Source organism: Panthera onca, chromosome X, assembly GCF_046562875.1.
Source record: "Panthera onca isolate mPanOnc1 chromosome X, mPanOnc1 haplotype 2, whole genome shotgun sequence".
Taxonomy (NCBI): domain Eukaryota; kingdom Metazoa; phylum Chordata; class Mammalia; order Carnivora; family Felidae; genus Panthera; species Panthera onca.
The window spans coordinates 99701247-99773335 of NC_138357.1; the positions used below are offsets into that span (position 1 = coordinate 99701247).

Below are 72089 nucleotides of genomic sequence, written 5' to 3' on the forward strand. Positions count from 1 at the left end.
CTATTTCGGATCCTGTGGTCTCATCACTGGAGAGCTATAACAATCACTGAATTGGTCCACTTCAATTCCATCCTCCAAATAACCTCTAGAGTACAAATCTGACCACATCACTCCTACACCTATTACCCATCCACAGCTTCCTGCCACTGACAAAAGAGAAAAGGTCCTAATATGGCCAACAAGAGCCCCCATAACTAGATGTCATATTATCTCTTCAGCCCCATCTTATACTCATACACTCTTTCACATTACACTTCAATAGCCATCAACTATTTATAGTTCCCAGGATATATCATGTTGTATTGTGCCTTTATACAAGTGAAACCATGCTGTGCCCATCTGCATTTCTTTGATGGGTAGCATTCTCTAGCCACAAAGACCCATTTTCTCACCTGTCTGTCAGGCAAAAAGTGCTGGAGAATCAACACTTCCCAGGAAAAAAAACCCCATCAATGACCAACAGGAGCTGGTGTATAAAAACTGCCACTCCCTCATCCCTCAGGAATCACTTAGGAATAACTCTGAAGTCTATATTCTACACTGTCCCTCAGCACAATAAAGCTCAAGTTCCCCACAGCAACTGCTTGAAAATAATCTTTTTATTCACCATCATCTCTTCACCATCTTATTTCTTCACTGGTGTTTACCGGTGTCATCTCCCAAATAAACTACCTGTTTTCAAATCCCACCCCTGGGGTCTGTTCTGGGTGGATCTCAAGCTAAGAGTTTACTATATTAATCTAGGTAATTAATGTTACCTGAAGCTATAGCCAGAACATCTCATAACTAAACACAAACGATGTGTTTTCTCATTTCTGTGAAGTCTAATGAAGACTGGTCAGCTCTTCTCCATATTGTTGCCATAGCATCTAGAACACACAGTAGTATCCTAAGTCATGTCCGCAGGCACAACAGAATGGAGGATGCACTCCCACTCTCAACTGCCTTGGCTAAGTGACTTGTGCCACTTTTGCTCATTGTTCACTGGCCAGAACTCATCACATGACCTAACCTAACTGCACAGCAAGTTGTAAAATATAGATGAAATAATTGGTGAGCATGAGCTATTTCTCCCGTACCAAATCTTCCATTTTACAAAGTCCATTATGGTTCAACACCTCAGCCCTGGATCGGAGGTCTTCCTGTGTGATCTCATAATGCTTTTTATAAAACGCTATTAATTGTACCAACATAATTTATATTTTTGCAGGTCAGGCTCAAATACCACCCAGTGAGCTTCTTGAATATAGAGATGATGTCTTGCTTTTTTGATCCAAGCTCTTAAGAGCAAATATATTTCTCTTGTGAAGGAGCTTATGTTATCAGTATTTTATAAAAGATTATGATTATTTATGATCAAATCCCCATAAGCTTTTAGGTATACATTCCATGGATGTCAGAATGGAAATCAATGACTAGGGAGAAATCAGAAAGAAGTTCAAAGATTGTGTTTTATTCATCTCTCTGTCATATCATAGCACCTGTACAAGTTTCTAGTATTACTGGAGAAGGTGTGAAGAAATACAACATTAAAATAGAGATTAAATTGAGTGGTTTTTACCTCTAGCTTTCGGACTACCCATTTGGAAAATGGACTGTCCCCATTTTATACTAATAACTATGGTTTATATTTTACTGATTTCTAGTAGGCTTGGGTGATAATATAATTGGATATGTCCCTGTGACATACTAAAATATGGTTTGTCATCAATTTTTACCAACAATGATCAAATTATCAAAATTAATTTACTATCACAGTTACCTCTTTCTACACAGAACATAATGGTTTTGGAAAGGGTCAAAGTGAAACAATATACTTCATATTTACATAGATGAAACACATAAAAGAGGAAAATAATACATATGAAGGGAGGGAGAGAGTGTGTGCAGTGGTTTCTATTTCAAGCAGAATGCAGTTACTTGAGACATTGAACATCCCCTCTAAGGAAAATAATAAAAAGTTACATAAAATGTAAACTTGTTTTTAAATGTTACCACTGATCTGGCAAGAAATAAAGAAAGGACAAATCACAAAAAATAAAATGAAAACAAAAATCCCAGAATGTAAAAGAGAAATAAATGTATATATATATCTTCAGGGCATGTATAAATCTTGGTGACCTTGAGCAGAGCATTCTCTGCTGCTATGAAGGGTACAGGGACAGGAGCAGGAGCCTAAGACTTGCCCAAGTCTAATACAACTCCCAGATTAAAGCTAGGGTCCAGAAGGGATAGACCTTCCATGTATGGTAATGAGAAATAAAGCTGGCACACCAAGGGGACAACAAGAAAACATACCTGTCTTGATATTCACCTTGAATGCAAGGGAATACAATCTCCCCTAACAGGAAAATAAAAAAAAAACAATAAAAAAAAATAAAAATGCACTTCTGAAATGAAATCAAAACAATTTTTAGAAATAAAAACCATAATAATTAAAGTTAGAATTTTGAGAGTGGACTAAATAGCAAATTAGCTGAAGAGAGAAGAAGTAAATTAAAGATGTATGCAAAAGAACTCTTCAGAAAGAAATTCAGGGAGAAAAAGCATTGGAAAATGTGAAAAAAAAACTAAATAAAGTACGCATATATAAATAGTTAGGACAAACACCAAAAGAAACGGACATATAGAGTATTATTATATCTAAATATAATGGGCGGGGTGCCTGGGTGGCTTAGTTGGTTAAGCCCATGATCCACAGTTGGTGGATTCAAGCTCCGCGTCGGACTCTGTGCTGACAGCTCAGAGCCTGGAGCCTGCTTCAGATTCTGTGTCTCCCTCCCTCTGCCCCTTCCCCGCTCGTGCTCTACCTCTCTCTGTCTCTCAAAAATGAATAAACGTTAAAAAAAAAAAAGTTATAGGACTAGACTCCTTGGAGAAATGGCTGATTGATTCTAGGACTGGGGCTGAAAACACACACAATGAACTTGGAGCATCCTGCAGTGACCGAAAGGAAGAATTTGAAAAAACAAAACAAAACAAAATAGCACAATGATTTGCATATGTCAAAGGAACATAAGAGCCAACATCTGAGTAACAAAATAAATCACATAGTATTGAATTGTAACCTGAAGTATAATAAATATCCATGAGTCCATAGTGATATAAATAAATGATTAAATAAAAAAATAATTAAGGGATAAGAAACAAGTCTCCCGTGCAGAAGAATTCTAAATAATTTATGTAAATACTTCTCCTTCAAGAAGAAAGGGCATGAGTCTCCACTCCTTATTTGTGAACTATATAATGATTTCCTTTCAAAGACTATAGTTTGGAAAGTTTTAGAAACATTTCATGAATACAGATGCACTACTAACAAACAAACTACCAACCACTTCAATGTAGTCTTGTTGTAAAATAAAATCGTCATTGCCAAATTGGTATTATCCCAGGAATTATTTTGAAACTTAACAGAAGATCATGGGGGAAGGGAAGGGGAAAAAATAGTTACAAACAGGAGGGAGGAAGGCAAACCATAAGAGACTCTTAAATACAGAGAACAAACTAAGGGTTGATGGGGGATGGGGGAGAGGGGAAAATGGGTGATGGGCACTGAGGAGGGCATTTATTGGGATGAGCACTGGGTGTTGTGTGTAAGCAATGAATCACGGGAATCTACCACAAAAACCAAGAGCACACTGTATACACTGTATGTTAGCCAGCTTGACAATAAATAATATTAAACAATAAATAAAATTAATAAATACAAATAAAGTAAAATAAATAAAAGTATCAATAAAATTCATACATTAGGAGACTACAGGAGGGAAAGACACATGATCATTAAATACATCAACAAGACACATTTGATACAATTCAACATTTTTTCCTAATAAGAATTTTTAGAGAACTAGAAATAAAAGGGAATTATTAACCTCTATCATTAATTATGGAAGGCAGATCATCAGTTGCCAAGACCTAGATGGTGGGATGGGAGTGGGGTGGGGTGAGAGGGGAGTGACTGCAAATGAACATGAGGGAACTTACCGGCATGATGGAAGCGCTGTATATCATGATGACGGTAGAGATTATACAACTATACACATTAGTCAAAACTCATTGAATTGCATAATTAAAATTGGTGAACTTTATTTTACTTCGTTAAAGCTGACAAAAATAAAAAAGGAGCTATTAACTTGATAAAGGACACCTACAAAACCAAAAAACTACAAAAACTATAAAACTTCTTGCGCCACTCTCATATATAAACTCTGACTTCATTTCCTGCTACAGCAACCATTTCCATGCTGCCTTTAATAACTTTGTTCAAGAGTTACCTTCAGGACGGTGCCTAGGTGGCTCATTGGTTAAGCATCTGACTCATGATCAGCTCAGGTCATGATCTCAGGGCTCATGAGATCGGGCCCTGCCTCCAGCTCAGCACTCTGGGAGACTGCTTGAGATTCTCTCTCACCCTCTCTCTCTGCCCCTCCCCTGCTCATATTCTCTCTCTCTATCCTCTCTCTTTCAAAACAAATAAATATACTCAAAAAAAAAAAAAAGAGTTACCTTCAGGAGCTTCTTCCCCTGGGGCTGCATCCCACACCTCTCCCCTCCTGGAACCATACTGGCAAGAGTTACCTGCATGAACCTATTTGTATTTATGCATGTGAAACCTAAAAATACAGTGTAGTTAATACCCCATGAGTCCATCTCAGCCCACAGGATAAAAGAGCCCACATTTTAATCAGTGTTTCCCTCCTTCTTCTTCCAGGTACACAGTTCTGAGATGTTTCTCCTAAGGCTCTTCAGAAATCCCAAAAGTTCATAAAGGGGAGCAATAGAAATTACATTTGTTGGTTCACAAACTGGCCCTTGTGCACAAAGGGTGAGGAGAGACCAGAGAAAGGCAGGCCACTCCAGAATGGTAAGCAGCAGGTTTAGTAAGCAAGGGAACTTACAAAACTTGCCTTGGGTGGCTGCAAGACAAGTAGATCTTCACAACTGCCTGCGAGAATCTTAAAGTTTACACATAGGGTTTAACAGGGTTTGGTCATATATACCATCCAGAAGTTCTTAACAACACCTTACTCTCTCAAGGCTACATCCTTAGAACAGCTCGTAGTGTGGGAATGGTGGGCAGAATATACATTCCAAAAGCAGGGAAAGGGAAGATGAGGAGTCTCTGCCCTAATCCAGATCACAAGTCAACCTATGGTCATGTCCCCAGATGATCTCCTCCAACATTCATGTACTGCTGCTGGAAATTCAAACTGGAAAACAGTTAGGTATTGTCCAAGAAAAGTAAACAAGAGCATACTTGATAACCCACAATTTCACTCATTAGTGCATAATACTTGCATATATGCACTAAGCAATGTTTACCAGAATGTTCTGAACAGCATTGCTCTTAGAGGCAAAAATGGAATCAGTTGTTATGGGCTTCCACAGGAGAATCAACAAATATTCTTTCATTGTATGAATGAGCACTGGAATATTATACAGCAGAAACAATGGGAAAAAAAACCCAGCAACCACATGCATCAGCATTTGTGAAATTCAGAAAAGAAATTCAGCCATGCTGTAAGATTTTATTCATATCACATTAAAACAGATAAACCTAAATACTACATTATGTGGTAAAAATATAAAATAAGAGTAAGAGAAAATAATATAAATTTTTTGGACTGTGAGTACACCTAGATTGAAGAAAGGAAAGGGAGATCAAGGAGGAACATACAGGGGACTCTCAGGTGTTAATAATCTGTTTTAAATTAGGTATTGATACATGACCACTCATTTAAATGTTAGTGGTTAAACTGATATGCCTCCCTTTTGTATATATGCATAATAAAAAATCTGATCATAGGTACAAACTTACAGTTATAAAATAAATAAGGCAAAGAGATGAAAAGTACAGCATAGGGAATATAGTCAATTATATTGTAATAATGTTGTATAGGGACAGATGGTGGCTACACTTACCGTGGTGAGCAATGAGTAACGTATATAATTGCCAAGTCACTCTGTTGTACACCTGAAACTAATATAACATTATGTCAATTATACTTCAGTTAAAAATTAAAATAAACAGAGTTATATATAAAACTGAATAATGAATGAAAAATTTCAAAGTTCTCATAGTATTTGGCTAAATACAAATATTTACAGAGGCATTTCTTAAAAATTGTTGTTATATTAGGACCTGAAATACAAATACATCTTTTTACCACTTATCGTTCTATTTCCAATAATTACCCTTAAAATAAATTAACGTTATGTTTCTCTTCCTCTCTGCACATTCTAAGTCACAAGAAGTGATTAAAAGTATTCTGTACATGGTATCGTCTGCAGTGTCTTATTGACACATACTGCCATATTCTAATGTACTCATTATTGGCTTGTTAGTATAATAAAAATAATAGTTGGACGTGAAAAAAACATGATTGTGAAGAAAAATGGCATCAGGGTTGACAATTTGCTCAGAGGCAGAATCTGTCAGATGCTTCCATAGACTTGTTTCCCTAGAGTAGAGGAACTTATTTACAATATTTATGGTGATTAGGACATAACCTCCTCTAAGGACCTAATTACATGACACTATAATACCCATCCTCACCTCGTGCATGTCCGGTGGTGTTTTCAACAAGTTAGAAAAAGTGTACACAAACCCAGTGATAACTGAAAAATATGTCTTTAGCTGATAAATTCCCCACTGCGCTTCAGGCCACGTGAAAACTTGTGAATGCTCCCTGTTATAAACAGTGTAAGACCCTGGATGTCTTCTAAAGATGTGTGGCAGATAATGCTTCTTCTCAGAGAATTTTTCAGTGTTTGCAAGCTCCTACATGTCCTGTCATTCCCTCAGGTTCCATCTGGCTGCCATATTCCTAAATTTTACTTCTTGGTCTGGCACCGTAGGGTTGAAAATCTGTTTACGTGGTTTCTTGTAGCTTCGCCTCAGGATACAGCTTCTTACATTCTTTCATTATCTGTACTTGCTGCACTACCCAGGAACAAGTAATGCTCTGGTCCAAAGCCAAAATCTGCCCTGCTCTCTCATGAGTGAGGAAAGGGTCCATCTACCAGCTTTGGCTTGCTTCTTTTAATGGCAAATTCACACGATTTCTGTGATGCAAAAAGCAACTAACCTGGATGGAGCGGAGTGCAGATACTGGTTCCATTGCAACATCAAAACAGTAAAGTTAATATCAAAAACTGCAAAGAATTTTTCCGGCACATGTACCTGTAAGTGAAATTGTTGGATGAATCAAAAGCGAGAAAATAACCTTATATTAAATACAGATATTATAATGCCTTATTATACAAGTCATAGTTTCTCTAAATGTGTAGTTTTTTACACTTGCAAATAAATGAATAGTAATTCAATTTATTTCTTGTCTTGGAAAGGTAACTAGATCATTTTATATTCAATCTAACAACATTTCCTAAGATGGAACTTAATGTTTATGACCTTTTTCAACAGGTTGGGATGTAAACAAGGTCATCTCTCTTTTATTTTTCAAATTGCTTAAAATTTCACATGTCCTTATTAGCAGTATGTCCAGCTTCTCCCTTTTCAGGGCTTTAGCTAGCATTAACCAAGAAAAAAGGAATTTACTTGGTCCAAAGAATCTATTATTCTCCCCAAATCTATCCATAGAGAGAACCACAGAATCTGGTTCTACCATCATTGTATTGTTGCCCTGTGGAGTCACAGCTGGACTCTAGTTCTCTGATGGTGGCTCGTCCACTGCTGAAATGAAGCCCTTGGTGGTTTGGATCCTTAATGGGACACAGGGATACTCTGGTGTAGGGATCCAACTTTACCACTGTGTGTGCGTGTCTGGGGTGGTGGTGGTTCTTAATGTCACATTCACAGTCTCAGTCCTTGTTCTTCAAAGTAAAATGGGACCTCCTCAAAGACTGAGCACCTACTTACCAATTTTGTGATATAGGCCCAAGATATTTCCTTTGAGTAAGAATGCACTGATGAACCTCTCTTAATATCTTTCATGAATAAATAACTATCTTGTTGTTTGGGTGTTTTTTGTTTTGTTTTGTTTTGTTTTGTTTTGTTTTGTTTTTTTAAGTATGAAGGGACCTTAGAACTTAGAGTCATTCTGGATTTGGACTGCATCTAGATTTTTGTCTGATTATTTTCCATTTTTATCATTGCTTCTTCTACAGTTAATTCAACAATTACCACAACATGCACAAGCACTATAAATTGGTCTCATAATAAGCACAAATAGTTCTTGGTAAACTTTCATCTCCATGGTGAGTAGGACTACAATAGAGTAGCCCACTTGCCCTGAGTCTTGAGTATGCCTTGGGCATCAGTTGGCTTGCTTTACAAAGATAGTAGAGAGTGTTAGTTAATTTGATTTGTTGGTTTAGCAGAAACAGATTTCTTACATGAGATAATGATATGTTAAATGATATATAAAGTATGACACCATAAAAAATATCTGAACTAGGAGACACAGGTTTCCCTCCGTTTATTATCTTTCATTTAAGATGCTTTCATTCATCTTTGGTTAATATAGTAGTCTCACAAATTTTTGGTTTGTATTTGTATTCAGATAATGCTTTACACAAAGTGAGCTAGGTGGGTGTTTTTTATAAATACTGCTTAGTCTGAAAGACTAAGTCTCAAGGTGGAAAGAAAGGCAGTTAGTAATGCCAGGGGAAGGAAAGGGGCGAAGGGAGGGTCAGTTCTGAACTGAATTCTACTAGCAGGAATAAAACAGAAGGCAATCAGTAGTGCTTTTCAATTCTTGTTCCCTGGGCATAACATAGCTTTAGGCCTCTTTGTAACAAACAAAAACAAAAACAAAACCAAAACAAAATGAAAACATTAGTTGGGAATAATGAAGCAATCTTGATGTTCTATCAATTTCAGATGCCATAAAATAGAAATATCAGCTTTACTACTTAATTGTGTGGCCTTAGGTAGGTGACTCAAACTTTGTGCAATTCGGTCAACTCACCTGAAAAGCCATGCTGGCACCTATCTCTTTGTGTGGTCGTATTCACTTAGTAAGTAAAAAAGCATGTGCAAAACACTTCAAAAATGCTAGCAGTTGGTAGGCACTCAATAAATCCTAGCTAATAGTAATATTAACAAAATGATGTGCAATGAAATCTGATTTGGAGAGACTTAGATCTCTTATACACTGGGCCATTAGTACACGTGTCACAACATTTAAATCTCTGACTGTCCTGGACCAGCCATCTGAATGATAGCCACAGTATCCTTTCTCTTTCCCAACCTTCTGGCCAAACATGACATTACATTGTGACAGGGTCTTATAATGGAATTTGCCTCATATTTAAATAAGGTACCAAACAGAACAGATATTGGGATGCCAGAGTGTGGGTGACAGAGACTCCCTCTTCCAATTCCTGAATTTACAAAGAATATAAAGTAAGACCCATTCCCTATCTCTTAAACCCCTCAACCTGATCAACGGCATAAAAATAGACCTGTAATAGAAGCAGCATTCCTTAGAGAAAAACAAAGAAGAGTAGCCTTACGTATCTAACCTGAATTAAGCCTGAGCTGCAAAGAGGTTTTAGTGCTAACTAAAGTTTGGAGTTTGGGTTATTATATTGAGGTTGGACATTATAACTGCTGAACCAAGATCATATTTGCCACCTAATGTGACCAAGGGACTCCTTTTTACCTGAGAGACCAGACACCCATGAGCTCTGTAGGAGATCTCAATGAGTAGAGGAAGATTACGCCACACTAAAAATGTTTAAAGAGACCTTGGAGGAAGAAAAAAATTAAGTTGCTTTTTTCTTCCAATTTTTTATTGTGAAATACATATACCATTTTTAAGTGTACAGTTCAGTGGAATTAAATGCATTCATAATATTGTGCTTACTGTCACTACTATTGATCTCCAAAACTCTTTTCATTTTGTAAAACTGACACTCCAAACCCATTAAACAATAACTCCCTATTCCTCCCTTCCCCCTAGCCCCTGGCAACCACCATTCTTTCTGTAAATTGCCTTTTGAATCAGGTTTTGTCAAACAGACCTGTTACCCATACATGGTGGAATCATTTCCAACTCCTCACTCTTCAATATCCTCATATCTTGGCTGTTTCCAAAGAGGCTTCACATTTTTCCCCTATATAATGCATTTCCATACTTTTTCTTCTCAAGGAGTCATTGTCAAATAAATTATTCAGAGTATACTCAATTTGAACTCAATCTAGACTAATTTCTCAACTTCTGATATCTTTTGGTTTAAAGCACAATTAATGATTGCCCCCATAATTATTATCATTTATGCACGCGATCTACTATTTTACACTTCTGATAGCTCCCAGAAGGGATGATAGGAACGCAAGAAGCACCTTACAAGACTAAACACTACAGCATTAGCTGATAGGATGAGAAGCTTGGGCATGGTTGGAAAACCATTTGGAAGAGTGAAGGAAAAATGAAGTGGTGAGAAAACCACTCAAATGCTTGGCTTAAACAATAAAGTCTGACCGAGAACAGAGATCAAGGACAGAACAAATGTTTTGCACTACAGATTCAGCAATCCCAAGTTTGGGTTTTGCAGGACACCCCTGATTTTTAATGTTTTGCTTAGTCGTTCCTTTAAAACAGTTAGTTGGTCAGACCTTGTGTCCTAAATTTGGTTTTGATGACTTGTTGGATAGCATGATTTTGGCTTGGTAATGGCAAAAACAGCCCCACATTCATAAAACAGCAGTAGGAACATTATCCCCAAATATGCAGAGTTTTCAGTTTGGTGAAATTGCTCATATCCAAGTGAAATTTGACTATACTTCAGGGAAAGATGGTTCTACATATTTCCTGGGGAGAGACAAGGATATTAACGAGGATTGGATGTCATACAAATAATACAGTATGGGCTGTGCATGCTGTGTGTGCGTGTGTGTATGTTTTCAGACAATGTGATTCACTGCTTGCTTATTCTAAAAAAAAGTCAGAAAGTGGATCATGTGAGAGACTAAATATGACAACAGCAGAAAAAGGAATAAAGAGGAGTAATATTTTTAAAATGGGAAAAAGCAAGTCATGCAAGCATACTTTAGAAATGTCTTTTTTTTTAATGTTTATTTTTGAGAGAGAAAGAGACAGAGTATGAGCAAGGGAGGGGCAGACAGAGAGGGAGACACAGAATCCGAAGCAGGCTCCAGGCTTTGAGCCATCAGCACAGAGCCCAATGCAGGGCTTGAACCCACGAACTGTGAGCTCATGACCTGAGCTGAAGTTGGAATGTTAACTGACTGAGCCACCCAGATGCCCCAAGAAATATCTTTTGATTGTTTTTATTTCTCTCTTTTTCTTTTTATTTCATTGGACTTAGAGAATGAAAGTAAAATTTGAAAATCATTAGGACAACACCATGAATACAAAAGGATATGCTAAATGAAAAGAAATTAAGAAGCATGGAATAACTGAAAGTATTTTGAAGCAGGTCTATCAATAATTAAAACCAAATCTTTTAAAATAATTTCCATTTTAGTTTTGCTGACTCCAAAGCACAACTTTAATATATTTATTTTTTCTTATATTACTTAATTCTGCACTCAGAAACTCGAGCAAAGAATGAAAACCAGATTTGGTTTTTCTCCTGAAAGGAACCTTGTTTCTCTAAGAGAGAAATGCACACATCAATTCAGTCAATGAAAAACATGTTAAAAAAATCGAAACACCAAAGCACGTACAACAGACACAAAATATGTACTCTCCCTCCTGGGCGCACACAAAGTATTAAAATGTATGACCAAAGATGTGTCCAGAGATTGAAATGAAAGTGATAGCGAATTGGTAAAAAGATTCAAAACATTTTGAGAAAACTTGCAATAGATATTGAGGAACGGAATATATTGGAAACGTGCTTCTTTGAATGTGCTTAGGAATCTGCTTTACCAAAATTGGTGATACCTTGTCCAGAAATAATAATAAAGGGTTATCAGAAATCACAGCTTCACTTAGTTCACTGGCGGGCAAAGGTGTCAAAACATGGAATGGTGGTGTCAATCACCCTGAGTCTACGCCAGCTATGAAACATGGGTCCCTACGAGGGTTACCAGCCTGTCCTTCAGTCTTAATTGGCAACTCTAGTAATCAATAAATTTCATTTGTTTGTGGGTTTTTTTTTTTCTCTTAAACCTCCAACTATCCATATGTAACTGAGCTTCTATAATTTCTTAAGTAAATTTTACTTGCCTGACACATTAGTTCTTTCAACCAAACTGAAAATCCTGTATCCACTCTCTCTCTACATCATGTCCCTGGGTCAAGTTCCTCAAATGCCATCTTTAGCTTAATTTTGCTTCTACAGGCAGTTTCTGTGCTCAACACTGTTCACTTGCACACCATTTTCTTGTTTGTCGATTTGTCAATTAAGAAGGCTATATAAAATCTAATAACTGGGTTGGCTAAAGAAAAGGAATTTAAAAGGAGTTGGAGAGCAAATGTCAAAGTGACCAGAGTTTAAAACCACAACAATGCAGCTTCATCCTCTTACTTTACCTACAGATATCATTTCCAGGCCTGTGACTATCTGTATGTGATTGTCTTTATCAGTGGGGATTAGCTGCCCTTTTGTACTTTGTTCCTTGATGTACTTTCAGATGACTTGGATAATTGAACTTTTGCCTTTTACTTCTAGATTCTTAGGAGTTTATTTACATATTGTGCAGCTGCATAAATATCTTAGAGTGAATTCACAAGAAGCCAGGGGTCACTCTCAGTGTTCCTCAATCTTTCAACTTGTTTTTTAAGGTGTACTTGAAGAGGGATCAACATTTATCTTCATCAGTCAATTATCACATGATAAGAATCTTGGGACTGAACTGAGAATTACAGCTTTCAGAAGTGAGACAACATGGTTTAGAACCAGTGAGTCTAGAATACACTGATGTCAGTTAATGTCGACAACACTGACTAATCATTGCCAGTGGCACAAAACTCAGTGACAATTAGAGCCTGCTGAGAAGTCCCCATGAAAGAAACACCATCTCCTGGGCAGCAACGTGTTGGAGGGTAGGGCATAAAGCAGTGCATTTTTATTTGCTTACCAGCTGCTTTGGTACCGCTACTTGTAATAGCAGTTGAGCCCTAAGAGGACTGAGATGATATAGATAAGATGTTTCTCGAACTGTAATTTGTACACAATCACTACAGATGCCGTTAAAGTACAGATTCTGATTTAGGTCTGGGGAGAGGCCCGAGCTGTGCGTTTCTAGTACTGCTGGCGTCCTTGGCTCACACTTGGAATAGCAAGGATGGAAGGCACTAGGGACGGACTATAGTGAATGAGCATATAGGGAGAAGAGTAAGGGACGGGACCGACAGATATGTGGGACAGATGCGGAGCTGATGAGGCAAGCGAGACGTGGAAGGCTTTACTCTTCATAGTGGAGCACCACTTACTTGTGACTTCTCAGGGAGTCCACAGTTTAATAACTCAAAACTATATACAGTGGTACTATTTGTTGTCTTTTTCCTGGAAATTGGTTAATAAGTTGACACTTGCACTGAGCTTGGTTAGGGGGTAGAATCGTGCTTTTGACTAGATGCAGAACTAGATACAGAGAACAGAAGCAAGGAATTAGGAGAGGATTTGGGGCTCTAAAAGATCATAAAATGGAGATTCAAACAAAGTTTATCTAAATCTCCCAGGGACCAGAAGGCCCTAGCTGACATCTGGATTATAATAATATAATAATTATGATTAGTGCTTACCATATGGCAGACATTGTATGTTATATAAATTACCTCATTAATTATTACAACTCAATGATGTAGGTATCACCCCATTTTATAAAAGAGGTAGTTGAAGGGGCGCCTGGGTGGCTTGGTCGGTTAAGCGTCCGACTTCGGCTCAGGTCATGATCTCACGTTCCGTGAGTTCGAGCCCTGCGTCGGGCTCTGTGCTGACAGCTCAGAGCCTGGAGCCTGTTTCAGATTCTGTGTCTCCCTCTCTCTCTGCCCCTCCCCTGTTCATGCTCTGTCTCTCTCTGTCTCAAAAATAAATAAACGTTAAAAAAAAAATTAAAAAAAAAAAAATAAAAGAGGTAGTTGAAGTAAATGGCATGCCCAAATCCATAGAGTCACTAGGTTCCCGAGTGAGTATCTTAACCTTGGCCTGGATAAATCAAAAGCAATTCCCATTCTTGTTTACTAAAGACTAAAAAGTTTAAGAGGAGTGTATGTGTGTGTATGTGGGGGCGGGAGTGAAACAGGTAGGCTAAGGAAAAGTTGAAAAAAAATGAAGCACAGAATGACAAAAAGCAATGATCTTCATATTGTTCTGATATTTCCACCCATATTTGTTTGAACCTGAATGAGCTGACATTTTGAATTTTGACAGACTGCTGACGAATCATGCAGTACTACTCAGTCATTTCAGAGACACATTTTAAAAGGTGAAATCTAGAGGTGAGAGCTACAGTGAAATATAATTTCTAAGAGGATCTGTTTTCTACCAGCCTCAATCCCCTCGTATTGCTGACATTTAAGACCACCTTTTGGAAATTCCAGAGAGAAATAGCTTAGCTGCATTCTTCTCCTTGGAAGTATGAGTATAAATTGCCCCAGGTACTCTTTCTACCTAATCTTTTTTTTTTAAATTTCAGACTTACCTTCAATTCACTTTGAGCAACACTGTACTTGAGATTTATGAACCTGGGGTCCATTTTTTTCCCCCAGTTGCGAATGTGAGTCCTTCAGGCCACAGAGAGGAGGAGGGATCCACACTTTCTAATGAAAAAGAACTTTCTTACAGTGTAGATGTAGTCTCTATCAGGAGAACACTTTGGAAGGGCTCCCAGCAATAACAATTTTGATATTGTTTATACTATAAAAAATAAACACATGAGAAATCATACAACAGTGCAAATCATCATTTGAGATGAAAAACTGACACTGTTGCAGTGCAATTTGGGAAGATGGGGGGTTCCTAAGTAGGCATTTCTTAGAATTTTTCCATCTAGTCTCAAGTGTCTTCATTCAAATGTCCAAGGGTAAAAGGTGTCCATGAAAACTCACCAAGAAATATGCCAAGATGGCTTTAGACTAAAATCTAAAGTTACAGAGGAAGCTTAGCTAACAAGCTCCAAAGAGAGCAACGGAAAGGGTGAGCAATTTCCCAGGGTGATTCCTGATGATAATGATTTCTTCTCTACTCTAACTTCGCTTGGCTTGTGTTTAAGCTAACACCTAAATCATATTTCAGCACTCATTTCCTTGAAGTTCCACCAAGCACAAGCTAAACTTGATCATCCTACCACAGTATTCCCTACTTCTGAGGCTTCCAGGGTTCCATTTTCAATTTAGTCCTCAAGCATGTGGCACACCAGGACAGATGTAGAAATGATGTATCATGCTGGTGGTGGCCAAGGATAAGTGAAATTCCACCAGGATGAGAATATGTTGGTAGGCATGTACTTGCTTCAGGGAAAGCAAAAGCTTCAACTTGTAGAAACAATGGAAGAAACAAAAAATATAAAAATGCAGTCATGAGGGGCTTGAAATGCTTATACCTGCTCATTTATCCACAAAGCTATAAGTGAATACAAATAAAATATAAATGTGGAGGAAGTTTTGTGCCTATAAGTGATTACTATTAAGGAAATAGACTCTTGAAAAAGATGGAAAAGGCATTTAGAATTAGTCCCACTGGGAATATTGTAACTTTCCGCGTATTCCTACCTCCTGGGCATCTGATTCATGCTTCTCTCATTACAACAAACATTTATTTTAAAACTAATCATCCTTCAATTCCAGTTGCCTGTTGTGTTTTTACTTCCAAGATTTATTTCCTTTATTTGCGGGTGAGTAAATTATTATGGTCATAGGTACTATTATGAAACAACAATTAACTTGAAATCAAAACGTCAACACATAATGTGAATGGTGAATATTCTATTATTGACTTAAATCTAACTGATTCAACAATATCATACATTTTTAAATCAGAAAAGACATTAGCAAATGATAGAATTTAGTTTGTTTGGATGTGGAATTCTTTATTTTCATCAATGTTCCTTTTTTCATAAAAGCAGAAAGAGCAATTATTAGTCACAGTTTTTTGTGATAACTCTAAACCAAGAACGTTGCCACAATGCAACAAGAAATCTCAATAATGTAATACTGAATATGCCATGACCTGGAACTCTCTTTTACCTTATTAATTATCATAAATAGGAGGCAGGCCTCATTATATCATGGTTTCACTCACATCAGAACCCTTCTAGCACGGAAGTCGAGAATGGAATTATAGTAAATAGAATAAATCACTAGTATCCTTTGTTTCTGATTTTTAGAATATTTTGCCAACATTATTATGTGTGACATTGGAAAAACAGTTGGTGCATATTTCTAATCTTTTAATGATTGCTTCATAATTTTCCCTTTTCTTTTTTTTAAGTTTATTTATTTATTTATTTTGAGAGAGAGAGAGAGAGAGAGAGAATCCCAAGCAAGTTCCGCACTGTCAGGGCAGAGCCCTACTAGGCTCAAACCCACAAATCATGAGGTCATGACCTGAACTGAAGTCTGGATGTTTAACTGAGCCACCCAGGCACCCCTTTTCCTCTGCTTTCTATCTCTTCCTGTGTCTTAGAGCAGACAGGTTTAACCGGTATGCATCTGGATGCCATCCCAGGGCTGAAAGAACATTAGTAGCTGTACATCAATAGCAGTACATTTCACATGCTAAGCAAATGCAGAGATGGTACCTTTGCTGACAGACTGTGAGCAGACATGACATTTACTCATGTTCAAAGTCTAATATATGTTCAAAGTCTAGAATGTGCTCTTCTTCCCCATCTCTTCCATACTCTCTACTCTACTCCCACCATGACTCTTTTCTACTTTTCTGATGAACTTCCCAATCTCTTCCATCAGACTTTACCTTCACATTGCTGCCCCATTTTTCTGGCCTGATTCAAGCATGGGACTTATCTTTTCTTTTACTTCAGGGTATAGAGAATGACTCCTCCCTGTGTTTCTTTGGCTATACAACTCACACAGAGTCACATATCAGAGTTCTGTGGCACCAATTTTCATGGAGCTCCTATACCATGGGATGGAGTTAGAGCCTCTAGCCTTTGCCCTGCCTGAGATCTAGGGAGAGGGGGACCACAGTGACAGGTGTCCTAAAAGAGGAGGCCTCTGGCCTTTATGTGGCACTATCTAGTACAAGGCCAACAAAGGCATTGCTTCTAAGAGATTCCAAGTCCATTCTTTTAAGCTAGGAACTCTTTCTTCACAGTTCAAGGTTGACTCACATCATTTCTCAGATAGAAGTCTATTTCAATCTTCATTTCTACCTCCCTTTCTGCCCCCCATACACACTTCCCAGCCCACTTCCAGTTAATTAACTATTTTTTATAAGTTTAAAATTTTTTAAAGTTTATTTTGAAGGAGAGAGAGAGAGAGAATGCAGGAGAGGAGCAGAAAGAGAGGAAAGAGAACTCTAAGCATGCTGTGTGCTGTCAATTGTCAGCATGGAGCCCCATGTGGGTCACAAACCCATGAACCGTGAGATCATGACCTGAGCCAATATCAAGATTCAGACCTTAACCAACTGAGCCACCCAGGCACCCCTACCTATTTTTTTTTTTTTTTTGTAGTTTTCATTCAGTGTTTACTAATTGTTGGAATCCTCCACACTAGTTTTTCCATCTTTAGGGTAAATGTAAGTCCACCATCCTTTATATAATACTTTTGGGGCTAGCTGTGTTGAGGAATTCAGACTTTTTCAGATCTTTAAAGGATGGTATGGTGCATATATTGTAAATTTAGACAATACCCAACAGGGTCTATGGCTGCATATTTATTCATGCTAGATGTGGATAAACCAAAACCATAAATAGCCTCACATTAGTCTGGAACTGTTTTTTTACACCAAATGAGTATGCTACAAACTTATGAGAACAACAACAAGAAAATACTTTGTCTTGAGAGCTTTTCATATTTTATTTTATTTATTTTTTCATGTTTATTTATTCCTCAGAGAGAGAGAGAGTCAGAGCGTGAGCAGGGGAGGGACAGAGAGAGAGGGAGCCACAGAATCTGAAGCAGGCTCCAGGCTCTGAGATGTCAGCACAGAGCCCGACGTGGGGCTGGAACTCACAAACTGCAAGATCATGCCCGTTAACTGACTGAGCGAAAGCATATTTTAAAAGTAAGAATTAAGGATGGTAGATCTGTATTATGTTGTGCAAATTGTAAAAATAATTAACAGAGGAATGGAGTATTTTAGGAGAATTTGGGTTTTTGTGGTTTAAAATGTCTTATTTTTCTAATTTTGGAGTACAGAAACAATTTTGTAGGTAGTACAAAGAAAGAGATTCATTCAGTAAGCAATTGAGCACAAGCCAGAAAAATGAAGCAACAGGAGTGTGTGTTGGGGGTGGGGAGAGGTGGAGCAGCTAGGGTAGAGGTGGAGAAGGAAGGGAGCTCTAATTAGAGGAAACAAAGATAAAGAAAAATATTGGCTGGCTGGAAATAAAAATTATTAAAGGGCAGGTGATAGAACTTGGAGAAAAAAGATTTCTTTATAACTCTGAGGCATGGTCAAGAGATTTTCTTAAGTATTATTTTCAAATGTACATTATAAACCTATGAACATAAATCCAGCTAAAAGAAAAATATCACTATACTGGTCATCCCTATTAATTATTCTGGTTTTTAATTTTTCAGTGTTCCATTAATTTTCATAGAAAAGCATGTAGGCTTCTTTCTGCTTGGGAGGTTGGGAGACTGAGAAGTTTATTGGATGTTAGAGGTTAGGAACCTCAGAGGGGTCTAGGCATTCTTTTGTAAGAGCACTATATATCATAAATGAGAGGTAAGGGAAAGTTGCCAGTTTTCTAATTTCCAGATGTAAAAAAAAAACATGGGTTTTTATTTTACATTGCGCTGATTCTTATTCTCAAATCATTTGATGCTAACTCGATTGTTTCTTACATTCAAAATGTTGCTTTGGTCAAAATGTAGTCAGCCCTATGGAAAGATGTGGTTACAACAAAGATGTGGAAAGAAATTGTTAGCAACAGATAAGTATGAAATCCCTCAGTGCCAAGGACAGTGTTTCAATAAAAGAGAGAAGACATTTCTTTCATTCTTTAGTTTAGATGTAAACCACTATTTTGGGTTTCTACCAAATTTTCCAGATGGTGAAAGATCTGGGAACATCCCCATCCCCAATGGTCTATTCAATAAATTGCTTCTTTTATAGGAAAAATGGAAAGTAGTCAAAGAGATACAATAAACACACACAAGCACAAGCACAAGCTGAACTAGTCAATTACAGAACTGGAAAGTCAATTTGTAGGGGTGTTTATTCCTCACATATAGAAAAACAAACAAACGAGTGAGTGAATCTCATTAAGAACAGGGGCTAGGTCTTATTGGCTCGAATCCTCAGTTCGAACAGTACGTGTGCAATAAATATATGTAGATTGATTGCCTAAGGATATGCCACTTTTCCTATGTCAGGCCCTGGGCTGGGTATTGCGGAGCACAGGAACAGGTTAATGACCTGGGAGGGATTCAGATCCAACTTGGCACAGTGCAAAGCCGAATGAAAAAAGGTTTTAGTCAACACGCAATCAAACAACAGAGCAGCAGAAAAGCAAGTAAGGTTTACTTCACAATTTGCAGCTCTCATCCCCGTTTTAGCGCCTGCGCTCCCAGAGCAATTGCCCTTCATAGGGGGCGCAAAAGGACGTGAGCCCAGAGAATAGAAGCGGCAGCAGGACTGTGGGAAAGTTAGGAAATAGGAAAAACTGCGGGGTTCCTGGGTCCAAGACTGAGTTCGTCCTGGGTTTGAAAAGAAAACTAAAATGTCTTTTGTCACTTTTCTCCTCCTTCCTTCAAATCCCCCGGGAGGAGAAATTGGATGGGGGGAGGACGAAGTTCTCATCAGAGAGACACAGAGTACCGTTCTTTGTTGTAACAGCCACAGCCCAAGAAACGTATGGATTCACAGCTGACGCCTTCCAGAAAAGGACCCACCCAGGCTCCCTGAGAAAAGGAAACCCACGTGACCGTAGGGGGGGTGGGGGGAAGTGAGGCGACCCCGGAGCCAGAACGGCCCGGGGCGGGGCCGGAGACCAAGCTGCTGCAAGGAATTGTCCCGCGTAGCCGGTCGTAGGTGAAGGGCTCGCACCAGGCTCGGCGAGTGCCGGACACCGTGGAGGAGACAACTCGTTCCGCGCGCGCCACGCAAGGGGGTTCTTAGAAGTGGGACCGGCTTCGTGCACTGCCCAGGGCCGGGGCGCTCGCGAGCCTCTGGCTCCTGGAGCCCGGAGCCTGGAGCCGGAGCTTGACACCGCCCGGGTGCGGACTCACCGCCCCTCCTCGCTCGTCACCGCCTCCCGCAGCCTGGGGCGGGGCCGGGGCGGAGCGAGCCGAACCGCGCCGGGGCGGAGCGGGCGCCGGCAGAGCGCGGCGCGGGGCTGGCGGCGAAGGTCCGCGGCGGAATCGCCGTAGCTGCCGCTGCCGAAGACCCCCCACCCGGGCCGGCAGCCCCCGCAGACCCACCTTCCCGGTGCGCGGCGGCTCCGCTGCTTCCCTCCAGAGGAGGTCGGGCTCCCCGCTCTCCGGACCCGCCTGGCGACCTCGCCTCCGGCGGGGCGGGCGGCCGCGGCGCCCGGGGCATGGCTTCGGCGGGCAGCGGCATGGAGGAGGTGCGCGTGTCGGTGCTGACCCCGCTGAAGCTGGTCGGGCTGGTGTGCATCTTCCTGGCGCTGTGTCTGGACCTGGGGGCCGTGCTGAGCCCGGCCTGGGTCACGGCCGACCACCAGTACTACCTGTCCCTGTGGGAGTCCTGCCGGAAACCCGCCAGCTTGGACATCTGGCACTGCGAGTCCACGCTCAGCAGCGGTGAGGGCCCGGCGCGCCGCGACCCCTGCCTCCCGCCCCGCACCAACCCGCGCCCCACTGCCCGGACGGCCACCGCCTCTCCGCCCCTCCCCAACCTTCTGGGTCCCCTACCCTTGTCCGCCCCGCTCCAGCCTGCCCCTTCGGGGACCCTGGGGCTGCAGCCGCCTCCCTGATGGCCACCCCTCGCCTCTCCTCCGTCCGGGCCGCCAGACCCAATGCGACGTCCCACGCCCTCTCCGTCCTCCCGTGGCCATTCCTCGGGCTCTGGAGTAACACGTATGCTATTTGGGGTCATTGTTATCATTTAAGGCGAGAACCGTGTGGCTGTGTTAAAAACGCAACGCCTTCAACACTCTCTTTAAAAAAAAAAAAAAAAAAAAAAAAAAGACCAGCATAAACGCCCCAACTCCACCGAGACGCTGTGGGTTCTCTGCTCGCTCTTCCCCACTCTATTCTCCCTCCACTCTCAAGGAGGAATTTGCCCGAGTTTACCTCTTCGTGCCCACGTTTCTGCCAGCTCTACTCCACTTTGTCTGGGTTTTCCCCAAGGAGTTGCGGTTTGGGTTTTATTTCCTTAAATTTTTGAGGGATGTGGAAAGTTGGAAGACAGGCGTAATTTCCTTTCCTTTTTTGGTGACACGTCGTTGGTTGTGAGTTGCCCTTCTTTTCCTCTCCGAATACCTCCTCTCTCCTCCAGACCTTTCTTTCTCTTCTCCATGAGCTACTTACAGATGCCTGGAAAGTTGTGGCGTATTGAGCTAGTACTGGAAACGGCAAATGGATGAGGTGCAGGGTGGAAAAAAGGATAGTCACTGGGGTTTCCCAGCCTCAGGGGGAATTTACTCTCCTTGACCCCCACTTGCCTTCCCTTGAGCCCCGGTTATGCCCTTAGCAGAAATCTTCCAACTTCCGATTTCTTGCAGCAAACCCCTTTTCCTTGCTAATCTTGATTCTTCAGCTGCTGGGGTCAGTGCTGAGAAAGAGTAATAAAGGCAGAGGACCTGCCCGTGATTTTACCCACTTACCCACAGGCACCCCCCAAGAAACCGATTAAATTCCTTCCTGACAGTTTGTCTTCTCTGGGACTATTTATGAAGCTTTCCTGGAAACGTTTCAAGTTCCAAGAAAGTTGAAATAGCACAAATGCCACACAAATCCGTTTTACTTTTGTCTTTGGTTTCTTGTTTTAAAAAGATTAGTTCACTTGGTTAAGTTTCTTCCATAAATTTAATTTTCTGTTTACAAAAGGCTTTTTCTTTGATTTCAAAATTTCCATTGACGGGTTTCGTCTTTGTTGTTTAATTCACTGTGGAGGGGACTGGTTGGCAGCAGGAGGTCAACATTTAGGTCTTCTAATTCTTTCAGGGTTGGTTGTTTACAACTAAAGATAAAATAAATTGGTAAAATGCCTTTCTCCAGTAACCAGGGGATCCAAATAAACTTTGGAGAGAATATCTTTTCTTTGCCCTCTCCAATAGAAATGGAAATTTATGTAGGAATGCCAGCTTCAGCTTGTCTCCTTAGCAACGTGAATCTTTTGCCCCTTTCTCCTGTCTCCTGAAATAATAGCCCCCTGATTGCATAAAGACTTTTCAGATAGGTTAGAGAAACCAGCTTCTACTCCTATTTTCTTTTCAGACCTGTACGCTTTTCTCTTGGCCAGGAATGCAGGGAATGGGGAGAAGCCAGCTCTAGTTTGTTGAACGGTATGCAGTGTTTGCTAATCTTCGCTTAATTGCCTCCATACCCCTTATCTCAGCTTTTTCTCCTCCCTGGGCAAGGAAATAGGGAGACCCAAGCTTAATGCCAATGTAGTGATAAGAGGTCTGTCTACAAGGTAGAAATTGGAGGCAGGTACCGTTGCTGTCCGCCCCCCCCCCCCCCCCCCGCCACTCCCGTTATTCTACCCTTTTGCTGAAACTCACACCACAGCATTTATTTCTATCTGGGTTCCTGAAAATCAGCTTCAGTTTTATTTTGCTTAAAATAGTTTTCATCCCAGAAAAAGTATAGTTGGTGAGCAAATGAGGTGGGAGGCATAGAGATGGTTTTGTCTGAAGCTAACTGGAACAAGTTCTTGACTTTCTTTATGTAGTAGCAGTTCATTTTTCCTCTCCAAGGTGGTGGGTGGGGGGTGCAGGAGGAAAGGAAACAAAATATGGAAAATTGCTCCATCTCCCCACTTTACAAAATGTGCTTTCTTAAAATGTTCTGTGAACTTGAACGTTCTATCCACAAATGTTTTGAAATGAAGAGGGAAGCTTGAATTGAAAGGAGCAATTTTCTTGCCTGTTCCAAAGGGCAGGCAGCTTAGTCTGTTTGCTGTGTGGAGTAGCAGAAAGCAGGGAGGGAAATGTCTTCTCTGAAGATTTTAAGAGATCCACTTCATTGTCTCTTGAATTACCTCGAGAGGAACCACCAAGGACAGTTTTACCGAAGGCCCTTCACCAGCATCTTCAGGGCTTAATTAAAAACCTTTGTCTTAATTAGAATTAAAACTGCTATGAAGAGGCAAGCTTGTATTTACAGAAGGGAAATTTCAGGAATGTTTCTACTGACGACAATATGTCCTAGTTAGGCCCAGTTCCTAGGGAAACTTTCCCCTCAGCCGTTATTTTTAAAGCTGCGTTTTAATTTTAGTACCAAATATGCATTGTTTGCTGCTTATACCCGTTTTATGGTTTTAAGCGAAAGCAGAAACATGCCTTTTGTGTGCTGGTCTGTTGAAGGCTGCGTCAGCATTTCTAGTAGGAACCAGTAATCCGGTGTCAGTCAACTGTAATGCTTTTCTCTGGTGTTCCAGTTCAGTGTATGGGGGACAGTCCAGGCGTTCATCCAAAGCTATAAGTTTTGCAAAAGGACAGGTGAGAGGACAGGCTAATAGACTGTCATTCGCTGTGGAAACAAATAATAATAAAGTATGCTTGTTAGGAAGTTTAGAATAGGTAGTACTCACATGCCGGCCACAGAATTTCTAAAGATAGTTTTCCCCACTACTGATTTTGGCAGCCTTTTAATAAATCTTTAATCCTGTGTTTTTTTAAATGGCAGTCATATTTGTGGCTTTTGCTTAGTCACATTTAGTTTTGATAACTTTGCTTTAGAATACAGTTGTGAGGGTTTCACAGCCACAGCCATTACAAAAGAATCCTTAGTGCAAATCCAAGTGGTTGCAGAGTGCTGATCCCTAAACTCCACATCACACATACTATGTAACCTCTAGGGTGGTTTTATGTTTCTTCTTGAAAATTTATAAATATGTATAGCTATTTCATATAAAGCAGATTGCTTTTTTTGATGTCTGTGTGATTTATTGACTAAGCAAAAAGCAAGGACATGCAGATGGCCAAATGAACACGTTTTACTGAGAGTGATTTTAGGATATAACAAGTGCATTTATCCATCTTTCCATCTACAAAATCTATCCAGCTTTTTCATCCATGAAATACTTGATCAAATAGTGCCTTTTTCAAGGAATATTGTTAACATCATTGTGCACTGTCCTAAAAATAGCTACATTTGTAGCATGAGTCACTGGCAGTTTTGAAATGGCAGTGCACTGTGTGCTAATAACAGGTGAATATTATTATTTTTAGTTGACAAGAAGTTTTCTTAAGAGTGCTATATATGTAGCTCATTTTCTTAAAACTGTAGTATAAAATTCTACTTTAAAAGGCAATATAAGAAAACCCGTCTTAGGTCGTAGTTTACAATAAACCAAACTACCTAAACACCTGCAAATCTTAGAAAATCAGAGGTATAGTGATCCTGAATTCAGTTGTATATCATCCGTGCATATTTTGAATCCATACGTTCATTGGGAAAGAGAATTTTATTGGGAAACCTCACAATGTGATGTACTCCAGGAAAGGTTCAGCTTGTTGCTTGGTATGAGTTGATATTGATGAGTGTTTACAAATAGCTCCTCAAGCCTGGAGGTCAGGATGGTTAGATATTCTTCTGGCTTTCCGAAAAAGTACTTAAGTAGAACAAATGCAGTTTTATTTAACCTGCACAGGATAGATGGGTGGAAAAGTATATGAAGAGTAGCACTCAGCACCAAAACTTTCTCAATAAACTGAAGAAAACCAGGTATTACTTCTTTCACGATCTTCATGATGATTTTCTTTTAACGTCTCCTAAGATTTTCAAGCTCCCAAGATTGACTTTTACAGAGGACGTTTTAATTTGTGGGCAGATATAGTTCCTCTTTTGCTCACATTTATAGAATGATTGTAATCTCCAGGGAACCATTTAGATCAGTCTTTGTCAACAAAGGGATTTGATGAGTGTGTGAGAAGCCTTGCCTTTCATAAACCATTTCACAATAAAACCAAAACAAACAAAGGCATATCTCAAGCAATAGATTTTTCCTGCTGTCATAAATATATTTTAGGAATTTCTTTCAAGTTTCTGTTAATAGTAAGACCACTTAGCAAGACCATAGATACATCCAGTACTACTAGATATATTAGTGAAAAGGATTGTAGATGCTTCAAAATAACTCCCTGGAATACGTCACCTAAATACCACTGTAAACTTGTCTATGAACAATGCTAAATTATAACTTAATCCTGTGAGAGGGCAGAGTAGTGTTGTGGACAATACATAAAACTTTGGATTCAAACTGCCCTGAACTTGGCCACTTGACCAGTCATGTGAATTCATACAATTTAATGTCCTCAAATGGTTTGTCATTAAGATTATATAGGTAAAAGTACCTGCTCATTAGGGTTGTGTTTCCTCCTTATTATGTATTCAGAAAAACAAACCCAAATATTGCAGATTTTTTTTGGATAATTGAGGAGCCCCTCTACTTAAAAGGTAAACTATCTTTGCATTGAATAATGAAGTGTGCTGTTAGTTTTGATTTTAAATTTTGCTATGGATTACCAAGCATTTAACATTGATCTTGGTAGATCATGATCACACAACTCTTTTCTAATAGCTACCTATTTTGTCAGTAGCGTTACACAGCAGACATCTCAATTATTCCCAGTGTCACTGTAAACTTGCAAGGTAGCTAATGTTATCCCTATATGTTATTGAAGAGATCAGGTGTTTTTATAAGTTTACCAAGTTTTCAGTCAGTGGTAAAGACAGGTTTTTTTCTGGGTTTTTATAAATTTACCAACTTTTCAATCAGTGGTAGAGACAGATTTTTTTCCAAAAGAGTACCGGTTATTAATGCTGGGAAACAAACCACCCCCAAAGTTAGTAGTATAAAACAACAATCATTTTATTATGCTCATGACTTCTGTGGGCCAAGAATTCAGATAGGACATAATGAGGATGGTTTATCTGGGCTCTGGGATATCTGGGGGCATAGCTGAGGGTGACTTGAATGGCTGGGGACTGGAACATCTGGAACTGCAGGATCCTCTTCCAAATGGTTTCACTGGGTTTGGAGCCTTGGTGGAAATGGCTGGGAGACTGGATTCCCCGGGGACTAGCCTTCTGTCTACAAATAGAGAACTTCTACCCTCTCTAGGTGGTTTATAGTCTTTGGTTTATAGTCTCAAATGACCGAGCCTCAAACCAATTAAGAATCTGGACCTAATCTGCTACTTCATATTGTTGATAAGATTTTAGTTTTTTTTTTTTTTTTTTAAATTTTTTTTTAACATTTATTTATTTTTGAGACAGAGAGAGACAGAGCATGAACGGGGAAGGGTCAGAGAGAGGGAGACACAGATTTTGAAACAGGCTCCAGGCTCTGAGCTGTCAGCACAGAGCCTGACGCGGGGCTCGAACTCACGGAGCGCGAGATCATGACCTGAGGCGAAGTCGGCCGCTTAACCGACTGAGCCACCCAGGCGCCCCTAGTTTTTTTAAAGAAAGTTGTGTATGAGTCTGATGAGATACATGCTTTGTACGTGGACCCTAAAATGTTAAAATTTAAGACAGGAGCCATGTTTTGTAGTGCTAGAAAGGTATTGGAGTTGCAGCATTGTTTTTTGTTTGCTTGTTTTTCCCTTGTTTTAATAACATAATTCTTTTCCTGATAATTGCCCATATACTGAGTTGCAGAATCATAGCACATTTGGGGTAGAAAATATTTCAAAATTCTTAAAAAAATTTTTTTGATGTTTATTTATTTTTGAGAGAGAGAGACAAGAGTGTGAGCAGGGGAAGGACAAAGAGAGAGGAAGACACAGAATCCGAAGCAGGCTCCAGGCTCTGAGTTGTCAGCACAGAGCTTGACACGGGGTTATAACTCACAAACTGTGAGATCATGACCTGAGCCGAAATCAAGAGTTGGTCGCTCAACCGACTGAGTTACCCAGACACCCCTAGATGTCTACTTTTTTATAAGATTATTTATCATCCAAGATTTGATTTCACAAAGAATTTAAGGTCTTCAAATAGACTCATGTTGATAAGTCTGTTAAGTTTTAGATGTTAATTATCATTAAATTTACACTGTTGTCATGACTAGTCCTTAAAAATCAACAAAACTTGTTTTTCTTTATTTTTTTAAATTTTTTTTTAACGTTTATTTATTTTTGAGACAGAGAGAGACAGAGCATGAACAGGGGAGGGGCAGAGAGAGAGGGAGACACAGAATCGGAAGCAGGCTCCAGGCTCTGAGCCGTCAGCACAGAGCCCGACGCGGGGCTCGAACTCACGGACCGCGAGATCATGACCTGGGCTGAAGTCGGCCGCTTAACCGACTGAGCCACCCAGGCGCCCCAAAACTTGTTTTTCTTTAAATTTCTCCATGATAGGATACTTTATTTTCATTTTTTATTATTTTTTTTATTTTGAGAGAGACAGAGCATGAGTCGGTGGGGGGGGTGGTGGACAGAGAGAGAGGGAGACACAGAATCTGAAGCAGATTCCAGGCTCTGAACTGTCAGCACAGAGCCTGACATAGGGCTTGAATTCACCACTGTGAGATCATGACCTGAGCTGAGGTCAGATGCTCAACCAACTGAGCCACCCAGGCGCCCCTGTGATAGAATACTTTAAAACATCTGTTTAATTCTACTTTGAATCACAATTGAAAAATATGTGGAAGGCAGTCATGTAAGTTTCTTAAATTGATTAAATGAATATAAATTTCACTAGATCAAGTTTTTACTGCATTCTGACCTTATTTTTAAAAAGATACATTTACTTATCAAAAGAGATGGATTTTTCCTTAGAATTTCATCCTTATATGTGAAAGGCACTGACAGCTAAATCTTACCGGTCTTTTCAAAGTATTGGATCATCTCCCTTGAAAATTAGACAAGGACACCATTCCTTACCCTTTTTTGCTTCTATATTTGTGTGGGATTTTAAGACACTAGTACATCATCACTTTTCTATTCTGTTGTAGTCTTCGTTCTTTTGGCACCAAAGACTCCCATTAAAAAAGAAAACAAAACAGAAAACCTATAAAAATGAGGCCTCCATGGCTCCCAGAGCACCGAAAAAAAAAAAAAAAAAACAAAAAACCTAGGAGATTATTTTTGTCTCTACTAGCTTATTAACTGGGAGATTTTAAATGATAGTTTAATGAGGCATGTTTCAACACGTCACCTATCAATTCTCTTTTCAAAATATATGTTTATTAGCAAGAAGATGTTTAAACACAGAAGTTGGGGTCCCCGAGCGACATGACATATCCTTAAATGTGTTTAAAGGCACACCCACAAACAACTCAAATTTCCATCAAAAGGTGTTTTATTGCTCTCATGTTTTAAGGTCCCTAAACCAAAAGTTGATCAAAATGTTGCCATAATACTTTGTGAATGCAACCTGGTGTCTATTCCTAGCACCATTAGGTGACTTAAGGAGAGAAATGATCTTTCCTCTTTCTTAAGGTCTCACACGAACCCAAAGTTAACTTTGTTAAAATATAGTCATTGACTTAATAGCAGGGAGTAGGCATTATCCTGGTACAGTTAGCCAGTTAGCTAGCGCTGTGCCAGGTAGTGATGGTGAAGTGATGAATGAAACACTTTCCTTCAAACAAATTAACAAATTCATATAAATGTACAAACTAATGTAAAGGAGGAAATGTTAGTTCAACTTCTGCAGAGGGATAGAAGAGATTTCCTCTAAAGAAGTTTGGTAACAGGAAACCACTAACTTACTAGTTTTATCCCTCCCATATTTACTAAGAAGGTATCTTAATACTGATCATGGGTGACTGTCTAGTTGTCTTCCATCTACCTTTTGACTGTTAATAGCTACTCTAAACCCATCACAGATTTTTAGTTGATTAGAGGAAGATCGAGTACTGATTGGCAGGCAGCGAGCAGTTTACTGTCCCACTGCAGTGCAGGTCATGATCTCACAGTTCAGGAGTTTGAGTTGGGGAGGGGGTGGGGGAGGGAGAGAGAGAGAGAGAGAGAAAAAGAGAAAGAGACCTCTTGACCTGAGCCGAAGTCGGACGCTTAACTCTCTCTCTTTCTCTTTCTCTCTCTCTCTCTTTCTCTTTCTCTCTCGCTCTCCTTCTTTCTCTCTCTCGCTCTCTCTCTCTCTCTCTCCTCTCTCTCTCTCTTCCCCACGTGTCCTCGTCCGTGTGCGGGTCTTCTTCCTGCTTTTCCAGATAATTATCCAAGTTTTCTAAATCGCAAAATTGCAACCTTCGTAGGTTTTTTCCTAAGAGTAGGGAAGGAAAAATGTTCATTGTAACTCATCACAACTCTATGGAAATACCATGATTAGGAATTACTATTGAGAAATACCAGTACCTGTTAGATAATATTAGTTACCATCAAATGTTAATGAAAGCTTTCTAACATGGTAAGAAACAACAGTCCTTAGTGGTGATGGTGTAGTTTTGTTTTTTGTTTTCTTTTTTATCTAAATTCTGAAACATGCTTTAAAAGAAGGGCTTTTTGCTAAGCACTGTATATAATGGTCTTATTTTGGGGAAAAGACCCCATATGTTATGGTATTTAGATGATAAATTGCATTTTCACCAAATTTTCTAAGAGAATTCTGTGAAGCAGCTAAAACGACCCTTTATTTGTTAAAGAAAAGGAGATGTGTATTCTTCTAACATCAACACAAAATAATTCAAGAGACTTGAACGAAGCTGTCATAAATTGAAAATTTGTAACTTGTCTGGCACTTTTGGACAACCAGAGTTTAATAGAATTTTGGCAAAATTGACCTGCACTTTGGTCATTAAAGTTGTTGCATCACTTATTTGCGCGGTTACCCAGGGGTCGTTTATGTGCTTAAAATCAGGTTCGCCCTGCAGTTTGACACATTTTTTAATTTATAAATTGTCCTGAAGAGTAGGACTCTAATTTGTATCATTGCAACTTGATTGACACCGTACCTCAAGTAGGTCCTTTTCTAAAATTCCATTTCACTTTGCACAGCACATGGCAGTGTCTATACTGTCATTTTGTAAAAGACACATAGTTGTTTGCTTTAAACATCTGTTTGCACGTGAAGAATGTTAGATTTGCTATTACTTACTTGAAGAGACATTGTCATTTTAATTATTGAAATGAGAATCCGAATTCTTCTTTTCCCGCCTTTGTTTGTGTCTACGTCTCATGGAGTAGCAGGAAATTAATGCAACACTGACGGATTTAGGTCAGAATGCAATTTAGCCAAGAAAACAAAGTTTCAACTCCCTCAGTAATGCTTTTGGTTTTCCACTTCATTTGCCACATGCAGACTAAAAAACTCAAGTATATCATTTGATACTTCTGGAAATATTTTGGCTGCTAAGTCAATAGTTATTTTCCTTTTCCACAAAATAACAGCACCATTTCAATTCAATTTTTCATATATGAGGATATGGGCTTATTGTCCAACTCGGAAGTATATAGCATTAATCTCAAAATAAATTCTTAAAGTACAATTGATGGAAATAATTAAATGCCATAATTTCTAATGAGATGAGCTATTCGGGAAAAAGACACGGCCTTCTGTGAAGAAATGGAGATGTTGGAGAATTTGGGTTTGACATGTTATTCTGTAACGGGAGCTTTTTTTCCTCTTAAATAAGTATAAACCATCCCATTATTTCCAGTTCCTGATAATAAAATGGAATTGGCAATAGTGAGTTTGCTTTCTGAGCTCTCACCAATGTAATGAAAAGAACTTTAAATGTTTGGCTATAAATATGTCCTACAAGTGAATAAAAACTATCTGGATGAACCGAAGGTTTGAGTTGAATAATACAGCTAATGTGGGTGAATTAGGGAGGATTTAGGGATGACCTGTGAGGTGGTATCAAGATGATAGGGAAAGATCATTCTCTCTTCAAGGTTGAACGGTAAATGATTTTGATTGTACGAACGGATATCATTTTGATTAATGTAACTCTTTTTGGAAAACTCAAAGGTGAAAATAAAAGTGACTGGCAAATTTGAATGTGATTATAAAAGTTATTTTTTTAACAATCAGTATTTTAATTTGGGATGAGAACTGTTGAACAGTGATACCCCTATATTAAAACATTAAAATACATTTAGGAAAATACTACCCACGGGAACAGTGGGAGTTGAATTTATAAGGTTAAAAATCTGTTTCTTCGTTGCTTTTTAAATTTTACCTAATTTCCTAGAAGAAGTGACAATTGTGTGCTCAGGGATTTACAGAAGGTAGAACAAATTTCAGTGTATAAGCAATACCTACAGAGGTAAATAAATTAGGCAGTGTTTGACAAGTTAAAGGTTTTGAAATAAGGTGGGTGGAGGAAAGCTTTAGGCACTGGTGTGGTGCCTTTGACCTTGGTTCAAAAGTATGGAAGGTGTATTTCATTAAGATTTTGCCTTTACTGAAAAATGGAAGTAGATTTGACCACAAATTCCCTAAAGGGATGTGAATTCTCCAATTTGGCAATTATGATGTGGCCCATAGAATTTTCATAATGCAGCAGCAATTTCAGACCAGTCTCCTGTATTAGACTGTAAAGTAAGTCAGCACAATTCTGCAGAATACTAAAGCATTTATAGACATTGGAAACTCTGGTGCCAGCTAATAAAAATACCTTGAAAGAGGACTTGAATTTAGTTCCTGAGTTGCATATTAATGCTGGACTTGATGTTATGGCATAAGGACTGCCCAGTTTTTATTCTGTAACTGTAGGGGAAAGTATAACATTATATATATTCATTCCTATTATATTTTTCCTTTTTTTTCTGGTGGAAAAAGCACTATTAGAGAAGCACATGCTTATCTTGAGCATTGGCTTTCATAGGTGCACTTCCAATACCTTCTGTGTATCATTGTGTCAGTTTGGCCAAAATATAGTAGTTCCCCACCACCCTTATCTGTGTGGGATATGTTCCAAGACCCCCAGTGAATGCCTGAAACTGTGGGTAGTACTGAACCCTAGATATACTATGTTTTTTCCTATTTACATATACCTGTGATAAAGTTTAATTTTTAACTTAGACACAGTAAGAGATTAGCAACAATAACTAAGATTATAAAACTGAAGAGTTATAACAATATACTATAATAAAAGTTACGTAAATGCGAGCTCTCTCTCAGAATATTGTATTGTGCTGTACTCATCCTTGTGATGATATGAGATGATAAAATGCCTACATGATGAAATGAAGTGAGGTGAATGATACAGGCACTAACATAGCCTTAGGCTACTTTTGACCTTCTGATGATCCCTTAGGAGGAGGATCCTCTGCTTCCAGACTGGACTGCCTTTGACCCCGGGTAACTGAAACCATGGAAAGCGGAACTGCAGATGAGGGGGACTACTATACTCCCCTTATACCATGGCAGCCTCATTTTAGGTTTGATTCGATACATCTCAGCCCATTTGAGTCCTCACTGGTTCCTAGACCAAGGAGGTACATTTTGTCATCAAAACTCATTACCACTTGTTCTCAGAGATCTTGGAAACCAAACTCACATTTCAAATCAACTGGCGTGACAGTGAACAATGACCAGTTTTAATTGTGCAGAGCACTGCAATTTGTAAAATATCACCAACAGCCATTGCGGTTCTGTGGCGCTGGTTTGTGTTCACTGCTCCACGACAGTGTCGGTTCATCATTTATAAAAATGTGTAAAACTAACGCAGAGTAATAAATCTCTAAGTAGTCTCAACACATCACCTGACTAAATGCTGTGAGGGCTATAAAATTGTGGAATTAAGATTGATATAGAAATTAACCAATTATGAGAACTTAAAATAGATGATTTTTTTTAAAGAAATGGGGCTGAAAATTGACAATTTTATGACGTTTTAATTTGTTTTGCAAACACTATATGGGATAGCAAGTATTTGTGGCCTGCAAACCTTCTAATGGATAAACCATTAGTGTAGAGACAAGTTTTCTGGTCACTTATTATACTATTACCATAAAATTGTTCAAGTTCTGTAGTATATATCTTGTTAAATCTACATTTGGTAAATAAGTAAATATATGTGTACACATGAAGCCCAACGTATATTATTTTAATGGCCATTAGTAGGTATCTCTAAAACTATTTTTCAGTTTTTTATAATCCCCCATATTCTAGTGTCATTCAGCAACAAAGAAGAAATGGTATCAGGCCGATCTACATAGCCCCTGACTGTAGCTCACCCGTAAAGTAGGCCGGTCCTAATATGTGGACAATGGATTCTAGCTGTTGACAGAAAGAGACAGTGTTCTCAGCTCCAGGGTACCTAGTGATGAACTGTGAAAAGTGCCCTAGGTCTTACTGACTATGGCAGCCATATTGAATCACTTTTTCAGCTTCCTGATTGATGTTCAACTGATCATCGAGTTAAAGCTTTGGTCCTGGGCAACCTGCCTGAGTGAAGCATTCCAAATGGATATAATGACAACAATCTCAAAACTTGGCACTGTGTACCAGAGATATAGCCTCTGGTACTTCAGTGTAAGCCCCAGCTTTCTGGCCAGGGCGGTGGCAGACATGGCCCAATTCTAGTCTTTTGTAAAATAAAATGGCTTCTCTGCTTGAACAGGCATTATCTGTGGTTATGGGCCAAAGGGAAGGGTAGCAATATTACAGTGTGATATTGGTAATATGCCTTTTTGACTTTATGTCTAGGATGACTTCCTCATTAGCCACAAATGTCAGTACTAAAAATAAATATAGGACATAGAGGAAAATCAGAACTGGTTGTATTTACTTACTTTTTAGAACTATTTCCTGTGCTATAAGAACCCCCCTTCCTAATTAGGTCCTAGTCCCTTTTAATAAGTGTTATTCTCTTGGTGGCTTCTGATGAATTTTATTGGTTTCCCATATGAAATAAAGTATTACCATTTTCAGGATATTCGACATTTTGTGACTAGGGTTTTTTTGTATTTTTCTCTTGCTAAATTGCATAGGCATCACTTTGCACTCCTGTATTAGTCACTTATCAAATTGACTTCATAATGAAATTATTATTGTCTGAAAGACCTTTACCTAGAAAAACCTGCAACATTTATAAATGATATGTCAAGTACAGACCATGGGTCTGCAAAATTTAGCTGAAGGGTCAAAGCAAGCCCACCACCTGTTTTTGTAGATAAAGTTTTATTGGGACACAGCCATGCTCATCCATTTACATATCATCTTTGGCTGTTTTCACACCACGCAGCAGAGGTTGAATAGTTGTAAGAGACCCCGACCTGCAAAGCTGAAAATACTGTCTGGCCCTTTATAGGGAAAGTTTGCCTATTTTTTTCTGTCTTAGTTTGTTTTCACAAAATGCAAATGCCTGTATTTTAGCTATTCTTTGAGGATATTTAAAGTAGAGGAAAATGGGGCGCCTGGGTGGCGCAGTCGGTTAAGCGTCCGACTTCAGCCAGGTCACGATCTCGCGGTCCGTGAGTTCGAGCCCCGCGTCAGGCTCTGGGCTGATGGCTCGGAGCCTGGAGCCTGTTTCCGATTCTGTGTCTCCCTCTCTCTCTGCCCCTCCCCCGTTCATGCTCTGTCTCTCTCTGTCCCAAAAATAAATAAAAAACGTTGAAAAAAAAAAAAAAATAAAGTAGAGGAAAGTGATCAAGATCAATTCCTTTTTTATCTTGAGTGAAAAGTGGAAGCAGTCAAATGGATGGTATTTTATACATATGTATTGGGCTGTGTGAAAGAGCTTATCAGAAAAAAGCAATCTTTTAAGGTACTTTTTAAATGAGTGAATAGTTGTATCTTGACTTAAAATTAACTCTTTAAAAGTTCTTAAAGTAATTTGGAGAAAGTTGCTAAAAGTAATGATCATTTTATGAAAATAATGGTCCAACTAGAAAATATTCAGCATAGGCCCTTTTAAAGAATCTGATGGATGAACGGATGGATTTTTTTTTGTGCCCCAAACACTTTGATATAATGAAAATTTTACTTTTTCAGAAGTTTCAACTTAAACGTTTTCAGAACAATTTCTATTATGTTAAAGTGTAAAATAATTGTCCTATGTATAAACTTTTTCAAAGAAATTTGGAGACTTCCAAATGTAAGGATTATTCTTTTGGCTTTTTAATTTTTTTAAAAAATTTTTTTATTCTTTTGGCTTTTTAAATTCAAAGCTACATGCTGTTATGGAACAAAAAAGCCATAGTATGGCTATCCTTTTAAACTCTAGTTGAAAGCCAGATATACTTTTGTTTGAAGTTATATGCCTTTGTTACAAGTAGATGGCTGAAAAATACTCTCCAGTTTCTTGTGATTCACCTTTATATTTTAAGAAGTGTGGATTTTTTTTTTCTCTTTTCCCCTTGTTTGTTTGTTTCCTGAATACATGGTGAGTACTAATTCAGTGCTGGTTATAAATCCAGAATTTATTAAAAGGAAAGGATGTGGAAGAGGACTCTTGAGGTGGAGAAATACAAGTATAAATAAAAGGAGAAAATCCTAGGGAATTGTACGTTCCTCCACTCGTCCCTTATCCTACAGTGGTAAAGTGTGCACTTTGGAAGCTTTCTCGAGGGATAATTTCAGAGTGCAGCATCAAAATGTCATGAATTCTTGACTTTATATAGACTACATTGCAACTTAACTATGGATTAAAGTTTGTTTTCATTTTCTGCACATATATTAAAGTGAAGGCCAGAAGAGGCAGCCTGGGACTTCCAAAGGACCCCCGCTGAAGAATGTTATGGACAGTATCATTTTTTTGTGATGCTTCCTAAGCTGGGTAGTGCTTTCATATATTCACTTTGCTTCTTCTTAGAGAACATTCTACTCTTCTGTGGAAGGGGAAATGGGCCAATTTTCTGTCAGGCTATTTTTACATCTTTATAAGCAATGACACATGCATTTAAGTAAGGTTTACTTTTCACTCAGCACATGGGAGACAAAGTATCCATGTACAGAGACCTGTACATAGTAAGTGGTCAATATATGCTTGCTGTTTCCATGCATGAGTGAAGAAGAGGGCATGTCAGCTATTTAGAGTACCTTCTGGCTCCCTGGGAATACTTAATTTCACAAACCATCCTTGCAGTAAATACCACAGTAAGATTAGAATGAAATGAAAGAGAGGCAGAAAAAACAGCCGACAAATTCTCCTGCTGCCAATTTGCTGGGGGAGTTGTTTTAGAGAAAGGGAGGAAGAGAAGGCAAATATAAACTTGGTGTGTGTGGGGATTTTTGTTTGTTTTTTGTTTTTGTTTTTTGTTGTTTTTGTACAGAAAGGGCAGGCTTTACAAAAAAGGACAGAAAAAAAAGAGTGAAAGAATGTATTACAACATGGGTGGATATCAGAGACATGTAAGCCAGAAACAAAACAAATATCCCAGGGACACTTGCGTGGCTCATTCGGTTGAGCATCCAACTCTTGATTTCGGTTCAGGTCGTGATCTCATGCATGGTTCCTGAGATTGAGCCCTACCAGAGGTTAGCTCCCCCCGCTAACAGCACAGAGCCTGCTTGGGATTCTCTCTCTCTCTCTCTCTCTCTCTCTCTCTCTCTCTCTCTCATTCTCTCCCCCTTTCTCTCTGCCCCTCTCCCACTTATGCCCCTAGCACAGCTGTCTCTCAAAATAAATAAATAAACATTAAAAAAATAAACATCACACACTTAAAAGCCAGACACAAAAGAGTTCATGCCATTTACATAATAGGCACAGATAAATCCGAGGTATAGATGTCCATTACTAGCCTGGGTGGGAGGGTGATACTGAGTGGGGAGGAGGGAGAGGCATGAAGGAACCACGGTGATGGAAATGTTCTAGACCTTAATCTGGATGGTGGTTATATGAGTATATGAATATATCTAAAATTTCATCACATTCTCTACTTTCATATTTAAGATTTGTGAACTTTAGCTCAATAGAAAAAAACAGTAATCAAAATAGGTTATGGAAAGGATACCAAATTTACCATGAAGGCTTAATAGAGTCTGGAAAGCATGGCAAACCCCTGCTCTAAAAACACTGCTGAGCTTAGCATAATAGACTTTTCTGAAGAAGGACATTTATAGTAATTTTTGTTGTAAAAAATTTCAATTCCCAAAGGACGCTTAGCACACAGTAAGATCACATGTATTTAGATGCAGCAAGGTGAACATAGTTGTGTTGATTCTTTGAGGACTGACTGCTTAAAAGCAGTATCTTCTTTTCTTTCCAGACTGGCAGATTGCTACCCTGGCTTTACTCTTAGGCGGTGCTGCCATCATTCTTATTGCATTCCTGGTGGGTTTGATTTCTATCTGCGTGGGATCTCGAAGGCGCTTCTACAGACCTGTTGCTGTCATGCTCTTTGCAGCAGGTAAATATATATTTATTACTTTCAAACTGATATTAAAGTTTCATGAACCTTTCTACCATCCTGTCTTCTCATGCAAAAGCAGTATGTGGTTGCTGCATTACATACAAATTGAGAGACATTTGTTATATTTTAAGGTAAATTGGCTAAGGGTTTATCATATTATTAGTTTTCAGTGTGTTAAATAAGCATTTCACAGAGCATAGTGGCAATTTCTAAACTTCTAACTAAAACATGAATAAGTAATAGTTCTTGACAGGGCTGTTGCCTTACGAATTGCAGCAGATGTGTTTACGAACAGTCTTCACATTCAGTTTTTTTCCACTCCTTTTACCGCCCCCTTGGTGATCTTAAGGCAACATTATTGTTTTCTGACATGAAACTGAAAAACATTCCAATATGGATAGCCTTAAAGGTATAAATCTATTTGGAAATAAACATGGCTGTAATGAAAAATGATAATGTAGAACTCGAACCATCAGATAATTCAGTCGTATGAGGTCAATGCCATATTCATTAACTTAACAACCATCATTCTGTGAAGCACAGCTTGGATAAAAATATCAACCAAGGTAAGATGGAAGTTGTGCTGAAATCAAGGAACTATTTAGAAAGGAGGTTTAGAAGATTAAAAGTCCAGCACATTGTTATGTGTTTTAATTTTCATTTGTAAGAATAGCTTTGAATATATTGTTCTCTTCGATTCAAACTGAAATATTCCTGTGGTGCCTTCAGTTTACCCTGTCAGTCACATCTGATTTGAAGACTGCAAAATAAGCCCCCGTGACTGTCAATAATTAAGACACTGACAGAACCATCTAGGCTATTAGATGGATTTTTTTTTTTAAAGGCTGTTTAAAGATGGGAACAGATGAAATTTCTCAGTATTTGAAGGGTAGTTTGATCTAAAAATGTAAGATCAGAAGTATTCTGCTGCCCCCTGCTGTTTGTGTTCATTTTTTATACCCACAAAGACTGATCATAATGTAGGTGTCATAAAAATAAAGGTCCAAAGGCCTGAAGCAATCTGGAAAAACTGCTAATTCAAATCTCTTAAGTGACTTGCTCAAGATTACATAGTAGTTACCAGCAGAGCCGGGGCTGGGAGGCTACTGAATTTTAAACATGGCTCATTCGCTAATGATTTGTTCATTCAGCTGTTTATTAGGTACCTATTACAGAGTGTACACTGTATTAAGAGACCCATAAAACTAGCTAAGTATCACCACAGATACTTTCTAATAAGAGTAGAAAACACTATTACAAAAAATATTCTGAAAAAAATATTCTGAAGTCATAGGCAGTGACCATACTATGATTATTTTGTTGATCTCCTGTGTAATAAAGAACTGTATTGTGAATCATTTGGTAAACCTGAAAATTCTCCTAAAGATTCCATCACTATTCTTTAGTTTATTTCTTGGTTCATGGATTTCTCGTGGCTATTTCTATTTTTAGAATGAAATAACTTTAGATATTTTAATTTTAGTATAAGTTTGTCTTTGCAGCTAGGATTTATTAACATAGTGATTAGATAATTAATCATAATAGAATTTCTTGATAAATTGTTCTGAAATGATATACCATTCTTTAAAACTGGAATTATGTTTTGAATAATTCTTAGAATACTCAGATATTTCTGATTTTAGGAAGGTATAGAGGTACTTTAGACATTCTCTTATAAATATGGAATATTATTGTGCTACCTAGTTACTGTCTCATTTAGACTTTAACTTACCACCTACTAGCATATGCAGAATCTACATAGAAATCCAATTGTTTATAGCACCTATTATAAACATGCTTAGAAAAATAATTAGGAGTTTCTAGTTCTTTCTTTTTTTTTTTCCTCCTAGTTCTTTCTAAAGAAGCTCTGTATGTTTCCCAAGTATAGCAAAATTTATGAAAATGTGAAAATAAGTACTGGTTTTAACAGAAAGTATACTATAGATGAATATAAGTTATTAGGTACTGGGCTTGGTCAAAATAAAGATTTTTATTTAGCTCTAGCTACTACAAGTAGTAGTAAATTATAAAATAATGAAAGGAATCCCTACAGCAATATTCATATATTTATATTCTACCCACTGAGAGCTCAAGTGAGCATCATACTGCTACATTTTAAAAATGTACATGTGCTAAGGTATAATTTTACTCATTCTCTTTTGACACTGTGCTTATGGAAGCTTTTTTGAAATAACCATTAGTTTTGTGTTCACTTTGGACATAAGCAAGGTAAAACTTACTGGTGATTTGAAACATGTCACAAAAGGTTTCTCTCTGCCATCTGAGAAACCATTAAAGAGTTGCCAGTAGCTGATTTTGGAAAAGATACTCATTACACATAATAATCCATTATTGATTTGGGTAGAAGATTAACAAATTTGGGAACTCTGCCTACTTGAAACAATGCTAGTTAAAATCATGGCTGTTGATTTTGCTTGCCTCATAGTAAACATACTTACTCTATTGGTTGGCTTGTCTCACTTGTAATTCCGTTTAGTGATTGTTTGTAAATATTTATTTGGGGCCCTTTTACCTTTTTGCTCATCTTGGTCTGCTTGAAAATGGTCTGTGTTTCTCCTCTTTTCTCAAAATGTTTTTTTTTTCCCCAAATAATACCAAGCCTTATCTTGGTGTCCACACACAGATCTTGTTATCTGTCTCAGCAAAGAAATAATCTTTGCTTCTGCTGAAACATGCAATACATAAACTCAAAACAAGCATAGCACTACCACTTGGAAACATCTCTACACAGGAGTATATAATTCATTCAGTACTGTGTGCTCTGCCTGGTACAACGAGGTGGTCAATAGATAGTTGAATCAATGATGGAAAGATGACTAAGGTGTGTGGCTTATAATTTGACAGGGAAAACAGGCATGTAAACAAGCTAACTATAATCCAATTTTTCTTAAACCATTTCTCTCTCTGCAGTTTATGAAGCAGTAAAATTTATGTGAGCACAAAGCTCAGACCAAAAAGAGGTCGAAAAAGTAATAATTATAAAAATTATTTTTTCTTTTATTCATGTTTTCATTCATTTATTTAACAAATATATGTTGAGCACCTATAGTATGTAACTGTACTACTTTGGTGTTAGATTATGTACTCCAAGGGTATTTACTAAAAGCTGATGATTAAATCTCATAAAGGTTTTTCATCGTCCCTTTTTCTCTGAAGTCCTTAATTTAGGGTGGGCTCGTTACCTGCCTGGATAGTTGCTAGAATTGCGGAGAGATAGTCATCACTCAGCCCATCTCAAACAGTGTCCTGGGGTGCCTGGGTAGCTCAGTTGGTTAAGTGTCCGACTCTTGATTTCTGCTCAGGCTCTCATTGTCAGGCTCTGTGCTGACTTCTCAGAGCCTGCTTGGCATTATTTCTCTCCCTCTCTTTCTCTCTCTGCCCCTCCCCCTGCTCTCAAAATAAATAAATAAACATTAAAAAATAAAATAAAACATTGTCCCATGTTCCACAACTCCCTCACTGGTCCTAGAAGTCTAGACTTCAGAATAAGATATTTGTAATAACAATGCTGGCAATACTAATGAATTGAGCACCTACCATGTGTTGCACTGCTAGACATTCAGTATATACTATCTCTCTTATAAGATGAGGTATTTCTTTTCCCCATGTTATCAATGAAGAAATACGTTCAGAAAGGTCAAGTAATTCCCCAGAGTTATCCAATAGATAAGTTGCAGAGCCAGGGTTTCAGTTCAGGGCATCTATCTCAGTTGAAAGTCCACATGGGGGTTCACAAGTCATCTTTACTTGGTTACATATAACACATAGAAAAAGAAGTGCAGAATCAGCCTTGAATTTTGAATGCAGCTGCCAACTGTGCACTGCAGTTGGAGTCCATCCTGTTATTCCTGTTACTCCATCTCTTGGGGGGCAACACCCAAGGGAGTAAGCAATGGGAGATGTCATAAAGTCCACAACTTGATCAGTGCAACATGACTCAATCAGAGCACATCATGAAAGTGTGCAAGTTTCCAATACAGATGACTGTAGCCCGTTTCTTATTGTGTAACTGACAATGATCAGTGAGATATGATGGGATTATGATAACTGGCATCTAGTTCTCACTAAACACTTAGTGAAATTAAAGGAGTTGCCTCATTCTGAGTCCTCCTCTTTTATTGTCTGGTTTTGCAGATCTTTTTTATTCCCCAGGGGGACTTAGGATGATTGTTTCCATTTTTTCAAAGGCCTTTAGTACAAATTGCGAATTCTCAGTCTTATAATTCAGATTTTAAATAACGGAATCCCCACTAATTTTATTAATGATATTTCCTTTCTGTTTTATGTGCAAAAAGCCTTCTGCAATTAAGTGTTTATACAGAATAGTGATTTCCCCCCTCCCCAGGGTCCTGTAACTGCTTTCCACCTCTGAGCTATATCTGATGAGAGGCTTGTGTTTTGCAGCCCTCCTCACCATCCTGTCACACGTATGAGGTGGCTGAAAGTATTTTCAGTCTAGATTTTGGCAGAAAAATCAGTGTCCAGTTTAGATTTCAAACTAAAAAGGAATTCTACTCACAGATCTTTATCAGTATGAAACTATTCTCTGGCTAGAACATTTTATAGTATCAGTGCAGTAATTAATTTCATATGTACTACAACTCTCAGTAGTTACAGATGAAATTTCAAAAGGAAAAGGAGAAGACTTCATATTAACCCTTTATGGGCAAATGTTTCATTCTCCAAAATGCCATTTTCTTTTTGTAAGTTTGGCATTTAGGGACTTGGCTGGTAAGTCCTATCAATTCTGTCTCTAAATTATCTTCTAATTCTATAGTTTCTTTTATGTACCACAATTGCTGCCTTAGTTGAGGGTATAACTCTTCCTCATGTAGAACATCTCAGTTCCCAAATTTGAACTTACCCTACTTTATTTTTCAAATTTTAATATCCGACTTAAAATGTGTACATGACTTTCCTTCATTTCCCTTTCCTAGAATCCAGTTACTGAGTTTATCTTTTATCGTCTTTTCTTCCCATTCTCTGACCTGTGTCCATGCGTTGACCAGCCTCCTAAGTGCCTTCCTTCTCCAGTCTTCTTCAGTTTATAGTCTATCTTGCACACAAACGCATGAGGTGTAGTTCTCAAATACAAATCTGGCCTTGTTGCTTCTCCCTTTGGCTTCCCCAGAGGCAGAACCTAAGTCAAGAAGACAGTACAAACACTTAATCTGGGAGGTAAAAGAAGGGAACAGAAGGTGAGACAGCAAAGGGAAGGGAGCCAGTAAAGAGTACATTATCAAACCAGTTGTTGCCGTACACAGCTGGAGCTTCTCTTGGAAAAATTCTGGAAACCAATTTTACAACACACACCTCAGAGTTATTTCATTGGAAGGACTAGGGAACTGGGGTATTTAGAAACGATATTCTGAGAGTCATTGGTAAGGGCCAAGGTGATGCTGGGGAGACAGCAGTATTAATTTCTCAGAGCACCAGGCTACAATCAGGCAAAGTAGCTTTAGTGGCCAGAGGAAAAGTGAAGCCAAGAAGGGCAGGTGGTGCTCACAGCTGGAAGTCGGGCTGACATGCACTGGGGTGATGAAGATAAAAGTCTATGGGTAGGGTGCTGACAGCATCTACAATTAATCTCTGAGGGGCGCCTGGATGGCTCAGTCATTTAAGTGTATGACTTAGGCTTAGGTCAGGATCTCATGGTTCTTGAGTTCAAGCCTGTCATGGGCTCTCTGTTGTCCTCTTCCCACCCTGCCCCTCCCCGACTCTCTTTCTCAGAAATAAACAAACATTTAAAAAATACTTTATTAGAGGGGTGCCTGGGTGGCTCAGTTGGTTAAGCATCCGACTTTAGCTCAGGTCATGATCTCACAGTTCATGAGTTTGAGCCCCACATCAGGCTCTGTGCTGACAGTTCAGTCTGGAGCCTGTTTCCCATTCTGTGTCTCCCTCTCTCTCTCTGCCCCTCCCCCACTCACGCTCTCTCTCTCTCTCTCTCTGTCTCTCTCTCTCTCAAAAATAAACATTGAAAAAAAAATTTTAAAATACTTTATTAGAAAAAAATAAAAATAATCTCTGAGATGTCTCCCTATAGAATCCAATCTATTATTTTTATGACACACTAAGCCTTTTAGAGTCTGAACCAAACATTTCTATGTGAATGTAGCCTTTATTCCAACCCTGTGACGTTTCTATAGGTACATCCTCTTATACTGCTAAGCTTTGTACAAGCTGCTGCTTTTTCCTAGAGGTCTTTTCATCTTTGTCTGCTGACCAAGTCCCATCCAGTTCAAATGGTGCTTCCTCTCGGAAGCTTTCCCTTCTTTCTCCAGGCAAAAATGGTGTCTGGAATATTGAGTTCAGTAAATGTGGAATGAATGGATAAGTGAACATGCCTCTACTATTAGTGTTGAATACATTCGTTTGTAATTACCTGTGTGTATGTTTCCACCATAGAGCATGAAATATGACTGGTCAAGGGCCATGTCCTATCTGTCTTACCCCTTTCACCTACTACACACACACTGAACATCCGATAAATGTTTGTTGAAATATCCCATTATAAGAAAATGTTGAATATTTCAATACTGAATGTTTTCTGTTTCAATATTGAAACACTAAAAAATATCCCCTTAAAACTAGACATAAGACAAAATTAGTACCTCTAAGTTCTTGTCATGCTTCTAGCCACCAATTTCATGCTTAGTAGTTTTGTTGCCTCTTTTCAAACAAGTGGAGAGAGGTATAAAATGAACTTCACATTCCCTTCAAATTCTAAAATGCTCCACAACTTTACTCATGTTGCGTCTGACATAGAGCATAGAGAATACCACATACAATGCCTATTATGTTTCATTGATTGGTGGTAAAGTAGAAATATCAGTATGATGATATTTTCTTGAGTCCTGAACTCTTCAGGTTTTTTTTTGTTTTTGTGTTCTTTTTTTTTCCCACAGCATCTACAAAAGGCAAGGAGGCATTTTTACCTGTGTATGTGTATTTTTATTAGATGGAGAAAGTTATTTACAAATGCAGGCTTAAATATGTTTTTTTTTCTCAATTTTGCTATTACATGCATTTCAGTGATTCTAAAGAGAGAAAAATAATTCAGAGGCATAAAACATCTTAGGGTAATTTTCATCTGGCTACAACACAATAAAGTTTTATCTCTAAGAAAGCTGCTCAGGAGAATATGCCATTGGAGCCTAATGCAGTTGTATTTCCACTTTTCCACTGGAGGGAAATTATATCATTGTATTATACCATGGAGGCCAAATACTTGCTAAATAAAACACATTGAAATGAATATTAAAAGCAGTCTAGGTAAACAACTCACCCTAGAGACTGGCTGTGTCACAAAAGAACCCATAGAGCCCTTCTAGAGTAGAATTCAGATCAGTTATTGCTTCTGTGTTCAAACTCCTTTAGCAGCTGTCCATCACACTTAGAATAAAATCTATACCCCTGCCCACAGTTCACAGGGCCATTCCTGAATGGGCCTCTGGCTCTCTTTTCCGTCTCCTCTCCTACCAGTCGCCACCGTGTTCTCTGTCCTGTGACCACAGCATCCTTACTGATGCTCCACTACAACCAGCATGCACCTGCGTCACGGGTTTTATGCTACCTGTGCCATCCACCCGGATTGCTCACTCCTCACTATAGTGGCCTGCACCCCTAACTTCATTCAGGACTGTGTTCAAATGACTCCTCCCTAAAGAGGCTTTCTTCAGCTTTTGATCTGAAAGAGCAGCCTGTATCCCTCGATCTTGTTTTTTTGCTTTCTTGTATTATCATGTCTGCCATATCCTGTACTTATTTAACTAATGGGGGTAGCAACTTTTGTTTTCAGTGCCTTAAACTGTATCACTTTAGAAACATTCAAACATTCTTATTGAATGAATGAATTTGTTGAATGAGTAAATGAATTACTATTCCTAATTCACTTATATTTCAGTCACATCCTGGTAGGATCAGGCATCCTTTGACTAGCAACCAGAGTAGAGAAACCTGAGGACAAATGCCTTTTTTAAAAAACTTAGTAACTTTGGAATTTGTTTTCTGTAGTTCATGGTTGATAGGAATTGACTTCTTGTTCTTTTTAAGACATTTAAAACATGAAAGCACTCTTTCCCTCACAAAGACACAGAGCCTGCTGAATTTTTTAAAATTAGCACATATTTACACATATTTAGCACTTACTGGCTGTAAGTAGAGGAAGTGTGGGTTATATAATGGGTTGTCAGTTGTCCTAACATGGACTTAAAATCTTTTCTGAGATTTTTAAACTATAAACAAGGTGTGGTTTCCATTTTGGATGTCAAGAGATTCTCCTTTTATACGGATCTACTTGTCCATCCACTCTCCATGGTGTGGAAGTGTGGTAGGCCACTGCCGATCTGGAGCAGTGTTGAGTTACATGGCAAAAATGTTTCAAATTCTTATACCCAGCTCCAGAAAGGTTACTTGACCCCTAGTCAGAGCCATAGAGAAAGTAATGATTGTGTGGAATCATGCTCTCAGGGGTTTTCTGGAGTTCATCAGCTTTATACTAGAAATAGAGGACCATTAATGACTTGCTAGGAACATTAATCATATTGGTAATAAAGATCTTTTATAGGTACTGAGAATTGATGAGCATAGACTTTAAAACGCAGAAGTCCAGCTTAATTAAACACACTATCCATCCTATTGCTTTTTAAAAAATTTAATAAAGTGTATCTTTTTTACTATATCAAATTTTATTCTTGTCTCAATTGTTCACATTTTTGTTGTACTTTTGGAATTTACAGCATCTTTAAGGTGACTCAAATAATAATCATTTTAACCAAACATTTATTTTATGTAGCAGGGTGGCAAACTTTGTTTTATAAAGGGCAAGATAGTAAGTACTTTGGGCTTTGTGAGCCACATGGTTTCTATTGCAGCCACTCAACTCTGCTATTGTAGTGCGGACAATACATAAATGAATGAGCCTGGCTGTGTTCCGGTAAAAGTTTTTTTCAGAAACAGCAAACCAGATTTGGTAGTTTGCCAAGCCCTGTCACATAGTACCCCAGATTTTTTTAAAGATCGTAACTTGAGGGTGGAAGCTGTCATATGGTAGAGAATGAGGCAGACACATCCCATAAATGATAGTTAAGTTGATTTAAATACAATAGAAATTATATAATATTTGATCCCACATGAAGTTATGATTTTGAGTGAAAGATATCATCTCTTGTGTAATCCCATGTCTCCCATATAGAAATAGCCACAGGATAAATACCACTTTAATTTTAGATATATTAAAAAACACCCTTGCCTTTCCGGATTATTTGGTTTGTTTTATTTTATTAGTTATGACTCATCACAGTTTCTCTTTAGCCCTGACTGACAGCCAACTAAGAATTAAGATTTAGCTAAGAACTAAGAGCTAAGTTTTGTGCTCTACTGTAGTAGCCATCATTAGTTTATGTTTTCAGTACCATCATCTCCCAGGCCTTCATTGATTTCATTCTGTTTTGAAAGTAGGTGAAGAATGAATATATAGATGTCATCTATCTCATGCAAACGTATTATTAAATGTCACTTCTTGAAAAATGAGCCCCTTTTTAAAGATTAGAGGAAAAGGATGGAAATAGTTTTTGAACAGAGGAATATAAGTAAAGACATCCACAGTAGGAGTTGCTGGAATGGTCAGCTGAGTTACATGGTATTGAGAATCAGCAGCAAGAAATAGCATGTCTTGAATCACAGGTTGACCAGTTTCATCAGTACAAATGAGTTCAAATTCCTCAACTCCTCAAGAGCTTAAATAAATCACAGGCATTTTAGCTGGCATTTGGGGTCACTGTTCTTGGGGAGCTATTTACAGGTTTTGTATAGTGGAACAGTTTAGTGTATGGGACCACTGTATGCCATAACAGTGATAATTATACATGTATGTTTGTAAAGTGTGAATCACTACTTTGTATGCTCAAATAATTATATTGCACTAATTATTTCATCAAATACCATTATACTGAGGTACTAATTATTAAGAGTAATTGCTACTATATTGTGAAACAGTGTTAAAAAATTGTTAATGTTTTGAGGTGTGCCATCTGGAAATAAGCAGTGTTTCAAATTTTTTGGCTTTTATGTTTGATTAGAAAGTAATTCTCATATATATATTTATATGTTATATCATTTTATTTTCTACAAATAACATTTTTCTAATTTTGATTTGCTTTCCTTTCAGTTGTTTTACAGGTTTGCAGCCTGGTCCTTTACCCAATCAAGTTCATTGAAACTGTGAGCTTGAAAATTTACCATGAGTTCAATTGGGGTTATGGCCTGGCCTGGGGTGCAACTATATTTTCGTTTGGGGGTGCCATCCTTTATTGCCTGAACCCTAAGAACTATGAAGACTACTACTAGAACCGACACTCAGATTTTCAAAACAACCAACCATCCAACAAAAGGATTACGTCTGTATCTTTTCTAACTCACTATTTTCTAAAACACTTGTGGAGCATCAAGCAGTTTGCTCAGTTGATTTAATATCTTTTGCCTTTTGGCTATCAACACCGTAACCAGCTTTTACATTCATTTTAGGGACCTGCACAAATTAAGAGAGCTGATTAGACATAGGCAAATGCTGCAAACTTGCAATATGTTCATGTCATTTTTCTTGACAAGTGAAGGGTCTGTATGACAGCAACCATTGTGAGAAGCTAGTTGAAATGAGAAATGCCTGAATCTCCTATTGCCTGCAGGGGAACAGCTGGCATAAGCAACATTTAGAAGTTCTTTGCTCTGACAAGGATTCCACTGTTGGAGTCCTTTATCACCTGCTTACCCAATGACTACATTGGCCATTGGTTATTTGCTTGAATGAGATTTTGAAAAGTGAACTGCCCTTCAGCACTTAATGGGAGTTCTGAATGTAATTGGTTAATGGTACAACTTCCACCTTTAAGAATACTCTATTTTAATGGGAGGCAATGCTTTGGCAATCAGCAGCTCCCGGGGAAGGGAGTCAAGACTTGGAGACACGTGCTTTTCATTATGTGGTTAGAAATTGTGCCTCAGCCATATCTAGAATGAGGAAAATTGGGAGTCTTTACTTTCCCTGGGGCAACTAGAAAGAAATATGCATGAGTTGCTTTTGTCCTAAGTACCCTTTATGTCATTTACCAAACATGACAGCAAATAATTGTGCGTATGTAACAAGCTTAAATATTTTTATAAAGGTGAACCATTAGTATAAATGGTAATAAGTTGTTCCCTGGCCCTATACATGCATTTGCCTATTACACGTAAAAGTAATATTTGCTCTAGTGAAGTGATTTGAACACTAACCTTGTACACGTTAAGAGGCTTAGACTGGTATTCACACTTACTTACTGTACAAAAGTACATATACCTTAAAGCTTTTGCTCTATGTTCTCTACTGTTTCACTGGAAAGTTTTAATAGAATTGTATAAGAAGAAAAACTGAAATGGTGTTACTCTGAAAATTCATGATTCTTCTGTAAGCACTGTAGTTCAAAAGAGAGTAGCAATTAGAATGATCGTTTTGTTAAAAATTCAGTAAAATAGAAGGCTGCTTTTTTCAAGTACTTTAAATGTCTTTATTAAAAAAATAAAAGAATAGCGATAGATTTCTATAAATGTCTAAATGTCTCAGTAGAGGAGTAGAATTCATCTGGTTATCACCTGGTCCTCTGGAGTTAACTAATGGGCTAACTGATTTGTGTACACAATTATGATGGATTTATGTCAAAGGAATCATTTGTTGGCTGTTCAAATGGAAGGAAATATCAGTAATAGGGAATGAGTTTGCAACTAATCTCACCCTGCAAACTTGTGTTAATCCTGTTGAATATACAAATTTGGATAGTTTAATTGTAAACATATTTTTATATCAAATATACAGTTCTAATATGAAAGTTATAAATAGTTATTTTTGTTAACAAAAACACTAAAACAGTATGTTCTGGTTTTGGCCCTTTTGCAGAAGGAAGCATTGGAAAAATCATTTAAAACGTACTTATGTTCTATTGTATTGCAAAATCCGTTAAGAGCAGGACCACATCAATAGTATTTAATAATTTGCTTTACCTCCCAAAGCAGAGTTCTGCCTTCACTTTGTCTTAAGAACTGTTGCCAAAACAACAGAAAAAAAAACTATTTTATTATTCAAATGCTTAAAAAAAAAACCTTATCTTGTGACTTTTCTATAGAATCACAAAGTAAATATCAAGAAGCAGGCTTAATCTTATTTTAGCAATGACAGACAAAAGGAATTAAATGCATCCTAGAGAGAAACCTTTATTAAAGTATATGATTCTCTATAGAATCATGAGAAACTATGGGTAGAAATTTTGCAGAAAGATATTAGTATTATAGAATCTTTTGAAGCAATTTTCTTGAGAAATAGTAAAATCTGGGCCAGACAGTCTTGCAGTTAATTGCGTATTGTCAGGGCAGCATGAGAAATACGGTATTTGTCAAATGGGGATTTCGTCTCCTACACCCTCTCTATTGTGAGAGAGTCTCTTTATTCCTGAATAATGGAAGAATAGTACTTTGGTGCTGACATCAATGAGGCACTTTTCTTGGTCCTAGTAGAGGATGCAGTGTGCTGTTAGACCAATATCACATCTCCAGTCTTAGCAAGTTTTCATTGTCTGTCAATATGACAGGCTGGAAAATGACAGAATACGTTATAGGCTTAAGGCACACGTATTTGCAGTTCACTGAAAAGTAGATTTCTTACATGACTTTTTCCCCCTTCCCAGTGAAGAGCCCTATGCTATATTTCTACCGTCACTAATATTTGAAAGTATTTCATTGCTAACAGTCTCAGTACAACATGAAAGGTGTTGATCATCCAAAATACTGTTTTGTCTATCAGAATAAACACAAGTGAATTTTCACCTACATTATGTCGTTGCAGCTTTAGGTTTGTTTGATGTTTTCTTACAAGCAAAACTGTTAACTACAAATCCATTGTTTATCTTAGATATATACACATACACACATAGAGCATAAAGTACTCAGCAGGGCTAGTTATTTGGATTTCTTGCACAACTATTTAGCTTTTTGTAAGTTCAACATGTAAATTTTAAAAGACAAATATAGAGAGACCTATGTGTTTGAAATATAAATGATATATATGGATTAGCATGTACCTGTATATTATTAAACATGCAATGAACTGACTGGTAAGTGACGTCTAATTGTATGGCTAGCAATGTAATTTATTCAGACTGTATTTTTGTACAGAGCAGCGCACACTAACCTATGCCTCTGTGTCCTCTTTAATGCCTAAAACTGTGCCTAGAAATTTCATCTGTCTTAATAAAATTATACTTCATGCTGTTGATGCTATAGTTTCTCTACTGCTGTTCTATATTTATTATTTTTAAATATATGACATGTTTACTACTTAAATATGAATCCATGGTATTCTGGTTATTTTTTCTAACAGTCCTCTGGGGGAAACCTGTTTATCACTCCAGTGGTTTTGAGTTTGCAGTTTCACGAATGGTTCTTCATTTCATGGTTTTTGTAGCTGACATGAAGTTATCTATGTGGAAAAAATAAAAATAAAAGTGGTTTCACCGATGTGGTGTGACCTGTGTCTTCTCTACTGTGTAGACCTATTAACAGGTTCCTAAATTACATGTCTTCAGTTCACATTTTCCTTTACAATATATACTTTTTCAAAAACAGAACATAATATGACATGTTTATTTATGTAAGACTTTTTAAAACTAGTTCTGTTTTCATATTCTCTCCCAAGATTCTTTTCTGTCCTCTGCAGGTGAGTTATATGAACAATAAAAGAAAGAATGTTGACTTGAAACTTTGTTTTGAAATGCACTGGGAGGAGATAACAGAGTAGGCTATCCTTTTTCCACCTCTACTGACACAATTAGAAACAGGAGTAGCAAGGGGTTGATAATTCTATTTTGGGTTTTGTTTCATTTTCAGCATTTGCAAGGTATGTTAAAACAGCCTTTCCTGCACTATTTCTAATTTTTAATTAGAGAAGCACTTTGAATTTTCAGTGAATTTTCAGTGCACATGCACATGTGTATGTGAAGGAGTTCATAAAGTCAAAATTTTGCATCAGCTTTACATATAAACGGTGAGTGTGCTTGGAAAGAAATTTAAGTGATAAAATTCACTTGTATGATTGCCAGAAATTTTTCTTGAGGATAGAAATAGAACCACATATAATTGAATAAACTTTCTTGTGTTGATAAAATCAGTTTGAACATGAATTACATATTTTTGTTAGGATATCCTTTCATGTGTCATATGAACCCTTAAATTTTGAAAGGTTCTCAGTATTTTTTCCTGCCAAAAAATATTGTAAATCATCTGCGAGCCTATGCTATATTTAATATCAAACTTCCAAAACTACACATATTTAACAACTATAAATTCTAACATTTTCACAAATTTTCTGTCATCTTGGAAATTTTCCTTTCAATGGCCTTATTCTAATTTGATGGAGTAGCATCATTTATTTGATGGATTAAAATTTCAATATAAATTATTTTCATTTGTATACAGAATTCTCCTGAGCAAAACATGTTTACAAACATGTCCTGCCTGGTAATTATCCATGACCCACTTTCTCTGAATTTGGAAGACATGGAGACATAACTTCATTCTGATTTAACAAGGGAATATCCTTTGCCTTCAGGGATTTCATTGTGTACATGAAACAGGAAAGTAATTTCAATTTGCTTTGCCATAATGGCCATATAGCCTGTTAGCAGTTTCTTTTATTAAATCAGGCCCATCCTATGTCAACACGGTGTCCCATTTTGAAGGTTTTCAAGTCATTCAGGTTAGAAAATAAATTGGTAGTGAAATTATTTTCTATTCTGTAGAATGATCCACCAAATACCTGGATTTCTGGTTTACCAAATTCTCATGACCTTCTGCTAACAGCTTTTCAGGAGTGCATTCGTAAATGAGATTAAAAGAGCAAATAAAAATTAGAATTATGTGCTTAGCATTTTCACAGGAAGCTCTAACTTATTGAATAATTTAACATCTATGTCAACTATTGGAACATGGTGTCATAGCTACTTAATGCCAAAGTTAAAATCACACTAAGTAACAAAATGCCACCTAACAAAATGCCAACAATTTTTCTTGCATGAGGCAGGTCTTCAGACTGGGAAGTCCTCAGATTTTGAACAACTGAATGTTGCTATGAAGAGAGAGTCCATATATCTATACTTGGAAAATCTGTTTTCAAAGAGTCACCAGCTGGGTGACTCATACATTTATATTCCAGCAGTAAGTCTAATGGTTCCAAAGTATAACTAAGAGAACAGGAGCTGAACTGTTCAAGTGGGAAGAATAATATGTGGTGTTTCTAAGCCAAGATTAACAGCACACAAAGAATGGTGTTCTTTATAAAACTAAAGCCGTGTTGAGTGGTTCACCAGAGAAACTCAGTTTTGGCAAGCAATGATTTCCAAGTTGAATGACTTCATAGGAATAATGATTATAAAAGAAACTTGGAACAGGTACGTGGAAAATCATGTCATCAAACCAGCAAAAACCTTGAATACTTCCATTTCTGCATGTGACAAGAATTAATGAAGAAAATAGTATCTAAACATATATATACTAATTATATATCGTATATAATTACACATTACATAGATGTGATGATGGTACTTAAGAGTGCCCCTTGGTTGCTTTGAATTTATCATTATAAAGGTAAAATAAGAAATATCACACAGCCTATTTAATTTTTTTTTATGAAAATGTGGTTCACAAGAAGAGTTCAAAGATACTGTTTCAAGTCTGAACAGACTTAAGATTATTATGAATGGGGAGTTAAATTGTTAAGGGTTAAATGGAGAAGAAACACTACTTTGCTGGTCTTTGGTACCATATGTTAACTGAAAAGACATAATGCGCTCATGCTTGGCAACCTCTCCTAGACAAACTTCTATATCAAAGTGTTTTTGGAAAGTAAGTCCCCCTTTGTGGCCATATCACTGCTCACTGGTAGTGTGGCAACTCCTGACATCAAGAACAAGTTTTCCAATTTTTAATATTTAGGTGATTCTTCTTAAACATTATCTAGCTATTACAAGTGTGTTAAGTATTTGCACAGTGATGTATCTGAAAGAAGCAAAGTGAGAAATTGCAATTGTTGGGAAGGAAAATTTTCCTCTACCATTCAAGGTTTGTTTCCCCCCCCCCCCCACCCCCACCGCCCCGCCTGGTCTTAAGAATTAAATTGACATGAGACAGATAAACAGGAGAAAATCAAATTTCATTACGTACATATGGGGACTCTAAAAGACTATGACACCAGAGGCAGTCAGGCAATTGAGGCTTATATGCCGTCGAGAGCTAAGGAAAAGTGGGTAGGGGTCTGGGGATACAAAGGGAAGGAAGGAAATTCACAGGAAGATGAGAAAGTAAATGTTTGGTAAACAAATATTTGCTGAGCCATCCAGAAACAATGGGACAGTCTGATCAAACAGGACTTGCTATGTTCCTCCCTGTCCACCACACCTAGTTCATATTATACTGTAGTTATGTATGGGGACAGCTCTCTCCTGAAGCATATCCTCTAAATCCTTTTAGGCAGCTATGGGGGAGTCAAAGAAGAAAACAACTTGAGCCTTCTATTTCTTAAAAACAATGGGCCTAAAGTAATCCACATGCCAAAAGACATATTTTGGGGTGGGAAATTTTGCTTCCCTAAATGATAAAACTTTTAACATTCATGATCATGAAAATTATGTTTCTCATTCAACTGTGAATGCTGTTCACTGTTGGAACAACTTTGGCATAAATTTGACATAATATAGAAATCCTTATGTATTTCACATAAAATTTCCAGTTACATTTTCTGAAGACCTTGATAGTTTTTTTTTTTTTTAATATATGAAATTTACTGTCAAATTGGTTTCTATACAACACCCAGTGCTCATCCCAAAAGGTGCCCTCCTCAATACCCATCACCCACCCTGCCCTCCCTCCCACCCTGCCCTCCCTCCCACCCCCCATCAACCCTCAGTTTGTTCTCAGTTTTTAACAGTCTCTTATGCTTTGGCTCTCTCCCACTCTAACCTCTTTTTTTTTTTTTTTCCTTCCCCTCCCCCATGGGTTTCTGTTATGTTTCTCAGGATCCACATAAGAGTGAAACCATATGGTATCTGTCTTTCTCTGTATGGCTTATTTCACTTAGCATCACACTCTCCAGTTCCATCCATGTTGCTACAAAGGGCCAGATTTCATTCTTTCTCATTGCCACGTAGTATTCCATTGTGTATATAAACCACAATTTCTTTATCCATTCATCAGTTGATGGACATTTAGGCTCTTTCCATAATTTGGCTATTGTTGAGAGTGCCGCTATAAACATTGGGGTACAGGTGCCCCTATGCATCAGTACTCCCGTATCCCTTGGGTAAATTCCTAGCAGTGCTATTGCTGGGTCATAGGGTAGGTCTATTTTTAATTTTCTGAGGAACCTCCACACTGCTTTCCAGAGCGGCTGCACCAATTTGCATTCCCACCAACAGTGCAAGAGGGTTCCTGTTTCTCCACATCCTCTCCAGCATCTATAGTCTCCTGATTTCTTCATTTTGGCCACTCTGACTGGCGTGAGGTGGTATCTGAGTGTGGTTTTGATTTGTATTTCCCTGATAAGGAGCGACGTTGAACATCTTTTCATGTGCCTGTTGGCCATCTGGATGTCTTCTTTAGAGAAGTGTCTATTCATGTTTTCTGCCCATTTCTTCACTGGGTTATTTGTTTTTCGGGTGTGGAGTTTGATGAGCTCTTTATAGATTTTGGATACTAGCCCTTTGTCCGATGTGTCATTTGCAAATATCTTTTCCCATTCCGTTGGTTGCCTTTTAGTTTTGTTGGTTGTTTCCTTTGCTGTGCAGAAGCTTTTTATCTTCATAAGGTCCCAGTAATTCACTTTTGCTTTTAATTCCCTTGCCTTTGGGGATGTGCCGAGTAAGAGATTGCTACGGCTGAGGTCAGAGAAGGACCTTGATAGTTTTAAATGCTGCTTAATGAAGCAGAATTTTGGGAAATCTATTCTCAGAATATTTCTGTGCAAACCTTAATATTTAGCACATATCCTTCTAGCCAATTTTCAAAATATAGAATACTGTGAGTTACTTTCTCCCATTTTTTTCAGGCATGTATAAAATTATTTTTTCCCCTATGTGTATCAAAAGTCATTAGCATATAGTTAGCCAGGTATTTGAGCTTTAGGAAGCTCAAGTATGATCCCAAACACAGCAACCTCTTGCTGCCAGTGATTGCATAACATTTTTGAATTAGAAATGCTCTAGAACTTGAGGCAACAATTAAGACTTTTCATGCCCATTCAAACCAAAAGCACTGTTTGGCCTCAGATTTCTTTGACTATTGTGCTGTTTGGATGGTAAAAACATGTGTAATATGCTAGGAAAACATGCTGTTTTCCTAAACTAAGCCTGGTTTTGATTTCTTAGTATAAACATGTACAAATTTCATGCATTTAGATGCTTAGAATGGTTTGCATATTATCTATTTGGGAAGTGGTACATTTTTAGATTTACAATTTAATGGAAATACAAAGTTATAGTCAGAGTAAGTATTGGGGAAAATTATCTATAGGAAAAGGAGATCAAACAGTTTGATCTTCCAAGTTTTACCATTTAGTCATAACTGTGTGGTATAAGTCTGTGTAGATATGAGAGTAGAAGCCTGACAGGTTGGTGTAATTGATTAGCTTTGGAATCTATGCTCCACCCATAATGATTTTTCTGAGAACAATAGTGGACTTGGGAGGCAGCCATATTTGCACCACATGACCCTGGCCCCCTGGTCAGAGGCAATTACAGCAGAGATGGTTCCTGCCTTAAGCTAGACTCCTCTGTTTCTCTTGCCCATTAATTTGGAATTGGTCTCTGCATGTAGCTAGTAATAAAATGCATAAGCCATGGGGTTTCGGGGTGTGTGCAGGGGTGCAAAGCAAAACTACAGAGAATAAAGGAACGAAATAGATACGCAGAGAGAAACAGTCAAAAAGGACCATGTAAGACCCAGAGATATGAAGGAGTACCAGTTCCTAGTGAGATCAAGCTGACTTGTGTTCCATGAAATACTCCTGTGCCCTTCCAATAATTTCCTGTTTTGATTAAATCAGTTTTAGTTGGAAACAATAGAACTTCTATTAGACAAAGCACCCTTTATTAGAGGGTTCAATATTCGAGTTGTACTAAATGTCCAAAGAAGAATTGGGAAGTACATGAAGATTTCTTTACACACTTCCCATCCCAACCCAGGGTGCCCAACACTATTTCCCTGTCAAAATTTGCTTCCAGTTGTCTCATTCACAGTACAATGTCTTATTCACAGTACGATGTAGCTCAGGGAAAATATTTTAATGTGAACTCTCTCTTCTCAGTATATATTTTTTCCAGGATCAAAGTCATATGCTGAGAGCGAAAGACCGATAATTATCAGATGGCATGAAAGCTGCCCTGGAATCTCTGAAGCCACTCATGGTAATTTCTCCTCCATCTTACATCCAGAATGTATTGGTAATCAGCATTATCCCATAAGGGCTGTTGCGCCTCACAACTCCAGATTCACATGTGTTCTCCAAGAATGTCAGTCTTGCTGACTTTGCCTATTTCTTTGCACTTATGGCTTATCTTGAGGATTTCAGAGTAATACCGCACACACAATAACATCAACCAAGGTTTCCATTACCTTCACTATAGTGCTGCTGTGGGCTCAGGTAAATCAAGCTCAAGTAGAATCAAGCATGTTTCAGCAAACCCATTAATTGCTGCGTAAGCAAGTCATCTTAATGGTTACAGTTATTCTTGGATCACCCTTTGGCTACACATGAAAAAGCAGTTATATACAAGCACAGACAACTAAACCCAAGGTCAAAGACTAGTCTCTCTCACATTGGTGTTCCCAACTCAACCTAGGATTAAACAAGGGATGGAGAGTAAAACCTCCCTCATTCTTGCTATTGTGTCCTCCTAAATGCAAATCCCTGTCTCTGTGTGTGTATTTTAAGAAGAAGAATATTCTTGTTCATGAAAATCCACTGATGAAATATGTATTTCAATATCAGATGCACTATGATATAGATACTAACACCTTCAAGAGGAGGCTTGTTCCTTCATGCAATGAGATACAAAATATTTAGGTGTTTAAATGGCATACTAGGATATTTTAGTTCTTGGTGCAAAATACTATAGGCAAATTATCTCTCATCTTCACAGCTGTCGTTCAGGGACTAAGTTATCTACTGCAAGAGTTTTTTTTCCCCTATTTTATTTCAAAATTAAGTTCTATTGATTGATGTAAATTTCAGCTGTGATGGACATTTTTTTCTATGACTCTGGATGACAGCAGATGGCCTCATGCCCTTAAGACGAACTGAGTCAGAACCAGAAGCATTCACCAGTCTAAGACATGATCCCTTCTTTCTATGAACAGTATCTTCAAATTATCTGGAGAAGCCACATGCATGCAGAACATGAGACAAAAGAATGGTACTGACAAAGGGTACTAATGCAAAAGGGGACCCTTAAGACTAAATTCATAGAAGACTTCAGGGATATGGCAGGACTTTCTGTGGGCCATGTTAGTTGTTTTAGTATCTGATATCACAAAATACTCTACATCATCATTTTCTCATTTGTTTAAATTTCTCAAGCCTTCGAAAGATCCTCAAACACATTTAACAAAAAGTCCAATCCTTTAGCACAGTCTTTTTTCCTGTGGTCTGAACAGCAAAAGCCATTTGTTTTTGAAATACCAGGCAACTGTCCCATTTCCTGGGTCAAGGGAAAATGCATGCCTTGTTATTTTCCATTTTTATTTGGATCTAATAATGCAAGGCAAAATCATTTTACATTCCTGACTCCTTCATCAGGAGAATGACATAAGAATCCACATAACAAACATAGCACAAGGCAGTTAGGAGTGCTGTATTTTACAAACTATATTTAAATGCTGCAGGAATAAGAATAGAGTCTTAAAAATACATCAGGTCAGGACTTGCTTCCTCCTTTTTCCAGTCTTTAAATGCAAACGCATGCATACTGACAACTCTCAGAAAAATAGCCCTAATGAGAATTTCTTCCTTTCCCAAGGGGTGCCCTCTGCCACCATCTATTTATGGAATAATAGTGGGCTCCCTCCTTCATTCTCACATCATACATTTAAAAGAGCAATTTCCATTTTTAAAGTATTGCTGAAAGGAAAGAAGTCGTCTTTTATCACAGTCAGGAAAGGTCAGCAAGTCAGTAATCCTCCATTCACTTACTGACAGAAATATCCTTTCCTCCCACAGCAGACCAGAAAAGTGATTTATTTGAGATTGGCATTAATACATAAAATGGCCAGTACACCTAGCTATGCCTGGGCAATCCCTTACATGGTCCAGAGGCTTCTTTTATTACCTGCTAATGCTGTGAAATGAATCTGTTGGAGCAAGCATTGTAGATAGGATTCTCAATACCCTCCCAAGCGCTCTTCAATAATATCTAATCCTGGCAAGGCCAAAATATTTTCATAATGAAGACCAACCAAGAAGCTCTGTTTGCTTCTGTGCCCAGATGTTGACCTTTCCTTTGCATTTGGGTGCACATACACACAGATGACCCTATTTACAGAAGTTTTCTTTGTTTGGCGCAAACTGCATATTTGTTTTTAGTCCTTCAAATATTCAGTAAGTTTTATTGTGTTTTTAGTATCGGCCCAATATTGTACAAGGCAATGGGACATTACTAAAGGTATAATCTGAGAATTCAAAGGTCTTTTGATTCAAGTAGGGAACACAAAGCATTTCACATAGAAACAATAATTCTGCAGTATATTGTGGAATATTTGCAGTTCTCAAAGTAAGTTCACTGATTTTTTTACAACCTAATACTTTACAATATAGAGTATATAGCAAGATTTTGACCAAAATGAATACATGGTTAAACAAAATGATATATGTAAGAATCAGTCTGAGTTTTCCTGTCCAGTCGTAGGCTAAATATTTTCTTGCGGAAAACAAAGCAAATCTCTACTTGTGACCTGTATCTTGTATAATCTAAGACATCACTGATTGTAAGATTGTAGGTACCAATAAGAAAGGAAAAACCAGGAATGGGTGGAAGGGTGGTCTAACAGGAGTTCTCCAACTAAAACTGGGTCACCAAAGGCTATAGCTTCGGTATAAAACTAAACATTTCAATAGAGTGGCCACAGAGAAAGGTACAGCAAAAGAACCATAACATTTCAACCTCATCACTGGGTGGCAAATTTGAACAACTGCTCACTACTCGCGCAAGTTTGAGATCTGAATTCACACTTTCAGTGTGGTCCAAGAAACCTCAAGCAGAGAATTTAATTTAAAATGGTCTCAGATGGGTTAGTGCCTCAAGTTGGCTGGCAAAAGCAAATGAAAATTCTCTCTGGAAGACCTTAATTTTGATCGAGGCTGACAAAGACTGAGGATGCAGTTGATTATAAGATGCACTCTGATTTCATAGGTGTGAGGAAATATGTTTTAGGATTAAGGAAATATGGTTATTACTTATTTGTAAGTGATTAAAAGACTTTCACCTCAGAATTAGCTCTTACTTATGATTAAAATATTGGAGATTTAAGAAGAGTTGTCATATATCCTAGTTATTATTTTTCAGTGTCTTTAATTTTAGAAGACTTATCTATCTATCTTCTAAGATATATTTCCAGCCTAGCAATTCCAAGCTAATATGTCACTTATTCACAAAATAATAATGGTGAAAGTATTAGATAAGACTTTAAGTAGTTTATTTGAAAGATATGGTCTCTATAAGCAACGATTTTTAAAAAAAGCACAATGTTTAATGGTAGCTTAGGCTAAAGGAATTTAGATAAAACAGAAGATAATCATGTAAAGGGTGCTTCCATACATGATGTTCTAATTAATATTGTTTGGTTGTTTTAAAATCTGTTTTTATTGTGAAAGAAAACACATGCAAAAGTGTACAAATACATATGCAGAGCTCAGTAATTTATCACGGAGTGAACATCCATATAACCATAACCAAGATCAAAAGCCAGAAATTGTCATGCTTCTCTCATCACTTTCCTCCCACTTTCCCTCACCCTAGAGATAATCATTTCCTTGCTTCCTTTTTTTTTTAAATAGCTTGACTACATAACTATTCATCTGATACATTACAGTTTTATTCAGTCTGCTTTTTGAATTCAGGAAAATGGGCATACACAGTAGTTGTTTTGTTTCTGTCTTAGTTCGTTCGACATATGTCCTTGATATTTATCCATCTTGCACGTACAGTGAGCTTGCCCGTCTCACTGCCTTATAGTATTCCTTTATATGAAGATGCCACAATTTATTTATCCAGTCTATTGTGGCTGGACATATAGTTTGCTCTCAGGGTGGACTATTACAAATATTGACGGTATGATTATTCTTGTCCAGATCCCTTGATAAACTGTGCACACACTTCTGTTGTGTATTTATAATTTGGAATATAATTGATGGGTTATTAAGGATTCACATGTTCAACTTAATAATCAAGCAGTTTTCCAAAGCAGTAGTATCAATTTATATGCCTAGCAGCCATGTAATAGAGTGCCAATTTTTTCAGTCTTTTTTTCTTCTTTAGTCATCTGGCCTGTGGGAAATTTTGTCAATGACTTTTAAGAATACATAAAAATTGGCATATAGCATTGTATGTTTAAACTGTCAGGATTGAAAATTATTGACAGGCCAGGACACTGAAGCAATGACAATAAGGTAAAATTCAGCAGGAATTATACAAAGTGACATCATCTGATCAAGTATATTATGAGGAGACTCAGAACTTCACTTGAAATGGGAGGTCACGAAGGTGTAGGGATTAGGGGGAAAAAGTGCTATCCAAATCCATATTAAGCAGGGTCAGTTTTCTCTCAGCCTACTTTGTATATGTCCGTCCCTTAATGAGGACTTATCATTTCTCTCAGTAGATGTTTGTTAGTTAATGTAGAAGTGAATGAATGAATGACTGAATAGTTTGTGTTGAAAACAACACCAGAGAAGGACACTCAAGAGCAAAACTCTTCTGAGTGTTCTCCCTCTTTCCTCTTTCCTATTTCAGAGGACAGAGAAAAATAGGTGACAATTATCAGAGAAACAAATGGTTAAAATAGGAAATGGCTAAATCAAGCCTAGGATTTTTTTTGGAGACGTTGATAAAGCAATAGGCTTTGTATAAATCATTTAAGTCTTAGTTATGCTTTCTGGAGAACTCTCTTTTGCTGTTATGTTTAATCTATTTTTTTGGTTCTTTTTCCTTTTTTCTTCTCTGTTCTTCCAAGTTCACTTTTTTCTTTCCTTCTTTTTAAAAGTGTCATTTCTGTGTTTTATTAAAAAAAAAGACTCTTGCAGACAAAAGCCTCCCAAATCAAGATGTCCCTCTTCCTATTTCTCTTCAGTTCTCCCCACTATTCATTTCACCCAGTATAACATTCTAGTTGTATTTTTTGAAGAAAATAATAATTTGGGGGTTGACATATATAGAAATGAAAAATCAAATGGAATTTTAAAAACTCATGCCCATAGAGAATCTTCCATGTAAATAAAGTCACACCTCATAAACTTAATGCCTATTAGCATCTCCAGACTTTTCTTTTTTATGTTTATTCTAATTTCCAGGAATAATCAGCTTCTTGTTTTGCACCATTTGTATTTGCATGCCTCCTCGAAGCTGAGGAATAAATGCCTGTTTCACTGTTATTTCCCTAGGTTATTTTGGTTCAGTGGACTGATGTGTGTAACGCTTCATAAAATTAAGAAATATGTTATTAATGCCTTCATTTCCCCTTCAGGTTTTTTGTATGATCTATGCTACAGATTGCATTTACTGTAAACTTAATCTATTTTTAATGACACTTGCCAAGAAAACCATACCTTTATTTTTCTGTTTACTTGGTAGTTGCCTAGCAAATAGCAGCGGTCTATCACCGATTCGGAAGGAAGGTGGCATGCTAAATTTCACCATTTATCAGTTTTCCCTGTGTAACTGGCATATGAAAGAACAGTGCATTTTAAATCATCTTGTGCTTGCCTGGGGTTTCTTTTTTTATGAGACAAAGAAAAAACTTAGTTGAAATTTTACAGCATCTTTGAAAAGGAGTTGCAGCTTCATAATAATGACTTATATTTTTAGTGTGCTTTAACATTGACAAAGCACTTTGAAAAAAACTAATCTCATTTCATCTTCACAAGAACAAAGCCATTCAGTATACTGGTTAGGATATGGCTTCTGAAGCCAGACTCCCTAATTTCAAACCTCTCCTCTGTTATTTACTGTGTTCAGTGTTCTGAGCCTGGGCAGTTTACTGAACTTTTCTCTGGGTCACAGTGTTTTCTTTTGTCCACTGAGGATGATAATAGTGCCTAAAGATTTGTTGTGTGAATAAAATGAATCATTTGTATCTGTTAGTTATTGCCACAATAGGTGTACTGATATAAATCTTCTGGGGTTTATAACTGAAAGTTTATAGCTGGAGGTTGGCTAGAGGTTGGCTATACTAATCATGCCTGGTCTCCTGAACAGGTGTGGGAGTGGGCTGTATGTCAGTTGATCTAGGATGGCCTAGGCTGGAATGACTGGAAGTCCTTAACTCTGTCTAGATGTGTCTTATTCTCTAGTGGTCTATCCTGGACATATTCACATGGCAAGAGACGACAAGCCCCACTGCTGAAGTTCACTTCAAACCTCTGCATTCACTCACCCATGCTAACATTCCATTGACAAAAATAAGTCAAGTTGTTGAGCCCAGACTCAAGCGACAGGGTAGATCAGCCCACTAGTGATGGGAGGACACTAAAAATGGATTATTGTAAAGGGCCCGAATAGAGCGAGGGGTAAAAAAATGAAGTTATTATAATCTACTATAACATGTCAAACACAGCAAAGTGCCTATAAGACAGAAGATTCAATAAATGTGTAACTCTTACTACTAGGTTGATCCAAATGAAATTATCATTTTTGTAGATAAAAATGATCAAATATCACCAATTTTATATGATTCAACCTCAAATTACCATTACAACTTCCCATAAAAAAAGAATTACCATCTACAATTTTCAGTGGAAGAAATTGAAGCCTAATTAATTTTCAAGGTTACTCAGCTAGTAAATTTTAGTCTTTTATTTCAATGTAGTCTTCTGACTCTAAATCCAGGTGTCTTCTCTTACATTACAGCTGCATTATGAGATGCTTGGTGATAGATAAAATATTGCAACTATGATATGAGTTTATATATAACACAGAGTCATAATTTCCCAACTTTTTAAAAAACGGGTTTTAATTCACTTTATTCTTCTCATATAAAACTATGTAGTGACCACAGCTGGAGTCAGGGACCTTACAAGATGGTCAGTGAATTCATCATTGAGAGACTTGGTGAATAGTCTCTTTCCAGAGGTGGGAGGTGAGATAACTATAGGTCTTGGAAATGGCATCAAAAATGGCCTTGGTGAAGTTACTCCCCATGGCAATGCAGCCTCTGATTGAGGTGTAGCAGGTGTCATTTCCGGCCATCATCAGTAGCTTCTTGGGCAGTGCCTCTGGGGGCAGCGATGAGGTACACCAGCACGGAGCCACAGCGGCTGGTCACCTTGCATGGGACAGTGTGGGCCTTGCCCTGATCTTGTTCCCCCAGGAGACTCACTGCATGGGGATGATGGAAAGCTTTGCCAGGAGGATGGCCTCATGGATGGAAGTGGCTATCTTCTTGGAGCACTTAACACCCAGACCAACCTGTCCCTTGTAATCTCACATGGCAACAAATGCCTTAAACCTGGTCCACCAGCCAGCGTGGGTCTGCTTTTGCACGGGCATAATCTTCAAAACCTCGTTTTTCAGGGATGCCCCCAGGAAAAAGTCCATGATCTCAGAGTCCCTGATCAGCAGGGAGAAGAGAGAGATCTCCTCCAGTGGACTTGATCTTCATGTCCTTGACCAGGTGGCCCATCTTGGTGATGGGGACCCACTCTTTGTCCCGAACCTTGCCCTGGAGAACCTCGGTCCAGACCATAGCTGGACTGGGTCGCAGATGCCACTGCTGACATCTCTGCTGAAGCCCAGGTGGCCTTCCAGGGCCCTCCAGGGCCTTCTGCAGCACCAGCGTCATCTGCCATTTAGTGTTTTCTCAGAGAAGAAGCTAATTTCTCAACTCTTTATCCTCATAAAACTCATGCCCTGCTAGTGAGTACAGACATCTGAAATACCTGGTCTTTTGCCAACAATAACCCTGTAGCATTCCATCTCCTGGTTACTAGCTCCTAGAAATAGAAACGAAGCTGGTAGTAGCTAAATGCTATATTACTACTCTTAGAAAAGCCATGTCAAAAGCACTTGTGAATTTGTGAGTTATAGCTAATTACATTATTTTGTGCCTGTCTCACTTATAGTTTCCTAAACACGGTGGCTATGATATTTTTTCACATTTATTTCTTGTTTGTATATCTAATTATATTTTAGCCAGTTAAACAAATACATTCTGTATAAATATACATTTGGATTATTTTTACATATGTGCCTATAACATATTTAGCATTAAACTATGCATCACAATGTTTCTAGAGATGCCCTGTGTATTGTCTTTCACATGGCCTGTACTCAAATTGACTAGATTAGTAAATAGACATATAGTTACAAAACAATTGATTTCCCTGTGTGTGGATTTGGGTCAATCAATTAAATGAACACCCAAATCAAATTATCCTTACATTTACAAATCATGTTTCATATAGCTGAGATGGAGAGAATATTTATAAAGACTAATAAACTATTAAAGCTCCTCATTATCATATATTACTGCTGAATTAAGTTTCCTTATCTGTCAGTTAGTATCTTATTTACAATACATCCAATTTCATTGCCCCCACCTCCCTTCCTACTCCCACTAAGGTCAAGATTATTGAAGGATTCTTCATTCTCTGAAAAACTGGTAATTTTGTGGCTCCAGAATTGTTGCTTAATACATTTTAAATTAAATGATTACGCTGATTTATTTTGTTGGTGTTGTCAGATCAAGAAGGACATATATTTATTACTAGTGTGAAAAGCCATCACATGCTATCAGCACTAGTGATGCACTAAAGACTCACACACTCCTTAAGCACTCCTTTTTTTTTTTCTGCTCTGAGCCTGAAAAATGTGTGTACATGGAACACCTGCCATATGCCACCTAATGGAAGTGACAGAAGAGGCCATCACAGGGTCTATAACTGATTCTTATTTCTGTCTTGTACTAGTTAGGTGACTTTGGGAAAGATATTTAAATTCTGCATTCTTTCTCTAATAATTTGTATAAGCTCTAACTCAGTGTTACTTGGTATCAAATGAGATCTTGTGTACATTTAAGTGCCACACAGTAGTTGGTCAGGCTCTGAACTGCAGAAACCAGAGAGTCATCTGAGAGATATCTGCTTATACATCTAGTGAAAGAGAAAATGAAAAGCAGCCCACACAGCCTGTAAAGCTGAGGAAGTTACCAATCAAATCTTCCAGTTATGGTACTTTATTTTAGGGGGTTTCTTTTTTTACATATTATAATTACCACAGATTATTTTGATTTGAGAATGTAGACTGCAGTATTTTTTAAACTTCTTTTTTACTGTGATACAGCAAGTAATGCATTTTTATTTTAGATCATTACACACATGCTGCACACATACATACACATCTGAAAGAAAAGTTTCAAAAATTGTTGCTACCTGTGTTCCTGTCTAATACTTTCTACACTACACTGCCTTGTTCTATTGTAATTTTTTTATTTAAAAAAATGGCTGATCAGTGTCCCAGCAGCAATGTGTTACAATATATGTTTTAAAATACTCTGAAGTAGGACAGGTCAGAATTTAAATCATCCCAATCATGCACTTACTAGCATACTGACTGTGAATAAATTAAACTCTCCAATTCCTCATTTTTACAACAAGAATTATAATAGGAATAAACCTTATCTCATAGAGACATAGTGAGGATTATATCAGATAATTAATATAAATCACAAAGTATAGTAGATGCTCATTATTTGCAGGTTTCAAATCACTACCTTTAATTGCATTAGAGATAAAGCTGTAAAAATGTATCTGACTGTATTCTATTAAATTCAGAAAAGTCAGAAAATAATCTGGATACTTCAGATTCTCAAATTTATTACTCCCTTGACTATGTCATGGAGAGAGAAATCAAATATTACTTTAGGATGCTTAATATCCATGAAGACCAAACTTAATATCCAAACACCGCTGACCTAGTTCAGTAGGAAAAGCCATGAATGCTTTGGAAGCATCATTCTGGAACTTGACAAGTGCCTCACTGCACAGAGCCATTCAGGGCACTGGCCTGGTATAATTTAACTCTGTTCCCAAAACCTCTAAATTCAGGCCAACATTTGTAAACACCATTGCACAATTGATTGCAATGTCACCCTACTTTCTCTTTTCCCTCCTCACCCTAATTCATTTCCCCAAGATGACTCAGAGTTTAAATTTATCTGAACCTTCCAAGTGTGTCTAAGAAAAGTGTATCATTGTTAGTCACCTCTCTTTGGGCTTAGAATACCTGGCCAAATCAGACGTCTCTCTGTTTACTACTAGTGTGAGAAGCAGAAATTCACCTTAATTTAATTAGTATTTTCTCTCTAATTTAGTAATGCAAATGATTATATTCTGCCCTGTAGATGCTACAATGCACAGTGCAATGAGACCCTCTTGGCTAGCAACCCAGATGAGTGAATCAATGGAAATGTTTATAGGGAAGCAAATGACATGCTTACTTAAAATTCATTCCTCTTTAATGACAAGAAAATTTATTTTCAAATTGCAGTCTACAGGTGTTTGCTACCAGACCCTTTCAGCAATTTTGGCTTTTCTTACCACCCACCCTCTTTTGCCATGCCTAGTAAATATTGTTGACAATGGGTTTCAAAACATTATGCTAGTATGTTATGTTTCTAAGTCCTATGGATTGCATATCATGTCTTCTTGATACCATCTGAAACATACTGTGTTCTTATGAGGAAACTGGATGATTACTTAATTGCAGTGTTTCTGTTTTCACTCCATGTGCTACTGAATAGAAATGAGAGGAATATGGTTTCCAAAATAGAATTCCCTAGCTAAGCTAGAAATCTGATTTTCATATCTCACTCATCAGGTGAATATAAGCCAAAAAAAAAAAAAAATACTCCATCTGAATGGAAATATCTCATGCCTAGTCTCTGATGAAAGGTGAAGCTTATTTTGATCTAATCTATTTCAGTCACTTTTCTATTAAAGAATCTTAAAAATATTTTTGTGACTTGTAAAACGTTCAGGTAACCTTAAAAATAGAGTAACTTTAACCTTGCAGGAAATCAAGGAGGAGTTAAGATCGTGGAGCAGTAGGGGGACCCTAGGCTTGCCTTGTCCCTGGAACACAGCTAGATAAAGACCAAATCATTCTGAACACCCAAGAAATCAATCTGAATGCTGACAGAACAAGCTGCAGAAACAGGGGGAGAAAAGAAGGCATTTTTTAGAAGGTAGGAAATGAGGAGACATGATTCCTGGAAGAAAAGAATCCCAGGTGCTGCAGAGGGGAAGGGGCCTTGATCTCAGAGAGAGAGGAGAGAGAGAGAGAGAGATGGAGAGAGAAACAGACACTTCACAAGAGAAACACTTCCCCAAAACCAGTGACTGGGAGAATGAGAACAGCTGATTATTGCAAATTTTTATAAGCAGTAGCACTGAAAGTCTCAAGTTTTAAAAGTCGTGCTACTGCCGGGTCCTGGTGGGCATAGTGGTCCTTCTGTGGGGAAGGAGGGCAGAGGCCTGGGGGCAGCCAGTGTGGTCTGAGGATCCCCTGGGTGACACTGGGACAGACATCTCCCCTTCTTGGAGCACATTTGGGAGAGGTGGCATGGCCTATCAGGGGACAAAAGAGCTGGCCTGTACCAATGTGCTGCCCTATTCATTAGCATAGGAACAGAGACACCTGATGAGGGCAGCAAACCTTGGTGCCAGCTTTTTGCTGTGCTTTACCATAAACTCCAACCCCTGTGCAATCATGCAACTGCTTTTCTGGAACTAAATGACGCCAGCTGCAGCATGGCAAGACCCTTCCCCAGAGGATCAGTGAGGGTCCACACCACACCGGGTCCCTAAAATTCAGAGTTTTGAAACTCAGCTGAGTGCTTGAGATAAAACACAGGAGTTCTGTGCTGTCTGGCAGGCAGACATCTCAGACATAGGGTAAAGGCAGAGATCTGATGGAAGCCAGAGACACAAGAGGGGAGACTGTTCACTCTTCTGTGACAGCTTTCTGGACAACAGCAGATGCAAACTCCCTTCTCTGTGGACAAGAGAGCTGGGGAACACCATTTTCTGGCCCATCAGCACCAACACCCTTCAGTGAGTAGCACAGCACCACCAAGTGGAGGCTGGACCCACTTACACCAAGTTCTGCCTCCCTGCGCCCTACAGGTGCATCTTTACTAGGGCAAGTTGGCCTGAGAATCAGCACAGCAGGCCCCTCCCCCAGAAGACTAGCACAAACCCCTCACACATACCAAATCTACTGATCATACAGTATTGCAAACCTTTCAGCTTTAAGGGAAATCATATTTATCCTCTTTTAACAAACAGACAAAAACATACCTAGTTAAAACTTGCCACACAGTGGACAAGGTCCAAACACTCCTCACTGTAGGCAAGGAGAAACTGCAGAGGACTGACCTGAGGGAAAGAGCAACCAAAACACAACAGCAGAGTGTACACTTTGAAACACTTCCTGAAGCACCAGGCCCTGGACAGTATAGGACCTCTTCTTAATACAGCCATTACTCTCAGGAGCAGGAAGTAAAACAGGCTATGCTAACACACAAAAAGACAGTGACCTAGACAAAATGACAAAACGGAGGAATTCACCCTAAAAGAAAGAACAGGAAGAGGTCATGGCCAGGGATCTAATCAAAACAGATATAAGTAATATGCATGAACCATAATGCAAAACAACAATCATAAAGATACTAGTGGGGCTTGAGAAAAGCATAGAAGGCACTAGAGAACCCCATACTGCAGAGATAAAAGAACTAAAAACTAGCCAGGCCAAAATAAAAAATGCTATAACCCAGATGCAAAACTGACTGGATGTAATGACAACAAAGATGGAAGAAGCAGAGGAACAAATCAGTGATATAGAAGATAAAATTATGAGGGTACCTGGGTGGCTCATTTGGTTAAGGATCTGACTCTTGGTTTCAGCTCAGGTCATGATTTCACGGTTTGTGAGATGGAGCCCTGTGTCGGGCTCTGCACTGACAGAGAGCAGTGTATAGAAATACAAGCCTATCTCAAGAAGCAAGAAAAGTCTCAAATACACATCCTAAACTTACACTGAAAGGAGCTAGGAAAGGAATAACAAATAAAACCTAAGGTCAGCAGAAGGGAAATAATAAAGATTAGACCGGAAATAAATGATATGGAAACAAACAAACAAACAAAAGCTCCAGTAAAACAGATCAATGAAACAAAGAGCTGGTTCTTTGAAAGAATTAATAAAATTGATAACCCCCTAGCCAGACTTATCCACAAGAAAAGAGAAAGGACCCAAATAAATAAAACCATGAATGAAAGAGGAGAGATGACAACCAACACCACAGAAATACAAAGAATTATAAGAGAATATTATGGAAAATTTTATACCAACAAATTGGACAATCTGCAAGAAATGGATAAATTCCTAGAAACATACAAACTACCAAAATCCAAACAGGAATAAACAGAAAATTTGAACAGACCCATATCCAGCAAAGAAATTCAATCAGTAATGAAAAATTTCCCAACAAACAAATTTCCCACGCACCTGTCCAGGGCCAGATGGCTTCCCAGGGGAATTCTACCACATTTAAAGAAGAGTTAATACCTATTTTTCCTAAACTGTTCCAAAAAATAGAAATGGAAAGAAAACTTCCAAACTCCTTCTACGAGGCCAGCATTACCTCCATTGCAAAACCAGACAAAGACCCCACTAAACAGGAGACTTATAGGCCAATATCCATGATGAACATGGATGCAATAGTCTCAACAAGATACTAGCAAATCGAAACCAACAATACATTAGAAGAATTATTCACCATGATCAAGTGGGATTTATTCCTGGGCTGCAGGGCTGGTTCAATATTTGCAAATCAATCAACATGATACACCACATTAATAAAAGAAATGATAAGAACCATATGATCCTGTGAATAGATGCAGAAAAAGCATTTGACAAAATACAGCATCCATGTATTCCAATTTATTGCTTTATTTGGGGGGAGGGCAGAGAGAATGGGGAGAGAGAATCCCAAGCAGGCTCTGCACTGCCAGCATGATCCCAATTTGGGGCTTGAACTCACAAACTGTGAGATCATGACCTGAGCCAAAATCAGGAGTAGACACTTAACCAAGTGAGCCACCCAGCACATCAGCATCCATTCTTGATAAAAACCTTCAACAAAGTAGGGATAAGGAGGAACATACCTCAACATCATAAAGACCATTTTTAAAGATCCACAGCTAATATCATACTCAACTGAGAGCTTTACCTCTATTGTCAGGAACAAGATAGGGATGTCCATTCTAACCATTGTTGTTAACGTAATACTGGAAGTCCTAGCCTCGGCCATCAGACAACAAAAAGAAATAAAAGGAAGCCAAATCAGCAAAGAAGAAGTAAAGCTTTCACTATTCACAGATGACACAATACTCTATGTAGACAACCTGAAAGACTACACCAAACAATTACTAGAACTGAAATATAAATTCAGCAAAGTTACAGGATATAAAATCCATGCACAGAAATTGGTTGCATTTCTATACACCAATAATGAAACAGCAGAAAGACAGAGAAATCAAGAAATCGATCGCATTTACAACTGCACCCAAAACAATAAGATACCTAGGAATAAGATGTAAAAAGATCTTTACTCTGAAAACCATAGAACACTTAAGAAAGAAATTGAAGAGGACACAAAGAAATGGAAAAACATTTCATAATCATGGATTGGAAGAACAAACATTGTTAAAATGTCTATACTGCCCAAAGCAATCTATACACTTAATGCAATCCCTATCAAAATATCACCATCATTTTTCACAGAGCTAGAACAAACAATCCTAAGTTTTGTATGGAACCACAAAAGACCCCGAATAGCCAAAGCTATCTTGAAAAAGAAAAGCAAAGCTGGAAGCATCACAATTCCAGACTTCAAGTGATATTACAAAGTGGCAATTATCAAGACAGTATGGCACTGGAACAAAAACAGACACATAGATCAATGGAACAGAATGGAAAACCCAGAAATGGACGCACAACTATATGGTCAACTATTATTTGACAAAGCATAAAAGAATATCCAATGGAAAAAAGACAGTCTCGAACAAATGGTGCTGAGAAAACTAGAGCAACATGCAGAAAAATGAAACTGGACCACTTTCTTACATTATACACCAAAATAAACTAAAAATGGATCAATGTGAGACCGGAAACCATCAAAATCCTGGAGGAGGGACGCCTGGGTAGCTCAGTTGGTTAAGCGCCCAACTTAGGCTCATGTCATGATCTCGTGGTTT

The 72089-nt window shown here is 38.1% G+C and overlaps 1 protein-coding gene and 1 pseudogene across 1 annotated transcript; one reads left to right on the top strand and one right to left on the bottom strand.

Annotated features, from left to right (window-relative positions):
• Nucleotides 1-20503: 20503 nt before the first annotated feature.
• TMEM47 (transmembrane protein 47) lies at nucleotides 20504-51037 on the top strand. The gene is made up of 3 exons (XM_081794144.1): nucleotides 20504-20837; nucleotides 37328-37468; nucleotides 47664-51037. Exons 1-3 carry the CDS (start codon nucleotides 20612-20614, stop codon nucleotides 47840-47842), a joined length of 546 nt encoding a protein of 181 aa, XP_081650270.1. The 5' UTR covers nucleotides 20504-20611; the 3' UTR covers nucleotides 47843-51037.
• Nucleotides 51038-63815: 12778 nt separating this feature from the next.
• On the bottom strand, nucleotides 63816-64622 carry LOC145713817 (small ribosomal subunit protein uS5 pseudogene; annotated as a pseudogene).
• Between the last annotated feature and the right edge of the window lie 7467 nt (nucleotides 64623-72089).

Bases quoted from the DNA above. Each gene is read 5' to 3' on its own strand.
- TMEM47 (XM_081794144.1), top strand. From the start codon at position 20,612: ATGGCTTCGGCGGGCAGCGGCATGGAGGAGGTGCGCGTGTCGGTGCTG. The intron at 20,838-37,327 runs GTGAGGGCCCGG...TTTTCTTTCCAG, and splicing joins CGAGTCCACGCTCAGCAGCG to ACTGGCAGATTGCTACCCTG. The intron at 37,469-47,663 runs GTAAATATATAT...CTTTCCTTTCAG, and splicing joins TGTCATGCTCTTTGCAGCAG to TTGTTTTACAGGTTTGCAGC.